The sequence below is a fragment of the Henckelia pumila genome, chromosome 2 (genome assembly GCF_033568475.1).
Source record: "Henckelia pumila isolate YLH828 chromosome 2, ASM3356847v2, whole genome shotgun sequence".
Lineage (NCBI taxonomy): Eukaryota > Viridiplantae > Streptophyta > Magnoliopsida > Lamiales > Gesneriaceae > Henckelia > Henckelia pumila.
This window is the reverse complement of record NC_133121.1, coordinates 72,935,552-73,007,640: the sequence shown is the minus strand read 5'-3', so window position 1 is coordinate 73,007,640 and position 72,089 is coordinate 72,935,552. Positions and strand designations below refer to the sequence as shown.

Below are 72,089 nucleotides of genomic sequence, written 5' to 3'. Positions count from 1 at the left end.
TGCTCGAATACAAAAGGTGCAGAAGTGGACCTCCACCAATTGCAAGCACTCCTTTCTAGAAGAAAGTTAACGGTCTGCATCTTCTGCTCGTCGGTGCAGTGATACACCTCAAAGAAATTCTCCATGCTCTTGAGCCAATTCTCTGCAACCTCCGAATTCTTGCTGCCCTCCAATGGCTTAGGAGCCATTTGTGCAAACCTGCGCAAATCGAATTGATGTCTGTCATCTCTGTGACGATGATGCCTCCGAGGTTGCTCCTTAACCTTTTCGTCTCCCCAACGACCACCGAAACTCCCATGACTATCATCTGCATGTCCAGCCATTTATAAAAGTATCCGAATTAAACCTCAAGACTGTGTATCTAGATCCCAAATATTAATGCATGCTCTGATACCAAAAATGTAGTGACCCATCTCGGAATCACTAATTAATCAAAACTTAAGCATGAAAAATAACTTAAACACGCTAATTAGATAATCCAGAGAAAACTTAAATATTTCAAACTAATTCTTATCGACAAAATACAACCGGTATAAATCAAATACTAAAAATACATATGATATTATACAACCCCATCGAAAAACATACTAAAATCCAACAAAAAGAAAAACTGGTACAATACAATCCACTGTGTTGTTCAACGACTACTACCACCTGTTCCATCCAACCTAAGTCTTACCCCGTGGAATGGGGTGTCCAGAACAAAAAACAAGGACGTGAGCTAACAATGCTCAGTACAGATGTATGAGTATACATATTCTATGAATATTAAATGCAACTGAAGTGTACCGGAAACCTATCCATATGGAATTCTGCTCAGTTATAGGCGCCATGGTATGTAGTACGCTGGGCCATTGCATCAGGAGGCACTCCCATACTATAAATCGTGGACATAACCGGATCCAAAACCATGACCTCGATCCACAAAATATAATGGAGCTAAGAGACCCCTTACAGGTTATAACAATGGTAAAAGGCTCAACATGATCATGCATGTAGCATAATATCCTTGACATAATCAATGCACATATCAGTAATGTCATATAAAACATGCAAACATAAAATATGCATACTCAACCAGGGTATCTCGAATAGTACGTTCGTACCTCTGAATAAGCAACCTAGTGATACTGGCTCTCTAGTCCCAGACTATAAACAGATAATCATCGTATCACTAATCGTCTACTAAAAACCTTACCTAGATTATTAGCTACTCACTGAAACTAATCAGAGTCCAGCGATATACATGCGTCCGTCGTCAGCCCTTTGATCGAGTTGGCCTCAAAACGTAGGCACAACTCCGCTATGATCCCGGTAGCGCCTCGCTATCGACTGACCTCCATAATAAGTCCCAAAAACCCTCTAGAACAAGAATGAAACGAGAGAGAGGAAGTAAGAATGAGAAACTGAAATGAAGCCCTCGGCCTCCTATTTATAGACAATGATCGGAGCTTCCGATACCTAGTTCGGAACTACCGAAAACTTTTCGGAACTATCGATCATGCTTTCGATAATTCTCCTTCAAAAGCGTGTCTCTGATTAGACAACACATATATTGACAGTAGTTCGGAACTACCGATCTCAAGTTCGGAGCTTCTGAACTCTCTCAAATCGAATCACTCAATCAAAACCCATACTTTGTCCAACTATCACAAGCTCGGAACTACCGATCCCACGTTCGGAACATCCGAACTACTCGGACCTTCCGATCAGCAGCTTCAGAACATGTTCGGAGCTTTTGATCTCTCCTTTTAAACTTCCGAACTGTACCAAACACTCGAAGCCCTAAAAACCATTTTTAATCATTGTGAATCCGATTTCATCTCCCTAAGCTCAATATGGGAATCCGTTAATCATGTTTAAGCAATATATTAGCTTAATTTGGAGTTGGGCTACTACAACATAGCTCCATAAATATAAAAAAATAGGAGAAGCTGTCAGAGTTTTTTGTCAATACCAAAAAGGGAGAAATTGTTGGAATATACGAGGTTTTAGATATTGGCAAAACTAAGCTAAAATCATAAGGTCAACTTATCCTTCTCAGCATCCAAAGTACAACGAAGCAAAGACATAGATTGGACGAGCTAAACTATTGACATCAATTGAGTTGACTGTTGACCAAAAAGCTCAATAGAATATATGAAGTAAAACTGCATTCTGTTTAGGGAGCTATACTGAATCATTTTCCCTTATGTTAAACTACTCCAGCAAACTAAACTGCTTCAGTCTAGACAAACTGGAATATCAAAGCTAAGCGAATGCTTGACTAAAACTGCCCAGGAGATTTCCTAATCGTAAACAGCAAATGCTACTTTAGTTTAACTCATGTGGATAAGATCAACAGTACAGACATGATGTCGCAAAATCAGAGCACCCACAGTGCAGGATCATGTCAGAGAATGTACGAGGAAAAGACAAGTTAACAGTATTAATTTGAATTTGAAAGAGTCGTCTCCCACTAAGTATAAATACACATTCAAGGTCTCTTAATGATCATGAGAATCAAAAATAATTCTCGCATACACAATCAATACCAAAAAGGGAGAAATTGTTGGAATATACGAGGTTTTAGATATTGGCAAAACTAAGCTAAAATCATAAGGCCAACTTATCCTTCTCAGCATCCAAAGTACAACGAAGCAAAAAAATAGATTGGACGAGCTAAACTATTGACATCAATTGTGTTGACTATTGACAAAAAAAATCAATCGAATATATGAAGTAAAACTGTATTCTGTTTAGGGAGCTATACTGAATCATTTTCCCTTATGTTAAACTACTCCAGCAAACTAAACTGCTTCAGTCAAGACAAATTGGAATATCAAAGCTATGAGAATGCTTGACTAAAACTTCCCAGGAGATTTCCTAATCGTAAACATCAAATTCTACTTCAGTTTAACTCATGTGGATAAGATCAACAGTACAGACATGATGTCGCAAAAGTAGAGCACCACAGTGTAGGATCATGTCAGAGAATGTACGAGGAAAAGACAAGCTAATGGTATTAATTTGAATTTGGAAGAGTCGTCTCCCACTAAGTATAAATACACTTTCAAGGGCTCTTGATGATCATCAAAATCAAAAAGAATTCTCGCATACACAATCAAGTTATTTAGAGGTAAACTAAACTTCTTCAGTTACTCACAAATACTCAGTTGAGGAGCTAAAAAATCATTTCAAAGCTTACATTCAAGAGTCTAAGATCTCACACACAAGACACAAGCATATCAGATCAATTAGGATCACTTTGTGAAAGTGTTGAGTTTTAACACAAGTGTTTGTTGTAATCATAGCCAGTAGTATCAGTTGAGGTGCTGCAAATCTCGTTCTAACAAAAATTAGTCGAGGGCTTAGTTCTTGTGTCTAGGAGTTCTGTGATAGACAATCGTGTGTAAGTCCTAATCTTGGAGTGGGCTTTTTCAAGGTAATGTAATAGTCAAAGTCTTCTAGAGTGAATTCTTTTGTGGTGGGAGAATGGTTGATGTAGGAGTATTGAAATCTCCGAACATCGAGAAACAAATCCTTCTATTTTTTTAGTTTCTGTCAAACACTCTCGCACACTTTCGAGCCATTTGATCATAAGTTCTAATCTATTAGTAGACCTCATTCCGCACTTATCCAAGTTGGTTGATTAACATAGACAAACAAGAAGGAAGCAGTTCAGTTGACCAACCTCAACTAACCTCAATATCAAGATTAAGGGGTTAACTGCTACAATACTAATAAGTTAACCAAACCGATTCCCTGCCAAGTGACTTAAAATTAGTTCTACACACTTCGAAATAGATCCTAACAGATGATTTAAAATCTGACAATATTCCTGAAGAATATTTACTTGATAGCATAATATATTAATAACAAATATTCCGGAAGAATATTGATTTGATTTTAACAAACTAGCCAAACTTGTGATTTAATATTTAAATTATAAATTTTTTATATTCTGAAGAATATTGGATATTAGCGGATGCAAATATCAAAATTCTTCTATAATTTTAGCAAATCTCGGAAGATTTGTTTCTTCATAAAAAATCTTCTGTAATTTAAATTTTGATATTATATTTGCCAACGATAATGATATAAGTTCTGTTGAATCCTATTTTTTTGTGATAACAAAAGAATATATCATTGTTATAGGCTTGCCGCCAATTCATTGAAAAAACAGGTTCATGTCAACCAATCGCAGAGACATCAACCACTATATAAGAATATATTAACTGCTCAGGATGTCAACTGACCAATTAAGGATATCTACCGATTTAATGATGTCTACCGACTTGAAGATGTCTACCGATCTAAGTATATCTATCGACTCTTCATGTCTCAGCATTACAACCCGTCTTCAGATATCAACCGCTCTAAAAGCCTACTAAAGTCACATATGGCAAACATTGATGTCAACCGAGTACAAGTTCATATCTACCGTCTCAGAGATTCCTACCGATCTTTTAAGCCACAAATATTAACTAACAGAAGTTTGATAATACAACTTATATGCGAAAGGACAAGAATTTAAGGATCCGTCTGATAAAATATCACAAGTCGTATATAGCATTTATTGTGGAGACATGTTGAATATACAAAATGGCAACTCCAGTACAGATACTCAAACTCTAGCAGAATTTACTCCGCTTGAAGAGGACACTGCTCTGCTAAAGTATCTATTTGATAAGACATCTCCCACAACGTTGACAAAACCAACTAGGGAAAATTGTAGATATAAAAGAAAAAGAGACGTTGGAAAATTGAACTATATATATCAGTGAATAATGCAAAGAAGAAAGAGAAGAAAACTAACGCATTATCTAAGTTATCAATCTTTAGCACTCGAAACGTATTCAACACTCAATCGCTCAGTTAACCCTTCGCAAAGCAGAAGCATATCCGATCTTCATGAGATATTTTCAAGGGTTACTCAAATCCAGTTGTTGTTTGAAAAGGATCAGCTGCACTCTAAGGATTTGAGAGTCTAAGATTCCAAAGATTAGTCCCATACACCATCATCCAAAGAAGTTTGATAAGAACTTGAGATCTTGTCAGTATAAATCTAAGAGTTCCATTTTAGGTAGTGATAAGTCCTAAATTAGAGTGGGTGTATTACAAGACGTTGTAATAACCAAAGACTTCTAGGGTATTGTTGTGAAAAATATTCGCAAGCGTACGAGTGTCAAGTTTTAATATAGTGAAAGAGAGAGTGTCGAACCCACAAGGAGTAAATTGAAAATATTCAATACTTGTAATTAAAATAGTCTTAATTTTATTTAAAAAATTGAACTTTAGAGGTTTGATGACAAATTAAATAAATAAAGAAGGTTATAAAGCACGCGCACAGTCAATCCTTAATAAGTTATCAATCAGAGAGAAATAGTCTAGAGGTTTGATTTCACCTGGTCTCGACAATATTCATTCCTAATCAATCTATTTTTCATGAGTTCAATTCAATTAATAACCAAGAACACATATATTATACTATTTCCCTCTCCTGAGTATCAAATATAATGTATCAATTACAAATCGATTCTAATATCCCTATTAAAAATCTACTTGTAATGATATGTGTAAAACAATATTCTTTTTAGGCTCTATTAAAGCTATAAGCTCTCCCGAGTCATATAAACAATTAATAGTGTGAATTCTATTGATCCTATTCTAAATCCCCTCTCCCGAGTGCCGGATTCTAAATAAATATGACAAATAAATTTATGGCCAGTAAATTGAAAAGACTTTCAAAACTAGAATCACAATTAATTTAGAAGAACTCAATTCATTGAAATCAACAATTCATAAATATGTCTTGACCAGGCTACATCAACCTCTAGACTTAAAAAGTTTAGTTCATGATAAACTTCATAGCAACACAAATCATGTTTAAGAATTCAAGCATAATTCAACAATCAAAAGAAATAAATAAAGAAGGAATAACAAAGCCATAGTCTTTCTTCCATGTCCGGTCGAAAAGTCTTCGTCTTCGTTCCAAGCAATCTTCAAATCTTGATCACAAAAATCTCACGAAAGTGCTCTCAAGATTATTTTGTGTATTGGTGGCTAGATAGCCCTTCATTAGGTCTGAAAAATCTCTTAAATACTCCCCTAAAATTCGTCCAAACAAATTCCAAAGATATCTAAAAGTTTCCAAAATTACACAAACACCTCGTCACACATACAGCAACGCGCGGGCGCGCATGAATCTCTGCCTCGATAATTCTGATAATTCAATCATGCGCGGGCACGCGTCAGTCATGCGCGGGCACACATGGCTCTTTGGACATATTTCCCTCTTCTCTTCAGTTGACGCGCGGTCGCGCCAAGTCTAGGCGCGGGCGCGCATGGGGTTCTGTCCATCATCATCACTTGCTTCGCCCTTTTCTTCACTCCTTTGATTTCATCCTTCATAAATTCATTATTTTTTGTATTTCCTGACATCCAACAACAACAACAACAATTCCCACGTAATTCCGCTTGAAACCAAGCAATTATCCAATAATATCAACACAAATTAAGTGCACAAAATGCACTTCTCAAATTCCCCCAAACTTAAATGTTTGCTAGTTCCGAGAAAAACCAATCAAGACTCAAACACAAAACATACAATACTCACTCAACAAATCAAGACCAACAAAGAATTACTATGAAACAATGGCCTTAGCAAAATATTCAGAAAATTTCATCCAATCATATCGAACTATCAATTGTAATTTTAAACAAACACATGCTAGTGAACCTCCAAAACTTACAAATCCCGCAACCCTCGTTCAAAATACTCTTATCCAAATCAATTCACACATTCATAGATCATGAGGGTATTATAAGGCAAAAGGATCAATGACAAGATAAATTACATTTGAAAAAAATGCAAAAATCAGGTTATTTCACAAAAGAAACGTGTACGTATTTCGGTTAAAAAATCATATTCATTAAAAGTGTCAATCAATCATCCATAGGCTAGATTCTCGCAACCTTTCTCCACTAGTATCTTAGGCAACTGTGACTCGGTCAGAAGGTATTAATTAGCTTGTAATGTAAGGTCTAGCTCATGGCTACAAATGAAGGATAAAAAATTCAAAATAAGGAGTAATTTATATTTATGCTCAATCTAACTTCAACTCCTTTTCATTCACATTTTCACACTTATTTTCACTTCAGTTCAATGATTTTTCATTTTTTTTTTCTTTTTATACCAACAATTTTTTCACAACTTTTTCAACTCTTTCTTCTACCATTTTTTTCTTTGTTTCTTTTCACAACTACCTTCTTCATTTCAGTTCATCCACCACACCATTCCATTTTCACAAATAACTAGGAGCATAAAATATTTTAGCATTCAAATTACTCCCTTAAAGGTAGAAAATTAGTGTATAGGCTATTCAGGTAGTTAATGTAGGACCTTGAAATAATGACGAATGGGGGTTTAATCACACGTTTACACGCATGTCATTCGATTTTCAATAATGCTCAAACAAGGTACTAAGGTTAACATGCATTAATAGGGTAGCTTGAAAGGCTCAAACGAATTTAAAAAAATTGCCTAAATCATTTCTAGTCACAGTTTTTCCCGTATTGCGCCTCAAAGAGTGTCTGAACTAGTTCTAGACAATCTCAATTCACAAGTGAATCACATGAATTTTAACCAGTGCAGAAAAGAAGTAATCATCAACAGGAAACGATATTTTCAACAAGACTCAGATCATGTACCTAAAGTACTCATGTATATCTTGTGAAGGCTCAAAGGGAAACTAAGGATAACATAATTTCAATAAAAATCAGGCCCAAGGATCCCAAAAAATTGCCTCATTCATTTCTATGTTTGTATGTTTTAACTCAGACTTAAGCACAATCACAGAATATGTTGGGATTCATTCATCTCATTAGTTCACCAACAAAAATTCTTTTAAGTCCGATCATGGATTTGAGATAAAAACAATCATTTGCATCATTGGCCAATGTCTTTTCATTTCTTTCATGGTTTCTTGAATTTAACTTTCATCCACACAACAATTCACACTTTCCCAACCTCACATGCTATTTTTGCGACAAAATCCATCTCACCACCAACACAACACAGAAGACTAAACAAAATAAAAATAAAACAAAACAAAACAAAACGCAAAAATAATAAAATAAAACTCAGGAACAAGTTTAAGCAATTTTAAAGCAAAATCAACAAGAAATCCCCCCCAAACTAGGTACAATCAGTGTCCTCAATGATTTAAACAAGAAAGAATAAGGACATGTACCTCAAACGACGACCGACAGTAGTCGTCGTTGTCTTTACTCTCATCATCATGATCAACAACAGGTGCTGGATCTGAAGCACCAAAAGTAGGTGGCCACTAGGGATAAGGAGGAAAAGGATGAGCCGAGCTCGCAGCATGAGGAATTTGGTGACTCAATGCACCAGTGAATCCCATCATATAATCCTTTAAAACTCCATTTCTCTGCTGAAAGTGATGGAACTCTTGATGATGCTGGCGCAGATCCTCCTCAAGAGATGTAACAGGTGCGTCCAAAGATGGAGGCGTCTGAGTCTGTGGGACAGATGCTCTACTAGCCGCTGCTCTAGCATTGAACGCTCGTCGGGCTGCACGTTCTCGCAGTTCACTATCAGATGGATGGCATAGAAGAACCACCACCGGGTATAAGGGCCGTGGGCTTCAACAACTCTTCATTAGGGTTCCAATCAACACCCACTGCTTCACATAAATCCGTAATAATTGATGGCTATAGCGACCCTACCCGGATCCGCTACCTAATCAGAGTTAAGAGCATAATTAAACATGCATTAAATAAATCTGTACGGAAGACTTAAATAAAAACAAACCGGCAGAATACAACCGGTTAAACCAATTCGATTTATACAACCAAACCGAATAAATAACCTAAAGGAAAAAGCTACAGCTAATCCTGCTGTCTTCACTGGTCACTGGCTACTCCAAGCTCCTGGTGCTCAATCCTGCACCTACACCTGCCCCGTCGAATGGGGTGTCCAGATACACAGAAAATACTAGACGTGAGCTCTAAGCTCAATACGAAAGCACTGGGTAAAACATAAAAATATGATGCATGCAAATGATAGGGTATCCATATTTGGGATAACTGTATATAACTGCTCAGTAATGGCGCCTAGGACATGAGTGGTACAACCCGGGGAGCAAACCCTGTGTACACTGCTCATTCCTATAGGACGTGTACTGTGTCCCCAGATGCTAATCACCCATGACCCGTTAGTCACTAGGCACTAGACATCACCCGTCCAGGCAGGGCTGAGCGGCCCTACATGGCTCATCTCATAAGATGGACAGGCACAATATGATATGCACATGCTGCATAATAATATGGCACACAAATGCAACATATAAGCATGCAAAACCCGCTGGCTATCTCAGTCTGTACTTACGTACCTTACTACAGGCAGTCCTAGTAGTCCCACTCTAGGTTCCCAGCCTATATAAGCTCTACAATGCAAAAACCCATGCATCAATAATTAAGCTCTAAAAGCCTTAATTAAGCTATTTCATACTCCTAAATAATTTAAGGAGACCATGGCTATACCTGCGTCCGTCGTCAGCCCGCTGATGACAATTACCTCAAAACTTAGGCATATCTTTGCCTCGACGTCGGGATTGCTATGCCACATCTGGATTCCCAATAGGATGCCTAGAACTCCCTAGATCTGAGTTAGAAGGCCTAGGAATTGAGAGAGGAAAAGGAGAGGTGCGAGTTGAAAATGAAATTTCGGACCTCTATTTATAGGCGAAGTTCGGGCCGTCCGAACTCGACTTCGGATCCTCCGAACTGGTTCGAATCCCCCGTTCCTGACTTCGGAGCCACCGTTCCTGTTCGGAGCCTCCGATCCTGATCCGAATTCCCATCAATGATGTCACCCATGACGCATTATCTTCGGAGCCTCCGATCCGAGTTCGGATCCTCCGATCTTTGGTTCGGATCCTCCGATCCAGTTCGGAGCCTCCTAACTTGGTTCGGAGCTTCCGAACCCTCGGAAGCTTCTCGACCATTTTTGAGTGTCCTGAATCCATTTCTGGACTCCGTTAACCCTTTAGGAATTTCCTAAATCACATTTTACTTTATCCAATCATGATATCACGATTAATATACTAATTAATCGCTAATTACGGATACGGGTCACTACATTCTCCCCCCCTTAAAAGATTTCGTCCTCGAAATCTAGGGTAAAACCTCGAGAACGTACAAGAAACCCTTGCTCGAGTGTCTGGTCGAAATATCCTCTGACACACTCAGACTCCCGTCGAGTTATCTGCAAGCCGCATAAATGCTAAACCAGATTAGCATTCTCCTAGCTGAAAACCACTGCGTTACTTGGTGACAACCAATCTTCCTTGACACTCACGTATCACAGCACTACTACGTCCTCCGTCGTAACCACGACCTCATTGATCACGAAGGATGAAATCACCCACTTGATCAAGATCATCATCCCTACTTAAAATCTTAAACTGACGAAGACCAAGTCATAACCCGACTGGTTTTACTGCATTCGTCGAATCACTAATCAAAACTAACCTTCTAATGGTTCCAAAAGTTCTCGGTGCCCAACACCTCTAGTTAGGAAACACTTTTTCCAACACTGTGCCGACACAACAAAACTCAAATTTCTCCCCAAGAGAATCTAGTTGACACAAGGTCATACTACAACATAACTGCTTAACATGATTTCCAGACTGGTCATCCTTCCCATGCCTTACCAAAGCAAAGAGCTTCCCAAGCAATACGGGGAATTCAATACCATGTCCAGTGCAAATCACAGTTCACATTTCTCAGTATAACTCAGCACTATGCCTTGATGAAAACTATCATCACTTGTAATTCATGACGCTACGTCATCTCCTAGCCACTGGCCTGCGGAATCATGCATACATTGCAATGGAAGTCATCACGCCTCTGATGATCTACATCATCTCGATCATAGGTTATTCACCTCATGAATTTCAATCGATAGACATCCTCTGGTTAGTTATGCATACTCGCAATCACTGTAAACACATCAAGACTAAGGCAAGCTCCCACCAATATGCTCGACTGGGACATTCCACAGTACACAGACATATGGAAACGCTTCCTATTCCGTCTCGAAACTCGACAGTAATTGCACCTGGTATAAATCAACTCAGAGTCTCTGATAATACCATCTGCTCATACCAACCTCCCAAGGTTTAACATACTGATCCTGGAACTAAATCCCAACGGATTCTCAATAGTCAAATCGCTCCCTTGCTGAACGCATCAGTCTCAGCACTGAACGATCTAATTTGTCGATTCCCTAGTCAATCCTGGAAAATACTTGTGCTCGAAGTAACTTGTCACCCGACGCACATCCGAATATCGTCCATTGCTAAAGCACAATATCCTTGACGAATGGTCCGCACTGATGTGGCTTGTCGACTGGAAAGAACAAAGTTTCTTCATCGCTATCTTGCGAAATCTTCAATTCCCACAATAATCTTGTTGGCTAATAAGTCGATCTACTACTGCCTCGATCATCCCAATGATCTTAAGCACTACATGATGAAAATTTGTGACACACCCTGCCGGATCTCGAGAACTAGGTCTCAGCAAATGTCACACCTCACAATCAAACAACTGATGTCCATACAAGTACACATTCCTCGTTGGATCTCAACCCAACGGTATACTAAGACATCATCACAAAAGCACTATCCTCGGAGTTACCAATTCCTTCTCTTGTTCCTCCTGTCAAGTTAACATCTAACTAGACCATACAAGTCAATCATAATCTTTTGGTAGATTAGTCTCTAGCAACCTAGAGACCCTAAATCATCCGAATTGTCAAATGCTCTGAGATGGTATCCAGTACTCATCCCATAAGCACTACTCGACAAAATACTATCGCAAGTATTTCTTAATTGCTACATCCTGATCAACCCTGATTGGCTCAACCAATCAAACTCGTCGATCTACTTAAGCTCGCACTTATCAGATCAGACCACCACTGATCATCCAACCTACATGGCTCGGTCAATAACCATGACTCAGCTGCCACAAAGAACCATTTCCAAACGGTGTCAGATCACAGTACATAAGTAGTTTACTTGGCACAAGTCCTGCGCCTTTTCAGCACTACTAACCGCTGCTTCATATTCTGAACTTAATCATCCTAACTCTGACAGAGTTACCCAATAACCACTAGTAGTCACTAGCACAGATCCCGTGCCACCTTAGCACTACTAATCGTTGTCTTGTTCACCCAAGGCAAACATCAAGATAAACTAAGCCCATTCCATCCCATGGAAAATCCTACGCTTAATCTCTGAAAGTATCAGACAGTACTTAGCGCAAACACTGCACTAACTATCCTTGCTTCGTTAATCCAGGATGAATATCACGATTCGTCAAATTCAGAATCATAACTAACGAATTTCCAAGATTCTTACAATCTTCGAACACTCTCCTGATTATATCCCTCGCTAAGATTGTGTAACAATTTAAGACTAAGGTAGCTTACCATGTTAACCCACCTGGACAACCACCAAGGCTTCACGGGTATAGGCCATGCTTCCCTCATATCTCAGATAGCTCTGTAAAATCTTTAGCGTCTGACATAATCTATCACAGATGAAGTCAATCATCATGGAGTAGTCTTCGTATTCGAGTCTAAGTCTTAAAGTAACATTCCATCCAGTATCTTGGATAATTCCTATCACAAGGAAATTCTAACCACAACTCTGATGACAACCCCTAGTCATCGTTGGTAGAAATCCGTCCACCTACTAGATCCACACGTCTAGCAGTAACCCAAAGGTTAAAACCTATCTGCTCAGAGTATACACTTTCCAAGAAAATCCCTCCATGACTGGTTCCCATAGCAGAACACTCAAACTATATCTCTGGCACACCAGATGATATCAAACCTGATATCTAATCCAAGGTCATACCTCGTCGTGACTTCTACCAAATCCCTACACTGAGTAGCCTTCCCACCGCCAATCCTGAAGCACAAGGATCCCAGGTACCCTCTGGAGTACAAGGACTCCCAGAGTAACACTGGCATAGGGTCGCGCTCCATTACGTCTAGTCATGGTCATAGTCCACAACTCTCGGCATATACTGGACCTGGTATCACGATGAAAACCCATCATCACAAGCCTCAACCTAACAAAGGTCAGACAACCTACTGTTCTCAAGGAAACAACCTAGAACAAAGCCCGAATGTTCTAAACTGAACAATATCCCTAATGCCTCTAGATGAGTCCACTCATTTCTGGCACTAACATAATCCACTTACTAACTAGGTCAATCCTAGGCAAACACCTAGACTAACCACAAGTCAAACTGTCGCAGTTGGCCCACTCGAATCCCATGAGTTACCACAGTTGAACACTAATAAACTAAAACAATGCCAATCCTAGAAAAATCACTCGCAATCATTCACGAATTACTGGATAAATAAAACATGTATCATTCCTTCTATTTATGTACAATTTCTCAATTACAATCCCATGTAATACATACAGTATTCAAAATACAATGAAATGTACAACCAAACTTGAAATGAAACAACCACAGTATGATGATTCTTTACAACTGAAATACTGTTTACAACTACAATGATACAGTATTTAAATCATTGTACTAGTCTTCGTTTCTTGAGCATGAAGCTTCTAATCGACACACGCATCGATACAAGCATACTCCCGACCAAGTCTCTCTACATGTCCTCCTACGAAGAACTCTGGAGAAATGGCTCGTGATAGCTATCCAGCTATGCTCTACGTCAGTGCATGTCAGTCGACCCCTTCTGTTCACGATCTACCATCAGCGTTCTTCTTGTATTCATATCATACTTTTGAACATGAAGTTTCCCGTGTGCCTACCGAACGCATCGATACCAGCATACTGGCAAAACCATGTACTGCATGAGGTTAAAGACCTTACGCTCGAAACCTGTCATGCCTTAGGCACTCGAGGCATTTCCTGGTGAAGGTCTATATGACAATCTCTCCATTTATGACTAGAGAATCTTCAGAGTAGTGTCATCATGGTATGGAAGATACAGATGCAATCATCAAGTGCGTCCCATCCAATGCTCTGCCACTGCCTCTGGCATCCTGTACTCGATCCAAAGCTAGGTTCCATATGAGTAGAAGTCTCGGAAGCTCGGACACGATCCATCATTCCTGTCCGCACTTGCTGGAATCCCATAAGCCAAATCTTTAGAAATCCGGCCGATGATGATAGTCTTCGGGCAACTTAATCGCCGCATCATCACCTCTTCCAAGGTCTCATCCATCCTACAAGGATAACCCAAATTCTCATTACTATATCCTAAGTCTCTTGCATGCATATGCTCCGATACCAATAAATGTAACGACCCTACCCGGATCCGCTACCTAATCAGAGTTAAGAGCATAATTAAACATGCATTAAATAAATCGCTGCGGAAGACTTAAATAAAAACAGACCGGCAGAATACAACCGGTTAAACCAATTCGATTTATACAACCAAATCGAATAAATAACCTAGGAAAAACCTACAGCTAATCCTGCTGTCTTCACTGGTCACTGGCTACTACAAGCTCCTGGTGCTCAATCCTGCACCTACACCTACCCCGTTGAATGGGGTGTCCAGATACACAGAAAAGACTGGATGTGAGCTCTAAGCTCAATACAAAAGAACTGGGTAAAACATACAAATATGATGCATGCAATTGATAGGGTATTCATATTTGGGATAACTGTATATAACTGCTCAGTAATGGTGCCTAAGACATGAGTGGTACAACCCGGGGAGCAAACCCTGTGTACACTGCTCATTCCTATAGGACGTGGACTGTGTCCCCAGATGCTAATCACCCATGACCCGTCAGTCACTGGGCACTAGACATCACCCGTCCAGACAGGGCTGAGCGGCCCTACATGGCTCATCTCATAAGATGGACAGGCACAATATGATATGCACATGCTGCATAATAATATGACAAACAAATGCAACATATAAGCATGCAAAACCCGCTGGCTATCTAAGTCTGTACTTACGTACCTTACTACAGGTAGTCCTAGTAGTCCCACTCTAGCTTCCCAGCCTATATCAGCTCTACAATGCAAATACCCATGCATCAATAATTAAGCTCTAAAAGCCTTAATTAAGCTATTGCATACTCCTAAATAATTTAAGGAGACCATGGCTATACCTGCGTCCGTCGTCAGCCCGCTGATGACAATTGCCTCAAAACTTAGGCACATATTTGCCTCGACGTCGGGATCGCTATGCCACTTTCGGATTCCCAATAGGATGCCTAGAACTCCCTAGATCTGAGTTAGAAGGCCTATGAATTGAGAGAGGAAAAGGAGAGGTGCGAGTTGAAAATGAAATTTTGGACCTCTATTTATAGGCAAAGTTTGGGCCGTCCGAACTCGACTTTGGATCCTCCGAACTGGTTCGGATCCCCCGTTCCTGACTTCGGAGCCTTCGTTCCTGTTCGGAGCCTCCGATCCTGACTTCGGATCCTCCGAAGTCCCATCAATGATGTCACCCATGACGCATTATCTTCGGAGCCTCCGATCCGAGTTCGGATCCTCCGAACCCGTTCGGATCCTTCGATCTTTGGTTCGGATCCTCCGATCCAATTCGGAGCCTCCTAACTTGGTTCGGAGCTTCCGAACCATCCAAACCCTCGGAACCTTCCCGGTCATTTTTTAGTGTCCTGAATCCATTTTTGGACTCCGTTAACCCTTTAGGAATTTTCTTAATCACATTTTACTTTATCCAATCATGATATCACGATTAATATACTCATTAATCGCAAATTACGGATACGGGTCACTACAATGGCAAAGCGAGCCCCACCCTCGAACGACCAATGAACACGTTCTGAATAGTTTCTTGACAAATAAGGCCTAAATCCATAGACATTCCTTCAACAATGCAATATACGAGAATTGCCCTCTCCCTTGTGACCTCATGATCATGGTCGGTGGGTTTTGAAAGAGTAGGTGCCCGGTGAGCCAACTTGTGGCTAAGGGCTTTGATGACTCTTTGTATAAACAATCTTTTGTTTAATATAATTTACACTTTTATTAATGGCAATGACTTTATCTTTCTTCATATTGTGATATTGTGATATACTATTGTTGTTTTGATAAAGACCTTGAATATACTATAGTGTATGTAAGATGTGGTAGAACATGGAGATGTCTATCATGAAACACATCTTATAGTCACTGTATATTCTAAACTGTTCCTAGTCGATTGAGCCGTTCGATAATAAGGATAAGGATCGCTCAAGTTTGAGACTAGCATTTGCAATGCGGAGTACCACGTTTCATTGGTAAGGAACATAGAGATGTTCGAAGCATGCAAATGGATATTCATATGATGAATGATCGAACTACCCTATCCGGACTTTCCAAGTGGTTATCACTTATCGAGTGGATATAGTCTGCGGTTTTGGTTGTACACCATTAGTCCTTACTACTTGAAACATCATTGAGACTCTATATGCTAGTACTGTGCTTTGACTCATTTACCGACTCTATTGGGGTCATCAGGTGTCGGGATTGGGTACAGTTACAACACATATAGGAGTCGATGCTTTGTTGTCAAGGATTCACCACATACTTGCGAGTATGGATATCCTATGCGATCTGAGGAGATATTAGTGTGACGAATCTCTGGCCAGAGTACATGATGTGATTTAAGAAATGGTTTCTTAGTAGCACATGCGATGTCACTATTTGATCTTCAAGATGTGTTGCATAGTTATCGAATCTCGAGCGACTCTCGATATACCAATGGTTGTTGATTCGATCGGGATATTTGGATGAAGGGACCGTACTGTACGCTAACCAAAATCTATTGGTTCTTGTAGGCACTATCAGTGATACCTAGGGAATCATGGGGCGATGTTGCTAGGCGCTCTTACCATGATTCGATGGGCAAGTCGGAAATTGTTGTTCCGAGTCACAAGGAGTTGTGAGCCCACGGCTAGCTGTATCCCTGAACCATTGAGGGTCACACAGTGTAATGGATTTTTAATCCCCGTTGAGATAGTTAAATTTAAAGAGTTAAATTTAATGAACAAAGAAGTTGGACTTCTTAATTATGAGTAGAGGAGTAAGATTTCCTAAAATGACATAGGGATGGACATTTTTGGAAACCACTGAATTCGGATTCAGAAAAATTTATCTTGACTTTAAAAGGTGCAGAAATGGTTTCTGTGCACATTGGTGAAATCGGTTTATCAATCGGAGTCATGATGAATTTTATATTAATTTCTGAACATGCGGGCTTTGCTTGTCGGGCTTGAACTTATGACTAATGGGCCCTAAGCTGTTAGTGGCCTACATTATAAATAAGTTATTGCAGTACAGAAATTAGACACAACAGGTCACAAAATATTTTTAAAACCCTAGCTGCGTTTTTAATAGGTGGCCGCCCCCTCCCTCCTTTTGCTCGAAAAATCCAGCCTGTGAATTTTGAATTGCAGTCTGGTTTAACGGATCAAATTCGTTAATTCTCTTCGTAGAAACTTCTGATAGATTTTCTAGTGCAATCTATCAGAGGGATTAATTATCCGTTCGTGGACCTGATTGAAGAATAGTTCGTCCATCAGTTCCAGGGATATACAACAAGAGCAGAGAAATCTGTTGGTGTCCAAAATCTCGATTCGAGATTAAAGGTAAAAATTTTATAATCGTTATTTAATTTTTACACACACAATTTAATCGTAAGGTTAATACCCATTATGGAATCGTTCCATATAAAAATTTTAAACTTCCGCTGCACCGGGTATCAATCCTAATTGATCTGATCGCCGCGTTCTCCAACAGTGGTATCAGAGCCAGGTTGCTCAGATCAAGCGATTAAATTAATCGATTGTACAAAAATTTTTAAGCCTCGTTTTTTGAAACAAAATAAATATTTTAAAAATAAAATTATTTTTTTTCGGGCAAAAACCCGGGAAGCGATTGGATCGCTGCCCGGGGGGGGGGGGGGGGGCAGCGCACGGCGCTGCCCAGGGCAGCGATCGTCGCTGCCCTAGGGGCAGCCGAGCTGCCCGGCCCGGCCCGACCCCATTAGGGCGCGGGCAGCCCGGGAATGTCCCGGGCGGCCCGCGGAAAAAAATTATTTTTTAATTTTTAAATTAAATTTTAATATGTTAAAATTCTATTTTTGGTCCGATCGAAAATTGTTTTGATTGGTCCACGAGGCGTCGGATCGAATTGTTCGAGTCCGAAAATTTTAAAATTGATTTTTGGATAAATTTGAATTTTTGGAAAATTTAAATATTTTATCCGTTAAATTGAATTTTGAAATTAATTATTTTTGGTACAATTGATGATAAGATATGATCTTATGGATATATTGAGTAAAATATGATTTTATGTATAAAATTGGATTTTATAGATAAAATATGATTTTATTTGATAAAAAGATAAAATATGATTTTGTATGTAAAATAAGATTTTATGTATGAAATATGATTTTATCCTTTTAAATTTAAATTGCCATTGCATGTTATCCAATAAATTAATTTTGAATTAAATGTTATTGGATAAGGATGATCGATTGACATGACCAATTTTATAGGTGTATGTTAGGAATTTACATTTGTTTTTATTGTTGTTGGTTTTATTAATGGGCCTGGTTTATGGCCCAATATGAATGTCATATGTAATAAAAGTGGGCTTGGTTTATGGCCCGTTCCCACCCCTTAAAAATGTATCCCCTACTTGTCATTGTTATTTATTATAAATACATTAGATTTAGTGGGAGATCAAGATTTGAAGATGGAGGTGGGCCCAGTAGACAATAAAGACAGAAGAAATGTAAATTGGAAGCTCAATGTAATAGGATTGATTAGAAATGGAATCGATCATCCTATATAATATGTGATATTATAGTTGTATGCATGTTTTAGACAAAATTGTGTGAATCCGACAAGCATACAAAATTTTTAAAATGATGAGACAAATTTTCATAATTAAAAATCCCTCATTTTAAATATGATTTAAAATTGATATCAAGATAAATAAAGGAAATTTAAATTTGTTTAAATGTTCCTACCTTCCATCAACGATCAATGTTTGAGATGCTACCCGTGGATACGGTCCGGCTCATATTATTGGGGGGGCCTATTCGTCGGAAAGCTGTACATTGGATCGACACATGTTGTAAGTTGGGTGGAACTCCCATGGGATCGGCTCATATTATTGGGGATCCACATGGCGACCGTCCATCACAACTTAATATTGATGGGTCATCTTGACATGTCACAAAAATCGGCGTCATATTATTGGGCCCTTATTGGACATGAGGTAAAAACGTGGAGGTTGATTTGGAAGCAATTGGGCTCTACCTTTTGAAAATTATGGTTGGCTGATATTATTCGGGACCATAAGTTTGTCAATTGGACTCCATGTTCTCACTAAGGAAAACAGTTTTCCGTTTTCACTAGAGGGTAGTGAAATCGTTAAAATAGTGGGAGTGAGATTCATAAAATAAATTTCGCCTATTTTATGTCTTAGTAAATTGCTTAAACAATCACTGATATTTGTCTGTTTCATTTCAGTATTTCATAAGATGAATTCGCGTAATCCACTTTTCTCGATCCTCGAACAAAATATGTTGACTAGCGCAAACTATATGGAATGGTTCCGTAAGTTGAAGATTGTCTTGACTTCGGAGAAGATGCTCTACGTGTTAGAAAAATCTCCTCCGAAGGAAGCACCAGCTGACGTAAGTCCGGAGGAGTTAGCCAAACTTGATACATGGTGGGACCATGATATCAAGACCAAATGCTATATGCAAGCCTCGATGTCTGATGAACTCCAGAGGCGATTTGAGGACACCGTGAATGCTGTTGACATTCACGTTCAACTCAAGGAACTTTTTGGGGCTCAATAGAGGGCTGAAAGGTTCGCTACTGTAAGGGAGCTAATGACGTGTCGCATGCGTGAAGGGACTTCGGTCCGTGATCATGGGGTACGAGTGATTTGGCTCATACAGAAGTTGGTAACCCTTGATTTGGTGTTGGAGCATGAACTCAACGTGGACTTACTACTTCTGTCTCTTCCTTCTTCGTTTGACGGATTTGTGGTGAATTTCAATATGAACAAGATAGAGGCCTCCCTTGAAGAGATGGTCAATATGCTTGTGACATATGAATCCACATTAAAGAAGGATAAACCGACTTTCTTGGTGGGCTCCTCTTCTTCTGCTAAGAAGGGGCCAAGTACAAAGGGTAAGAAACGTTCTGCCCCACCCAAGAAAATCGAACCCGAGAAGAAGTACAAGACAAAGGCTTCAAACATGGAAAAATTCAAGGATGTTTGCCATTACTGCAAGAAGCCCGGTCATTGGAAGCGTAACTGCAAGGAATATCTAGAGCAGTTGCGAACTGCGAAGGGTATGTTCTATATTGAAATAAATGTTTCACTTAATACTACTTCTTGGGTATTGGATACCGGATGTGGATCTCACATTTGCAATGATTTGCAGGTGATGACAAGAAGTCGCAGGCTTAGAATGGGTGAGACCCAGCTGAGGCTCGGAAATGGTTCCAGAGTTGAAGCTAAAGCCGTGGGAGATGTTTATTTATTTTTGCAGAACGGTTTTAAGTTACTTTTAAGAGTTGTTTTATTTGTTCCGGATTTGATTAAAAACATTATTTCTGTTTCTATGCTTGATAGAGATGGTTATTCTTGCAATTTTTTGAATGAGATTTGCAATATTTACAAGAATGAATGTTTGATTGGAAATGGACAACTTGAAAACGATCTATACAACTTAAAACTAAACGACGTTCCAATAAATTATGTTGATAAACCGGCAACAACAAACAAAAGGAAAATCGATAGCCAAAACCCGGCAAACCTTTGGCACGCTAGGCTAGGTCATATTTCCTCAAGGAGGATGAACAAGCTAGTGGGAGAGGGCATGTTTGATATGTCTGATATTAACTCTCTACCTAATTGTGAATCCTGCCTAAAAGGAAAAATGACTAAATCTCCTTTTAAGGGGAAACCTGAGCGTAGTCAAAATCTGTTGGATTTGATCCATACAGATGTTTGTGGTCCATTTAGAGTTGGGACTCAATATGGCCACATCTACTTCATTACCTTTACTGATGATTATTCAAGGTATGGGTATTTATATTTAATGAAATATAAGTCTGAAGCATTTGAAAAGTTCAAAGAATTCAAGGCTGAAGTAGAAAACAAGCTAGGTAAAAGTATTAAAGCACTTCGATCGGATCGAGGTGGAGAATACTTGAGTACCGAGTTTTTGGACTATCTAAAAGATAATGGGATTCTCTCTCAGTGGACTCCTCCTATGACACCACATCTTAATGGTGTATCGGAGCGTCGTAATCGAACTTTGTTGGACATGGTTCGGTCCATGATGAGCTTCACTGAGCTTCCACCTTCGTTTTGGGGCTATGCGCTTGAAACGGCGGTATTGTTGTTGAACAACGTCCACACTAAAGCAGTGGACAAAACACCATACGAGTTATGGAATGGCAAAGCTCCTAAGTATTCGTACTTTAGGATTTGGGGATGTCCTGCTTACGTGAAGCGGACAGTGGGAGATAAGTTGGATAGTCGATCCAGCTTATGTTATTTTGTAGGGTATCCGAAGAATTCAATCGGATATTATTTCTATTATCCTGCTGAAACAAAGGTGTTTGTTTCGAGGAATGCCACCTTCTTGGAGAAGGAGTTCTTATTGGATAAGAAAGGCGAGATGATGGAACTCGAAGAAATTCGAGAAGAACCCGAAATACAAAATAACGATCCTACACCTCAGGAACCATTGATAGACACGCCTGTACCTAGAAGATCCGAGAGGACTTCTAGACCTCCTATTCGATATGGTCTTCTTCTTGAAGGGGATCAAGATGAACCCGATGTTGGATGTGATCCAAGAAACTTCAAGGAAGCAATTTCTGATGCGGATTCAAATTTATGGCTTGAAGCTATGCAGTTGGAAATAGATTCGATGCATACAAACCAAGTTTGGTCTTTAGTAGATCCTCCCGATGGAATTGTTCCAATAGGGTGTAAATGGATCTACAAGAGAAAGCTTGGGCCTGATGGTAAGGTATTGACCTACAAGGCGCGATTGGTGGCAAAAGGTTATACTCAAAGACAAGGAGTTGACTATGATGAAACCTTTTCACCAGTTGCAATGTTCAAGTCCATAAGAATCCTTATTGCCATTGCTGCATGGTATGACTATGAGATATGGCAAATGGATGTGAAGACTGCTTTTCTTAATGGAGACATTAAGGAAGAAATCTATATGAAGCAGCCTGAGGGGTACACATCCATGGGAAGCGAGCATAAGGTATGCAAGCTTCAGAGATCAATTTATGGTCTAAAACAAGCATCAAGAAGTTGGAACCAGAAATTTGATGAAACAATAAAAGATTTTGGTTTCATCAAGAATCCGGAGGAACCATGCGTGTACAAGAAAGTAGTTAAGGATGCTTTGACATTCTTAGTACTTTATGTTGATGACATCCTACTCATTGGGAATGATGTAGGGATGTTGCAGTCAACAAAGATATGGTTATCAGGTAGATTCTCGATGAAGGATTTGGGTGAGGCATCCTATATTCTAGGGATACAGTTCTATAGAGATAGATCTAAGAGAATGATAGGACTCACTCAGTCAACCTACATCGACACCATATTGAAACGGTTTTCAATGGATGGGTCCAAGAGAGGACATCTACCCATGTGTCATGGAGTTTCTCTATCCAAGTCTATGTGTCCCAAGACTGATGAAGAGATAGAGAAAATGACACATGTACCATATGCGTCAGCCATAGGTAGTATCATGTATGGGATGATATCTACCAGACCGGATGTAGCATTTGCTCTGAGTGTCACGAGCAGATATCAAGCTAATCCCGATCAAATGCATTGGAAAGCCGTGAAGGACATTCTTAAGTACTTACGAAGGACTAAGAATATGTCCATGGTATATGGAGGAAGAGAACTAAAATTGGAAGGCTATACCGACTCTAGCTTCCAAAGTGACGTGGATGACTCGAAGTCAACCTCTGGATTTGTGTTCATGCTCAATGGCGGTGCTGTCTCTTGGAAGAGTTCCAAGCAGGACACCACAGCGGATTCCACCACTGAAGCAGAATACATTGCAGCATCAGCTGCTGCTAAAGAGGCCGTTTGGATGAGGAATTTCGTCCAAGAGTTGGGTGTCATTCCTGAAGTTGTTGGTCCAGTCCCGGTGTACTGTGACAACACGGGTGCCGTTGCTCAGGCAAAGGAACCAAGGTCTCATCAAAGATCCAAACACGTACTGAGGAAATACCACATCATTCGGGAGATTGTGGAAAGAGGAGACATCACTGTCGAAAGAGTGGCCTCTGCAGACAATATCGCTGATCCACTTACTAAGCCCTTGCCAGGACCATTATTTGACAAACATCGCAAGGCAATGGGTCTACGTAGTATGACTAGTTGGCTTTAGGGCAAGTGGGAGATTGAAAGCGTAGGTGCCCGGTGAGCCAACTTGTGGCTAAGGGCTTTGATGACTCTTTGTATAAACAATCTTTTGTTTAATATAATTTACACTTTTATTAATGGCAATGACTTTATCTTTCTTCATATTGTGATATTGTGATATACTATTGTTGTTTTGATAAAGACCTTGAATATACTATAGTGTATGTAAGATGTGGTAGAACATGGAGATGTCTATCATGAAACACATCTTATAGTCACTGTATATTCTAAATTGTTCCTAGTCGATTGAGCCGTCCGATAATAAGGATAAGGATCGCTCGAGTTTGAGACTAGCATTTGCGATGCGGAGTACCACGTTTCATTGGTAAGGAACATAGAGATGTTCGAAGCATGCAAATGGATATTCATATGATGAATGATCGAACTACCCTATCCGGACTTTCCAAGTGGTTATCACTTATCGAGTGGATATAGTCCGCGGTTTTGGTTGTACACCATTAGTCCTTACTACTTGAAACATCATTGAGACTCTATATGCTAGTACTGTGCTTTGACTCGTTTACCGACTCTATTGGGGTCATCAGGTGTCGGGATTGGGTACAGTTACAACACATATAGGAGTCGATGCTTTGTTGTCAAGGATTCACCACATACTTGCGAGTATGGATATCCTATGCGATCTGAGGAGATATTAGTGTGACGAATCTCTGGCCAGAGTACATGATGTGATTTAAGAAATGGTTTCTTAGTAGCACATGCGATGTCACTATTTGATCTTCAAGATGTGTTGCATAGTTATCGAATCTCGAGCGACTCTCGATATACCAATGGTTGTTGATTCGATCGGGATATTTGGATGAAGGGACCGTACTGTACGCTAACCAAAATCTATTGGTTCTTGTAGGCACTATCAGTGATACCTAGGGAATCATGGGGCGATGTTGCTAGGTGCTCTTACCATGATTCGATGGGCAAGTCGGAAATTGTTGTTCCGAGTCACAAGGAGTTGTGAGCCCACGGCTAGCTGTATCCCTGAACCATTGAGGGTCACACAGTGTAATGGATTTTTAATCCCCGTTGAGATAGTTAAATTTAAAGAGTTAAATTTAATGAACAAAGAAGTTGGACTTCTTAATTATGAGTAGAGGAGTAAGATTTCCTAAAATGACATAGGGATGGACATTTTTGGAAACCACTGAATTCGGATTCAGAAAAATTTATCTTGACTTTAAAAGGTGCATAAATGGTTTCTGTGCACATTGGTGAAATCGGTTTATCAATCGGAGTCATGATGAATTTTATATTAATTTCTGAACATGCGGGCTTTGATTGTCGGGCTTGAACTTATGACTAATGGGCCCTAAGCTATTAGTGGCCTACATTATAAATAAGTTATTGCAGTACAGAAATTAGACACAACAGGTCACAAAATATTTTTAAAACCCTAGCTGCATTTTTAATAGGTGGCCGCCCCCTCCCTCCTTTTGCTCGAAAAATCCAGCCTGTGAATTTTGAATTGCAGTCTGGTTTAACGGATCAAATTCGTTAATTTTCTTCGTAGAAACTTCTGATAGATTTTCTAGTGCAATCTATCAGAGGGATTAATTATCTGTTCGTGGACCTGATTGAAGAACAGTTCGTCCATCAGTTCCAGGGATATACAACAAGAGCAGAGAAATCTGTTGGTGTCCAAAATCTCGATTCGAGATTAAAGGTAAAAATTTTATAATCGTTATTTAATTTTTACACACACAATTTAATCGTAAGGTTAATACCCATTATGGAATCGTTCCATATAAAAATTTTAAACTTCCGCTGCACCGGGTATCAATCCTAATTGATCTGATCGCCGCGTTCTCCAACAGGTTTAAGTCAAGCACAAACCAAAGCGTACCACCTTTTTGCATCCCTCTTCAAATCAACCTTCCTCAACTTAAACAGTTTAAGATCACTGCCCAGCTTCCATACAGCTCCCGCGACATAGATGTATGGAATAATAGCATCATAATCAATATCCCCAGATTTATATTCAACATATTGATCATTATCCACTGGCAGGAAATGAAATAGAGTGTTAATCGCCATTGAGTCAAAAGGCACCATCTTGCCGTGCACCAATACCTTGAATTCAACGTGCTTAACCTTCAGATTTGCATAAAATTCCCTCACCAATGAAATAACTGCTTCTTGTGACTGCTTAACAAATTGAAGCCACTGCCTCTCGAGCACTTCATCCCCAACATTACACCAAATAATCCTATTCAGTTCAAATCCAATTGTCGTATCGAACCCTCTCTTAGGCAAAATATTCTTAGATAACAACCCATGATAATTCTCTTCGGCCTATGTATTCCAGAAACGGTGAGCATCAAAAGTAGGAGCCGAAGATGAAAATGCTCCAAACTTAGTTTTTTTCTTAGGCGCCATCTGTCATACACTTAGCGGGCACAAGGAATCCAAACTTCAAGAACAACAACCACGATCCGTGACTCCCCCAAACTATCAACTCAAGCAACACACACGCTGTTCGCGAACGATGAAACGAGCCTCAACAATAAAACACAAGAAATCCCTCTATTCGGATACACGTCCACGTCATAACCAATAGTATCTCAACAACCCAATAATGGAAAATTCGCACACCGTGATGAGAGAAACTGACCACTGTCTCAATATGGAATGACGCCACAGCCCAAAAAAGTATCGGTGTCCCGAGCTCGATGTCCCTCCCGTTGATTAGAAGAAAAATAAGAGAAGATGAAAAATTTAGAAAGCAAAGAGGAAGGAGGGGGGAAATTAAAACCAGAGTAGAGGAAGAAATCGAGTAGAAACGGCACTTTGGAGAGGAGAGAAAAGAAAAAGGAAAATTAGGGTAAAAGCAGAAGATAGAATGAGAAAGCAAGGAAACAAATTTGTGTTTAAATGCAGACGGGGCGAGCGTGCATAATTAGAAGCGGGCGCGCATGGCTCTCTGGCCCATGTAATTTTTTGCACAAAAGGACGCATGGGCGTGCATGAGTTATAGGCGCCCGCACATAAGACTCTGTGATTGCAACTGCTCCGCATAATTTCCACTAGCGGGCGCTCCAAATGAGACGCGGGCGCGCAAGGTTCTAGACCATTGCTTCGATTTTTGTATTTTTGAATGCGCGGGCGCGCCTAAGGACAGGCGGGCGTGCATATAGTTCTGGAAATTCGTTCCTGAAAAAAAAAGAATCAAAGCGCGAAAATAACAAAATTAAACGCAAAAAATGAAATAGAAATTAAAAACAAACAAAAATAAAATATGGGTTGCCTCCCAGTTAGCGCTTGGTTTATAGTCCTCAGCTGGACTTGCACCAGTTTTAAGCCGGGTCTGTGAGTAGAGTACTCTCAGTACTTCGTACTTCGGTACCAAAATAATGTATCACCATTTGCCCGTTCACTTTGAAGACCCTTCTCTGTACATCAAAGCTCAATCGCACCGTGCGGATACACCTTCTCCACCATAAATGGTCCAGACCATCTGGACTTCAATTTTCCTGGAAACAATTTCAGACGGGAGTTAAACAATAATACTTTCTGACCTGGTTCGAATTCTCGAGGTGCAATGTTTTTTTCATGTCATTTCTTTGTTTGCTCCTTGTATATCTTGGCATTCTCATATGCCTCACTTTGAAACTCATCCAATTCCATCAACTGTAATTTATGCAACTCCCCCGATGCTTCGATATCCATATTCAGCTTCTTGATAGCCCAAAATGTTTTGTGCTCTAGCTCCAAAGGCAAATGACATGCTTTACCAAACACCAACCTGTAGGGCGACATCCCAATCGGTGTTTTAAATGCAGTGCGGTAGGCCCATAACGCGTCATCCATCTTGATTGCCCAATCTTTTCTATTCGTCTTCACCGTCTTCTCCAATATTTGCTTGATTTCTCGATTAGAGATTTCCGCTTGACCATTTGTTTGCAGATGATATGCACACTCCACCTTATGCCTGACACCATACTTAGTGAGCAAGGTATTAAAAATTTTATTACAGAAGTGCACCTTCGTCACTGATTATTGCTCGTGGTGTTCCAAACCTTGTAAAAATGTTCTTCTGCAAAAACTTTACTACAACACGAGCATCATTAGTAGAGGTGGCAATTGCTTCCACCCAATTCGACACATAATCAACTGCCAATAAGATATAAGTGTACCCAAAAGAAGGGGGAAAGGGACCCATAAAATCTATACCCCACACATCAAACAATTCCACTTCTAAAATATTTGTGAGGGGTAATTCATGCCTTCTAGATATATTCCCCGTTCATTGGCACTTATCACATGATTTCACTAAGGTATAACTATCTCTAAACAAGTAGGACAATAAAAACATGATTTTAGTACCTTAGCGGCAGTCCGGGATGCTCCAAAATGTCCTCCATAGGGTGAGGAATGGCATAGATCCAAAATTTCATTTGCCTCTTGCCCCGCCACACATCTTCGAATCACTTGATCAGCACAAAGTTTGAAAATGTAGGGATCTTCCCATAAGTAGAACTTAACGTCATGGAAAAACTTCTTCTTCTGATGTCGGTTCAACTCTGGAGGCATAACACCACAAGACAAAAAATTAGCGAAATCAGTAAACCAAGGAATGGAGGAATTTACCTGAAAGATCTGTTCATCCGGAAATAATTCTTGGATGCTCTCCTCCTCCTTAACATTCTCTAACTCCAATCTCGACAAGTCAGCAACTTGATTTTCACTACCCTTCTTATCCCTAATCTCAAATTCAAACTCCTGTAGCAGTAGAATCCACTGTTGGAAAAACTGGCAGTCAGATCAATCACAATTGATACCCGGTGCAGCGGAAGTTTAAAAATTTTATCATGGAACAATTCCATGGTGTGGGTATCAACCGTTCAACGATTAAATTATTGTGTGTGTAAAATTCAAATAACAATTAATTAAATTTTACCTTCAATCTCGAATCGAGATTAATGGACACCACACAGATTTCTCTGCGCTTCTTGTATCTCCCAGGAACTGATGAACTCCTTCAATCAGGTCCACGAATGGGGTTTAAATCCCTCTGATAGATTGCACTAGAAAATCTATCAGAAGTTTTTCTGCGAAGAGATTAAACGAATCTGATTCGTTATTCCTGACTGCAATTAAAAATCACAGACCGGAATTTCTCGGACAGAGGGGGAGGGTTCGGCCGATTTCTTTTGAGAGGAGGCTAGGGTTTCGAAAATCCTGTCTCAAAAATTATGACCTGTTGTGTGTAATTGCTGTACTGCAATAACTTATTTATAATGCAGGCCACTAACACCTTAGGGCCCATTAGTCATAAGCTAGGGCCCGACAAGCAAAGCCCGCACGTTCAGAAATTAATATAAAATTCATCGTGACTCCGATCGATGAACCAATTTCACCAATGTGCACAGAAACCATTTCTGCACATTTTAAAGTCAAAATAAATTTTCCTGAATCCGAATTCAGTGGTTTCCAAAAATGTCCATCCCTATGTCATTTTAGGAAATCCTACTCCCTAACTCTTATTTAAGAAGTCCAACTCCTTAGTTCATTAAATTTAACTCTTTAAATTTAACTATCTCAACGGGGATTAAAACTCCATTACACTGTGTGACCCTCAATGGTTCAGGGATACAGCTAGCCGTGGGCTCACAACTCCTTGTGACTCGGAACAACACTTTCCGACTTGCCCAACGAATCAAGGTAAAGCGCCTAGCAACATCGCCCCATGATTCCCTAGGTATCACTGATAGTGCCTACAAGAACCAGTAGATTTTGGTTAGCGTACAGTACGGTCCCTTCATCCATATATCCCGATCGAATCAACAACCATTGGTATATCGAGAGTCGCTCAAGATTCGATAACTATGCAATACATCTTGAAGATCAAATTAGTGACATCGCATGTGCTACTAAGAAACCATTTCTTAAATCACATCAAGTACTCTGGCCAGAGATTTGTCACACTAATATCTCCTCAGATCGCATAGGATATCCACACTCGCAAGTATGTGGTGAATCCTTGACAACAATGCATTGACTCCTATATGTGTCGTAACTGTACCCAATCTCGACACCTGATGACCCCCATAGAGTCGGTAAACGAGTCAAAGCACAGCACTAGCATATAGAGTCTCCATGATGTTTCAAGTCGTAAGGACTAATGGTGTACAACCAAAACCGCGGACTTTATCCACTCGATAAGTGATAACCACTTGGAAAGTCCGGATAGGGTAGTTCGATTATTCATCCTATGAATATCCATTTGCATGCTTCGAACATCTCCATGTTCCCTACCAATGAAACGTGGTACTCCGCATCGCAAATGCTAGTCTCAAACTCGAGCGATCCTTATCCTTATTATCGGACGGCTCAATCGACTAGGAACGGTTTTTAGAATATACAGTGACTATAAGATGTATTTCATGATAGACATCTCCATGTTCTACCACATCTTACATACACTATAGTATATTCAAGGTCTTTATCAAAACAACAATAGTATATCACAATATAACAATATGAAGTAATATAAAGTCATTGCCATAAAAGTGTAAATAATATTAAACAAAAGATTGTTTATACAAAGAGTCATCAAAGCCCATAGCCACACAGTTGGCTCACTGGGCACCCACTCTTACAATCTCCCACTTGTCCTATAGCCAACTAGTCATACTACGTAGACCCATTGCTTCGTGATGTTTGTCAAACAATGGTCCTGGCAAGGGCTTAGTAAGCGGATCAGCGATATTGTCTGCAGAGGCCACTCGTTCGACAATGATGTCTCCTCTTTCCACAATCTCCCGGATTATGTGGTATTTCCTCAGTACGTGTTTGGATCTTTGATGAGACCTTGGTTCCTTTGCTTGAGCAACGGCACCCGTGTTGTCACAGTACACCGGGACTGGACCAACAAATTCAGGAATAACGCCCAACTCTTGGACGAACTTCCTCATCCAAACGGCCTCTTTAGCAGCAGCTGATGCTGCATTGTATTCAGCCTCAGTGGTGGAATCCGCTGTGGTGTCCTGCTTGGAACTCTTCCAAGAGACAGCACCGCCATTGAGCATGAACACAAATCAAGAGGTTGACTTCGAGTCATCCACATCACTTTGGAAGCTAGAGTCGGTATAGCCTTCCAATTTGAGATCTCGTCCTCCATACACCATGAACATATTCTTAGTCCTTCGCAAGTACTTAAGAATGTCCTTCACGGCTTTCCAATGCATTTGACCAGGATTAGACTGATATCTGCTCGTGACACTCAGAGCAAATGCTACATCCGGTCTGGTAGATATCATCCCATACATGATACTACCTATAGCTGACGCATATGGTACATGTGTCATATTCTCTATCTCTGCATCAGTCTTGGGACACATAGACTTGGATAGAGAAACTCCATGACACATGGGTAGATGTCCTCTTTTGGACCCATCCATTGAAAACCGTTTCAATATGGTATCGATGTAGGTTGATTGAGTGAGTCCTATCATTCTCTTAGACCTATCTCTATAGATCTGTATCCCAAGAATGTAGGATGCCTCTCCCAAATCCTTCATCGAAAATCTACCTGATAACCATATCTTTGTTGACTGCAACATCCCTACATCATTCCCAATGAGTAGGATGTCATCAACATAAAGTACTAAGAATGTCACCGCATCCTTAACTACTTTCTTGTACACGCAAGGTTCCTCCGGGTTCTTGATGAAACCAAAATCTTTTATTGTTTCATCAAATTTCTGGTTCCAACTTCTTGATGCTTGTTTTAGACCATAAATTGATCTCTGAAGCTTGCATACCTTATGCTCGCTTCCCATGGATGTGTACCCCTCAGGCTGCTTCATATAGATTTCTTCCTTAATGTCTCCATTAAGAAAAGCAGTCTTCACATCCATTTGCCATATCTCATAGTCATACCATGCAGCTATGGCAATCAGGATTCTTATGGACTTGAACATTGCAACTGGTGAAAAGGTTTCATCATAGTCAACTCCTTGCCTTTGAGTATAACCTTTCGCCACCAATGGCGCCTTGTAGGTCAATACCTTACCATCAGGCCCAAGCTTTCTCTTGTAGATCCATTTACACCCTATTGGAACAATTCCATCGGGAGGATCTACTAAAGACCAAACTTGGTTTGTATGCATCGAATCCAATTCTGACTACATAGCTTCAAGCCATAAATTCGAATCCGCATCAGAAATTGCTTCCTTGAAGTTTCTTGGATCACATCCAATGTCGGGTTCATCTTGATCCTCTTCAAGAAGAAGACCATATCGAACTGGAGGTCTAGAAGTCCTTTCGGATCTTCTAGGTGCAGGCGTGTCCAGCAATGGTTCCTGAGGTGTAGGATCGTTATTTTGTATTTCGGGTTCTTCTCGAACTTCTTCGAGTTCCATCATCTCGCCTTTCTTATCCAATAAGAATTCCTTCTCCAAGAAGGTGGCATTCCTAGAAACAAACACCTTTGTTTCAGCAGGATAATAGAAATAATATCCGATTGAATTCTTCGGATACCCTACAAAATAACATAAGCTGGATCGACTATCCAACTTATCTCCCACTGTCCGCTTCACGTAAGCAGGACATCCCCAAATCCTCAAGTACGAATACTTAGGAGCTTTGCCATTCCATAACTCGTATGGTGTTTTGTCCACTGCTTTAGTGTGGACGTTGTTCAACAACAATACCGCCGTTTCAAGCGCATAGCCCCAAAACGAAGGTGGAAGCTCAGTGAAGCTCATCATAGATCGAACCATGTCCAACAAAGTTCGATTACGACGCTCCGATACACCATTAAGCTGTGGTGTCATAGGAGGAGTCCACTGAGAGAGAATCCCATTCTCTTTCAGATAGTCCAAAAACTCGGTACTCAAGTATTCTCCACCTCGATCCGATCGAAGTGCTTTAATACTTTTACCTAGCTTGTGTTCTACTTCAGCCTTGAATTCTTTGAACTTTTCAAATGCTTCAGACTTATATTTCATTAAATATAAATACCCATACCTTGAATAATCATCAGTAAAGGTAATGAAGTAGGTGTGGCCATGTTGAGTCCCTACTCTAAATGGACCACAAACATCTGTATGGATCAAATCCAACAGATTCTGACTACGCTCAGGTTTCCCCTTAAAAGGAGATTTAGTCATTTTTCCTTTTAGGCAGGATTCACAAGTAGGTAGAGAATTAATATCAGACATATCAAACATGCCCTCTCCCACGAGCTTGTTCATCCTCCTTGAGGAAATATGACCTAGCCTAGCATGCCAAAGGTTTGCCGGGTTTTGACTATCGATTTTCCTTTTGTTTGTTGTCGCCGGTTTATCAACATAATTCACTGGAACGTCTTTTAGTTTTAAGTTGTATAGATCGTTTTCAAGTTGTCCATTTCCAATTAAACATTCATTCTTGTAAATATTGCAAATCCCATTCACAAAATTGCAAGAATAACCATCTCTATCAAGCATAGAAATAGAAATAATGTTTTTAATTAAATCTGGCACAAATAAAACATCTCTTAACAATAATTTAAAACCGTTCTGCAAAGTCAAACAAACATCTCCAATGGCCGTAGCTTCAACTCTGGAACCATTCCCGAGCCTCAGCTGGGTCTCACCCATTCTAAGCCTGCGACTTCTTGTCATCACCTGCAAATCATTGCAAATGTGAGATCCACATCCGGTATCCAATACCCAAGAAGTTGTATTAAGTGACATGTTTATTTCAATATAGAACATACCCTTTGCAGTTCCCAACTGCTCAAGATATTCCTTGCAGTTGCGCTTCCAATGACCCGGCTTCTTGCAGTAATGGCAAACATCCTTGGATTTTCCATTGTTTGAAGCCTTTGTCTTTTGCTTCTTCTCGGGCTCGACTTTCTTGGGTGGGGTAGAACGTTTCTTGCCCTTCATACTTGGCCCCTTCTTCGCAGAAGATGAGGAGCCCACCAAAAAGCTGGCTTATCCTTCTTAAGTGTGGATTCATATGTAACGAGCATATTGACCATCTCTTCAAGGGTGGCCTCTATCTTGTTCATATTAAAATTTATCACAAATCCATCAAATGAAGAAGGAAGAGACAGAAGCAATAAATCCACATTGAGTTCATGCTCCAACACCAAATCTAGGGTCGCCAACTTCTGTATGAGCCAAATCACTCGTACCCCATGATCACGGACCGAAGTCCCTTCACGCATGCGGCACGTCATCAACTCCTTAACAGTAGCGAACCTTTCAGCCCTCGACTGAGCCCCAAAAAGTTCCTTGAGTTGCGTGTGAATGTCAGCAGCATTCACCGTGTCCTCAAATCGCCTCTGGAGTTCATCAGACATCGAGGCTTGCATATAGCATTTGGTCTTGATGTCATGGTCACACCATGCATCAAGTTTGGCCAATTCCTCCGGACTTATGTCAGCTGGTGCTTCCTTCGGAGGTGCTTTCTCTAATACGTAGAGCATTTTCTCCGAAGTTAAGACAATCTTCAACTTCCGGAACCATTCCGTATAGTTGGCGCCAGTCAACTTGTTTTGTTCGAGGATCGAGAATAATGGATTTCGCGAATTCATTGTATGAAATACTGAAAAGAAAAACAGACATATATCAATGATTGTTTAACAATTTACTAAGACATAAAATAGGCGAATTTAATTTTATGAATCTCACTCCCACTATTTTAACGATTTCACCACCCTCTAGTGAAAACGGGAAACTTTTTCCTTAGTGAGAACATGGAGTCCAATTGACAAACTTATGGTCCCGAATAATATCAGCCAACCATAATTCTCAAAAGGTAGAGCCCAATTGCTTCCAAAGCAACCCCCATGTGTTTACCTCATGTCCAATAAGGGCCCAATAATATGACGCCGTTTAAAGTGACATGTCAAGATGACCCATCAATATTAAGTTGTGATGGACGGTCGCCATGTGGATCCCCCAATAATATGAGCCGATCCCATGGGAGTTCCACCCAACTTACAACATTTGTCGATCCAATGTACAGCTTTCCGACGGACGGGCCCCCCCAATAATATGAGCCGGACCGTATCCGCGGGTAGCATCACATACATTGACCGTTGATGGAAGGTGGGAACATTTAAACAAATTTAAATTTCCTTTATTTATCTTGATATAAATTTTAAATCATATTTAAAATGAGGGATTTTTAATTATAAAAATATTTGTCTCATCATATTCATTTTATTGCATGCTTGCCGGATTCACGCAATTTATGTCTAAACATGCATACAATCATAATATCAAATATTATATAGGATGATCGATTCCATTTCTAATTGACCCGTGGTTGCCAATCACGGGTCTTAGTCCAATCCTAGGTAATATGCAGTATGCAATACAATCCTATTACATGTGCTTCCAATTTACATTTCTTCAGTCTTTATTGTCTGCTGGGCCCACCGTCTTCAAATCTTGATCTCCCACTAAATCTAATGTATTTACAATAAATAACAATGACAAGTAGGGATACATTTTTAGGGGTGGGAACGGGCTATAAACCAAGCCCACTTTTATTACATATGACATTCATATCGGGCCATAAACCAGGCCCATTAATAAAACCAACAACAATAAAAACAAAATGTAAATTCCTAACATACACCTACAAAATTGATCATGGCAATCGATCATCCTTATCCAATAACATTTAATTCAAAATTAATTTATTGGATAACATGCAGTGGCAATTCAAATTTAAACAAGATAAAATCATATTTTATATATAAAATCTCATTTTACATATAAAATCATATTTTATCTCTATATCAAATAAAATCATATTTTATCTATAAAATCCAATTTTACAAATAAAATCATATTTTACTCAATATATCATAAGATCATATCTTATCATCAATTGTACCAAAATAATTGATTTCAAAATTCAATTTACGGATAAAACATTAAAATTTTCCAAAAATTCAAATTTATCCAAAATCAATTTTAAAATTTACGGACTCGAACAATTCGATCCGAAATCTCGTGAACCAATCAAAAACAATTTTTGACCGGACCAAAAATAAAATTTTAACATATTAAAATTAATTTTTAATAAAAATATAATTTTTCCCGCGGGCCGCCCGGGACACTCCCGGGCCGGCCCGCACCCGGGGCGCGGGCCGGGGGCAGCCCGGCTGCCCCCTTAGGGCAGCGACTATCGCTGCCCTGGCGGCGCCTGGTGCCGCCGCTGGGCGGCGCCGTGCGCCGCCCTGGGCGGCGACGGTCGCCGTCCTGGGCGGCGCCATGCGCCCCTTTTGGGCGGCGCCGTGCGCCGCCCGGGGCAGCAACAATTGCTGCCCCACCGGGCAGCGATCCAATCGCTGCCCGGGTTTTGCCCCGGAAAAAAAAAAATTTTTATTTAAAAATATTTATTTTATTTTCCAAAAACCGAGATTCAAAAATTTTGTACAATCGATTAATTTAATCGTTTGATCTGAGCAACCTGGCTCTGATACCACTGTTGGAAAAACTGGCAGTCAGATCAATCACAATTGATACCCGGTGCAGCGGAAGTTTAAAAATTTTATCATGGAACAATTCCATGGTGTGGGTATCAACCGTTCAACGATTAAATTATTGTGTGTGTAAAATTCAAATAACAATTAATTAAATTTTACCTTCAATCTCGAATCGAGATTAATGGACACCACACAGATTTCTCTGCGCTTCTTGTATCTCCCAGGAACTGATGAACTCCTTCAATCAGGTCCACGATTGGGGTTTAAATCCCTCTGATAGATTGCACTAGAAAATCTATCAGAAGTTTTTCTGCGAAGAGATTAAACGAATCTGATTCGTTATTCCTGACTGCAATTAAAAATCACAGACCGGAATTTCTCGGACAGAGGGGGAGGGTTCGGCCGATTTCTTTTGAGAGGAGGCTAGGGTTTCGAAAATCCTGTCTCAAAAATTATGACCTGTTGTGTGTAATTTCTGTACTGCAATAACTTATTTATAATGCAGGCCACTAACACCTTAGGGCCCATTAGTCATAAGCTAGGGCCCGACAAGCAAAGCCCGCACGTTCAGAAATTAATATAAAATTCATCGTGACTCCGATCGATGAACCAATTTCACCAATGTGCACAGAAACCATTTCTGCACATTTTAAAGTCAAAATAAATTTTCCTGAATCCGAATTCAGTGGTTTCCAAAAATGTCCATCCCTATGTCATTTTAGGAAATCCTACTCCCTAACTCTTATTTAAGAAGTCCAACTCCTTAGTTCATTAAATTTAACTCTTTAAATTTAACTATCTCAACGGGGATTAAAACTCCATTACACTGTGTGACCCTCAATGGTTCAGGGATACAGCTAGCCGTGGCCTCACAACTCCTTGTGACTCGGAACAACACTTTCCGACTTGCCCAACGAATCAAGGTAAAGCGCCTAGCAACATCGCCCCATGATTCCCTAGGTATCACTGATAGTGCCTACAAGAACCAGTAGATTTTGGTTAGCGTACAGTACGGTCCCTTCATCCATATATCCCGATCGAATCAACAACCATTGGTATATCGAGAGTCGCTCAAGATTCGATAACTATGCAATACATCTTGAAGATCAAATTAGTGACATCGCATGTGCTACTAAGAAACCATTTCTTAAATCACATCAAGTACTCTGGCCAGAGATTTGTCACACTAATATCTCCTCAGATCGCATAGGATATCCACACTCGCAAGTATGTGGTGAATCCTTGACAACAATGCATTGACTCCTATATGTGTCGTAACTGTACCCAATCTCGACACCTGATGACCCCCATAGAGTCGGTAAACGAGTCAAAGCACAGCACTAGCATATAGAGTCTCCATGATGTTTCAAGTCGTAAGGACTAATGGTGTACAACCAAAACCGCGGACTTTATCCACTCGATAAGTGATAACCACTTGGAAAGTCCGGATAGGGTAGTTCGATTATTCATCCTATGAATATCCATTTGCATGCTTCGAACATCTCCATGTTCCCTACCAATGAAACGTGGTACTCCGCATCGCAAATGCTAGTCTCAAACTCGAGCGATCCTTATCCTTATTATCGGACGGCTCAATCGACTAGGAACGGTTTTTAGAATATACAGTGACTATAAGATGTATTTCATGATAGACATCTCCATGTTCTACCACATCTTACATACACTATAGTATATTCAAGGTCTTTATCAAAACAACAATAGTATATCACAATATAACAATATGAAGTAATATAAAGTCATTGCCATAAAAGTGTAAATAATATTAAACAAAAGATTGTTTATACAAAGAGTCATCAAAGCCCATAGCCACACAGTTGGCTCACTGGGCACCCACTCTTACATCCACCTTATCAAGCGTTGCTTGGCATCCTTTTTGGCAAACAAGTAGCGAATCGCTGCATGGTCAGTATAAACAACTACTTTAGTACCAATTAAATATGGACGAAATTTATCAAAAGCAATAACTACTGCAAGCATCTCTTTTTCTGTAGTAGTGTAGTTTTGCTGTGCGGCATCCATGGTGCGACTGGCATAATATATGGCTCGAAACATCTTATCTCTCCTTTGGCCTAATACAGCACCGACTGCATAGTCACTAGCATCGCACATAAGTTCAAAAGGCTCCTTCCAATCCGGCACAATCATGATGGGTGCTGTGGTCAACGTCGTCTTGATCTTCTCGAAGGCCTGCAAACAATCATCATCAAATATAAATGTAGAATCTTTTTCAAGAAAATTACACAGGGGTTTTGTAATTTTAGAGAAATCCTTGATGAATCGCCGATAAAACCCTGCATGGCCTAAAAAAATTCTGATGCCTTTGATATTCTTTGGAGGTGGAAGCTTCTCAATGGCAACCACTTTGGCTCGATCCACCTCTAACCCATTTGATGACACTTTATGTCCAAGGACAATGCCCTCTTGAACCATAAAGTGACATTTTTCCCAATTTAGCACTAAATTCCTTTCCTGGCTCCTCTGCAAAACAAGAGACAGATTATGCAAGCAATGATCAAAAGAGGAACCAAATACTGAAAAGCCATCCATAAAAACTTCCATCACTTCCTCCACCATATCCGCAAAAATCGCCATCCTACACCACTGAAAAGTTGCAGGTGCATTACACAGGCCAAATGGCATCCTCCTGAAAGCAAACGTGCCATAGGGACACGTAAAAGTAGTCTTCTCCTGATCCTCCGATGCGATAGCAATTTGATTATAACCTGAATAACCATCTAAGAAGCAGTAATAGCAATAACCAGCAAGTCTATCAAGCATTTGATCAATGAAAGTGTAATGCCCCAAAATTATCTTAATGGACTTTATTTGAGATAACAAGAGATTTTAGAAGTCGAGGGCCGATTCGATTTTGATCAGGGACTAGAATGCAATTTTTGGAATTTTCAGGGACTAAAATGCAAATATGGGAATTGTTAGATATTTAAGAGGCTTTGACTCTGTCTTTCCACTCCATCTTCTCCCCTTACACGCCTAGACTCCATGGAAGGCGCCCAAACATGACTTCAAGCTCCCAGATTTCTTCCCAAGCTCGATCCGTCCGATAGAATTGATTTTTGACTGGATATCTACGATCACAACGACGAGTGCTCCGTTTGGAAGTAGGTTTATCTTATTTATGAGAGGTTTGAATTTTTGGACGTTGTTAGAATTGATTTATATTCGGAGAGGATGATTTTGAGATAGCTGTGATAGTATATGAAAGACGGTGTGAAAATCTAACGACGATCGGAATTGATATGAATTTTCTAATTATTTTCGAAAATTGGAGTTTTGAGATATGTTGGGATTAGATTGGAAATGATGTTTGATGATTGAATTGAGTTTATTGAATTGATATCTTGCTGTCTGCGTTTCCGATTTGATCAGTTTATAGTCGTTATGCCGTCAGTTTGAATTTTTGAATCGTTTCGATGTTTTGATCGTAACGAGTTTGTTTGAGCTTTTGATGTCGATATTGATCCTTATGAATTCTTCTGTTAGATTGAATTGAAGTCAACAGAGTTGCGAGATAGCAGCTTTGGCCAGTTTGGAAGATTGAAGTCGGTACAGTATCGATTTTCTTATTTATCAATCGAAGAAGTTTGATTGTGTTTCGAATGAATTTGATTGGATATTGATTATTATCCTTATTATTGATTTTCAGATTTCAGTACCTTCGAAGAGAGTAAGGTAAAAGACGACTTAGACTTGAATGGAACGATTAACTCAAATTATACTGGATTCGAGTGTTGTAGAACGCGGCGATCAGATCAATCATGATTGATACCCGGTGCAGCGGAAGTTTAAAAATTTTATATGGAACGATTCCATAATGGGTATCAACCTTACGATTAAATTGTGTGAGTAAAAATTAAATAACAATTATAAAATTTTTACCTTCAATCTCGAATCGAGATTTTGGACACCAACAGATTGCTCTGCTCTTGTTGTATATCCCTGGAACTGATGGACGAACTGTTCTTCAATCAGGTCCACGAACGGATATTTAATCCCTCTGATAGATTGCACTAGAAAATCTATCAGAAGTTTCTACGAAGAGATTAACGAATTTGATCCGTTAAACCAGACTGCAATTCAAAATTCACAGACTGGATTTTACCGAGCAGAGGGGAGAGGGGGTCGGCCACTTCATAGGAAAATCACTAGGGTTTTTTGAAAATTTTGTGACCTGTTGTGTGTAATTTCTGTACTGCAATAACTTATTTATAATGTAGGCCACTAACAGCTTAGGGCCCATTAGTCATAAGTTCAAGTCCGACAAGCAAAGCCCGCATGTTCATAAATTAATATAAAATTCACCGTGACTCCGATTGATAAACCGATTTCACCAATGTGCACAGAAACCATTTCTGCACCTTTTAAAGTCAAGATAAATTTTTCTGAATCCGAATTCAGTGATTTCCAAAAATGTCCATCCCTATGTCATTTTAGGAAATCTTACTCCTCTACTCATAATTAAGAAGTCCAACTTCTTTGTTCATTAAATTTAACTCTTTAAATTTAACTATCTCAACGGGGATTAAAAATCCATTACTCTGTGTGACCCTCAATGGTTCAGGGATACAGCTAGCTGTGGGCTCACAACTCCTTGTGACTCGGAACAACAATTTCCGACTTGCCCAACGAATCATGGTAAAGCGCCTAGCAACATCGCCCCATGATTCCCTAGGTATCACTGATAGTGCCTACAAGAACCAGTAGATTTTGGTTAGCGTACAGTACGGTCCCTTCATCCATATATCCCGATCGAATCAACAACCATTGGTATATCGAGAGTCGCTCAAGATTCGATAACTATGCAATACATCTTGAAGATCAAATTAGTGACATCGCATGTGCTACTAAGAAACCATTTCTTAAATCACATCAAGTACTCTGGCCAGAGATTCGTCACACTAATATCTCCTCAGATCGCATAGGATATCCACACTCGCAAGTATGTGGTGAATCCTTGACAACAAAGCATCGACTCCTATATGTGTTGTAACTGTACCCAATCCCGACACCTGATGACCCCAATAGAGTCGGTAAACGAGTCAAAGCACAGTACTAGCATATAGAGTCTCAATGATGTTTCAAGTAGTAAGGACTAATGGTGTACAACCAAAACCGTGGACTTTATCCACTCGATAAGTGATAACCACTTGGAAAGTCCGGATAGGGTAGTTCGATCATTCATCATATGAATATCCATTTGCATGCTTCGAACATCTCTATGTTCCTTACCAATGAAACGTGGTACTCTGCATCGCAAATGCTAGTCTCAAACTCGAGCGATCCTTATCCTTATTATCGGACGGCTCAATCGACTAGGAACGATTTAGAATATACAGTGACTATAAGATGTGTTTCATGATAGACATCCCCATGTACTACCACATCTTACATACACTATAGTATATTCAAGGTCTTTATCAAAACAACAATAGTATATCACAATATAACAATATGAAGAAAGATAAAGTCATTGCCATTAATAAAAGTGTAAATTATATTAAACAAAAGATTGTTTATACAAAGAGTCATCAAAGCCCTTAGCCACAAGTTGGCTCACCGGGCACCTAATCTTTCAATCTCCCACTTGCCCTATAGCCAACTAGTCATACTATGTAGACCCATTGCTTCGCGATGTTTGTCAAATAATGGTCCTGGCAAGGGCTTAGTAAGTGGATCAGCGATATTGTCTGCAGAGGCCACTCTTTCGACAGTGATGTCTCCTCTTTCCACAATCTCCCGGATGATGTGGTATTTCCTCAGTACGTGTTTGGATCTTTGATGAGACCTTGGTTCCTTTGCCTGAGAAACGGCACCCGTGTTGTCACAGTACACCGGGACTGGACCAACAACTTCAGGAATGACGCCCAACTCTTGGACGAAATTCCTCATCCAAACGGCCTCTTTAGCAGCAGCTGATGCTGCAATGTATTCTGCTTCAGTGGTGGAATCCGCTGTGGTGTCCTGCTTGGAACTCTTCCAAGAGACAGCACCACCATTGAGAATGAACACAAATCCAGAGGTTGACTTCGAGTCATCCACGTCACTTTGGAAGCTAGAGTCGGTATAGCCCTCCAATTTTAGTTCTCTTCCTCCATATACCATGAACATATTCTTAGTCCTTCGTAAGTACTTAAGAATGTCCTTCACGGCTTTCCAATGCATTTGACCGGAATTAGCTTGATATCTGCTCGTGACACTCAGAACAAATGCTACATCCGGTCTGGTAGATATCATCCCATACATGATACTACCTATGGCTGACGCATATGGTACATGTGTCATTTTCTCTATCTCTTCATCCGTCTTGGGACACATAGACTTGGATAGAGAAACTCCATGACACATGGGTAGATGTCCTCTCTTGGACCCATCCATTGAAAACCGTTTCAATATGGTGTCGATGTAGGTTGATTGAGTGAGTCCTATCATTCTCTTAGATCTATCTCTATAGATCTGTATCCCTAGAATATAGGATGCCTCACCCAAATCCTTCATCGAGAATCTACCTGATAACCATATCTTTGTTGACTGCAACATCCCTACATCATTCCCAATGAGTAGGATGTCATCAACATAAAGTACGAAGAATGTCACAGCATCCTTAACTACTTTCTTGTACACGCATGGTTCCTCCGGATTCTTGATGAAACCAAAATCCTTTATTGTTTCATCAAATTTCTGGTTCCAACTTCTTGATGCTTGTTTTAGAGCATAAATTGATCTCTGAAGCTTGCATACCTTATGCTCGCTTCCCATGAATGTGTACCCCTCAGGCTGCTTCATATAGATTTCTTCCTTAATGTCTCCATTAAGAAAAGCAGTCTTCACATCCATTTGTCATATCTCATAGTCATACCACGCAGCTATGGAAATAAGGATTCTTAGGGACTTGAACATTGCAACTGGTGAAAAGGTTTCATCATAGTCAACTCCTTGTCTTTGAGTATAACCTTTCGCCACCAATCGCGCCTTGTAGGTCAATACCTTACCATCAGGCCCAAGCTTTCTCTTGTAGATCCATTTACACCCTATTGGAACAATTCCATCGGGAGGATCTACTAAAGACCAAACTTGGTTTGTATGCATCGAATCTATTTCCGACTGCATAGCTTCAAGCCATAAATTTGAATCTGCATCAGAAATTGCTTCCTTGAAGTTTCTTGGATCACATCCAACATCGGGTTCATCTTGATCCCCTTCAAGAAGAAGACCATATCGAATAGGAGGTCTAGAAGTCCTCTCGGATCTTCTAGGTACAGGCGTGTCTATCAATGGTTCCTGAGGTGTTGGATCGTTATTTTGTATTTCGGGTTCTTCTCGAATTTCTTCGAGTTCCATCATCTCGCCTTTCTTATCCAATAAGAACTCCTTCTCCAAGAAGGTGGCATTCCTTGAAACAAACACCTTTGTTTCAGCAGGATAATAGAAATAATATCCGATTGAATTCTTCGGATACCCTACAAAATAACATAAGCTGGATCGACTATCCAACTTATCTCCCACTGTCCGCTTCACATAAGCTGGACATCCCCAAATCCTCAAGTACGAATACTTAGGAGCTTCGCCATTCCATAACTCGTATGGTGTTTTGTCCACTGCTTTAGTGTGGACGTTGTTCAACAACAATACCGCCGTTTCAAGCGCATAGCCCCATAATGAAGGTGGAAGCTCAGTGAAGCTCATCATGGACCGAACCATGTCCAACAAAGTTCGATTACGACGCTCCGATACACCATTAAGCTGTGGTGTCATAGGAGGAGTCCACTGAGAGAGAATCCCATTCTCTTTTAGATAGTCCAAAAACTCGGTACTTAAGTATTCTCCACCTCGATCCGATCGAAGTGCTTTAATACTTTTACCTAGCTTGTTTTCTACTTCAGCCTTGAATTCTTTGAACTTTTCAAACGCTTCAGACTTATATTTCATTAAATATAAATACCCATACCTCGAATAATCATCAGTAAAGGTAATGAAGTAGGTGTGGCCATATTGAGTACCAACTCTAAATGGACCACAAACATCTGTATGGATCAAATCCAACAGATTTTGACTACGCTCAGGTTTCCCCTTAAAAGGAGATTTAGTCATTTTTCCTTTCAGGCAGGATTCACAAGTAGGTAGAGAGTTAATATCAGACATATCAAACATGCCCTCTCCCACTAGCTTGTTCATCCTCCTTGAGGAAATATGACCTAGCCTAGCGTGCCAAAGGTTTGCCGGGTTTTGGCTATCGATTTTCCTTTTGTTTGTTGTTGCCGGTTTATCAACATAATTTATTGGAACATCTTTTAGTTTTAAGTTGTATAGATCGTTTTCAAGTTGTCCATTTCCAATCAAACATTCATTCTTGTAAATATTGCAAATCCCATTCACAAAATTGCAAGAATAACCATCTCTATCAAGCATAGAAACAGAAATAATGTTTTTAATCAAATCCGGAACAAATAAAACATCTCTTAAAAGTAACTTAAAACCGTTCTGCAAAAATAAATAAACATCTCCCACAGCTTTAGCTTCAACTCTGGAACCATTTCCGAGTCTTAGCTGGGTCTCACCCTTCTTAAGCTTATTACTTCTTGTCATCAGTTGCAACTCATTGCAAATGTGAGATCTACATCTGGTATCCAATACCCAAGAAGTAAAACATTTATTTCAATGTAAAACATACCCTTTGCAGTTTGCAACTGTTCGAGGTATTCCTTGCAGTTACGTTTCCAATGACCGGGTTTCTTGCAGCGATGGCAAACTTGTTTAGACTTGTCCAATTTTGTATGTAACATTTGGCCTTGAGATCATGGTCCAACCATTTCTCTAGTTCGGCCAACCTTTCGGCAGTTACATCAGCCGGGGCTATTTTCGGAGAAGCCTTTTCTAACACTTAGAAAATCTTTTCCGAACTCAGGACATTCTTAACTTTATGGAACCATTCCGTATAGTTGCGTCAGGAAGTTTGTTTTGTTCGAGAACATGTGGATTACGAATTCATTGTAATGAAATACTGAGTTGAAACAGACAATAATCGATGATTGTTTAACAATCTACTAAGACATAAAATAGGCGAAATTTATTTTATGAATCTCACTCCCACTATTTTAACGATTTCACTACCCTCTAGTGAAAATGGGAAACTGTTTTCCTTAGTGAGAACATGGAGTCCAATTGACAAACTATGGTCCCGAATAATATCAGCCAACCATAATTTTCAAAAGGTAGAGCCCAATTGCTTCCAAAGCAACCTCCACGTTTTTACCTCATGTCCAATAAGGGCCCAATAATATGACACCGTTTATTGTGACATGTCAAGATGACCCATCAATATTAAGTTGTGATGGACGGTCACCATGTGGATCCCCCAATAATATGAGCCGATCCCATGGGAGTTCCACCCAACTTACAACATGTGTCGATCCAATGTACAGCTTTCCGACGAACAGGCCCCCCCAATAATATAAGCCGGACCGTATCCGCGGGTAGCATCTCATACATTGATCGTTGATGGAAGGTAGGAACATTTAAACAAATTTAAATTTCCTTTATTTATCTTGATATCAATTTTAAATCATATTTAAAATGAGGGATTTTAATTATGAAAATTTGTCTCATCATTTTTAAAATTTTTGTATGCTTGCCGGATTCACACAATTTTGTCTAAACATGCATACAACAATAATATCACATATTATATAGGATGATCGATTCCATTTCTAATCGACCCGTGGTTGCCAATCACGAGTCTTAGTCCAATCCTAGGTAATATGCAGTATGCAATGCAATCCTATTACATTGAGCTTCCAATTTACATTTCTTCTGTCTTTATTGTCTGCTGGGCCCACCACCGTCTTCAAATCTTCATCTTCCACTAAATCTAATGTATTTACAATAAATAACAATGACAAGTAGGGGATACATTTTTAAGGGGTGGGAACGGGCCATAAACCAAGCCCACTTTTATTACATATGACAATTCATATTGGGCCATAAACCAGAACCATTAATAAAACCAACAACAATAAAAACAAATGTAAATTCCTAACATACACCTACAAAATTGGTCATGGCAATCGATCATCCTTATCCAATAACATTTAATTCAAAATTAATTTATTGGATAACATGCAATGACAATTTAAATTTAAAAGGATAAAATCATATTTCATACATAAAATCTTATTTTATATACAAAATCATATTTTATCTTTTTATCAAATAAAATCATATTTTATCTATAAAATCCAATTTTATACATAAAATCATATTTTACTCAATATATCCATAAGATCATATCTTATCATCAATTTTACCAAAAATAATTAATTTCAAAATTCAATTTAACGGATAAAATATTTAAATTTTCCAAAAATTCAAATTTATCCAAAAATCAATTTTAAAATTTTCGGACTCGAACAATTCGATCCGACGCCTCGTGGACCAATCAAAAACAATTTTCGATCGGACCAAAAATAGAATTTTAACATATTAAAATTTAATTTAAAAATTAAAAAATTAATTTTTCCCGCGGGCCGCCCGGGACATTCCCGGGCTGCCCGCGCCCTAATGGGGTCGGGCCGGGCAGCGATCCAATCGCTGCCCGGGTTTTTACCCGAAAATTTTTTTTTATTTTTAAAATATTTATTTTGTTTCAAAAACCGAGGCTTAAAAAATTTTTGTACAATCGATTAATTTAATCGCTTGATCTGAGCAACCTGGCTTTGATACCACTGTTGTAGAACGCGGCGATCAGATCAGTCATGATTGATACCCGGTGCAGCGGAAGTTTAAAAATTTTATATGGAACGATTCCATAATGGGTATCAACCTTACGATTAAATTGTGTGTGTAAAAATTAAATAACGATTATAAAATTTTTACCTTCAATCTCGAATCGAGATTTTGGACACCAACAGATTGCTCTGCTCTTGTTGTATATCCCTGGAACTGATGGACGAACTGTTCTTCAATCAGGTCCACGAACGGATATTTAATCCCTCTGATAGATTGCACTAGAAAATCTATCAGAATTTTCTACGAAGAGATTAACGAATTTGATCCGTTAAACCAGACTGCAATTCAAAATTCACAGATTGGACTTTACCGAGCAGAGGGGAGAGGGGGTTGGCCACTTAAGAGGAAAATCACTAGGATTTTTCGAAAATTTTGTGACCTGTTGTGTGTAATTTCTGTACTGCAATAACTTATTTATAATGTAGGCCACTAACAGCTTAGGGCCCATTAGTCATATGTTCAAGCCCGACAAGCAAAGCCCGCATGTTCAGAAATTAATATAAAATTCATCGTGACTCCGATTGATAAACCGATTTCACCAATGTGCACAGAAACCATTTCTGCACCTTTTAAAGTCAAGATAAATTTTTCTGAATCCGAATTCAGTGGTTTCCAAAAATGTCCATCCCTATGTCATTTTAGGAAATCTTACTCCTCTACTCATAATTAAGAAGTCCAACTTCTTTGTTCATTAAATTTAACTCTTTAAATTTAACTATCTCAACGGGGATTAAAAATCCATTACTCTGTGTGACCCTCAATGGTTCAGGGATACAGCTAGCCGTGGGCTCACAACTCCTTGTGACTCGGAACAACAATTTCCGACTTGCCCATCGAATCATGGTAAGAGCGCCTAGCAACATCGCCCCATGATTCCCTAGGTATCACTGATAGTGCCTGCAAGAACCAATAAATTTTTTTTAGCGTACAGTACGGTCCCTTCATCCATATATCCCGATCGAATCAACAACCATTGGTATATCGAGAGTCGTTCGAGATTCGATAACTATGCAATACATCTTGAAGATCAAATAGTGACATCGCATGTGCTACTAAGAAACCATTTCTTAAAACACATCATGTACTCTGGCCAGAGATTCGTCACACTAATATCTCCTCAGATCGCATAGGATATCCACACTCGCAAGTATGTGGTGAATCCTTGACAACAAAGCATCGACTCCTATATGTGTTGTAACTGTACCCAATCCCAACACCTAATGACCCCAATAGAGTCGGTAAACGAATCAAAGCACAGTACTAGCATATAGAGTCTCAATGATGTTTCAAGTAGTAAGGACTAATTGTGTACAACCAAAACCGCGGACTTTATCCACTCGATAAGTGATAACCACTTGGAAAGTCCGGATAGGGTAGTTCGATCATTCATCATATGAATATCCATTTGCATGCTTCGAACATCTCTATGTTCCTTACCAATGAAACGTGGTACTCTGCATCACAAATGCTAGTCTCAAACTCGAGCGATCCTTATCCTTATTATCGGACGGCTCAATCGACTAGGAACGATTTAGAATATACAGTGACTATAAGATGTGTTTCATGATAGACATCCCCATGTACTACCACATCTTACATACACTATAGTATATTCAAGGTCTTTATCAAAACAACAATAGTATATCACAATATAACAATATGAAGAAAGATAAAGTCATTGCCATTAATAAAAGTGTAAATTATATTAAACAAAAGATTGTTTATACAAAGAGTCATCAAAGCCCTTAGCCACAAGTTGGCTCACCGGGCACCTACTCTTTCATCGAGTGTTCCAAAGAAATCACATACTTGTATGATTAATTTCTTAGATAAAATCATGATTGAATGCTTATTTGAATTGAGGAAAGAAATGATAATTGAATGCATTAGATTACATATGCATTTATTTTGACGAAATCATGATTGAATTATTATTTGAATTGATGAATGAAAGCATGATTGAATGCTTATATGAATTGATGATTGAAATGATATTAGAATGCATGAGATGACATATGCATTCATATTGAGCCTCGATTCATTTCAATTTGATTAGACGATCTAGAGATTGTTGTTGAGTGACTTGGTTGGAGATTTTATACCTTGTCAAACGACTCTTTATAATGCTCTGGAGTCTAAAGGATTAAAATATGCCTCGTCCACCTCGAGAGGGGAGTTCGGTATGATCGTTGGATATTTTACCCTCGGGATCCCAAACCAAAGAAAGAAAGAAAGAAGAATTCCAAGTGATTATCTGAGTCTGATAATCCAGAAGTTTTAAAGACATGCATATCATTTCAATTCAGTACTTGGATGAATTACTTGATTTGATCTTGATGTGATAGATATTTGGAAGTTGATACATGTCATGAAATGATGTGTTTATTTGATATGCATGATAGTATTTTTTACTGGGAATATTATTCTCACCGGATTATTCGGCTGTTGTCTTTGTTTGTATGTGTACTTGGCAACAGGTAGGGCAGGATCGAGTCAGAGACGGCAGGAATAGAACGAGAATGAAGATTAGAAGTGAGACTTCGAAATAGAATTGGAAATGCATGCCAATCTAGTTTATGTTTTGAAATCATGTTAGAAGTCGAATGGGTTGTATTTGATTTTGAAGTATTGAATATTAGAACCGATTTCGATTGATGATTATTGATTATCGAAGATAGTTCATTGATTGCATGTTACTAGATTCGGAATCGAGCAGGATAGAATTTTGAAGTATGATTTGATTATGGATTAATGCATGAAGTTGAGCTATGCATGTTGAATGATTTATGGATTGGAGTTTGAAGCATTGCCCTGTTTCTGTTAATTTTTCTGTTGCCCAGGGTGTGCTCGATCCTATGAAATGCTGGGATCGAGCGCAGCCCCTGTAAAATTGGAGGCAGTGACTTTGTTCAATTGGTGCGCTCGATCCTGGCTTTTTGCCGGATCGAGCGCGGCACTTATTTTGATCTCGACAGAGAGTTCAGGAATATGGTGCGCTCGATCCTGGATTTTTATAGGATCGAGCGCAGTACTGTTCACAAGAAAAATAAATTTTTTTTTATTTAATTTGATGTCTTATCTTTTGGACTTTGAATGGTTCTCGATACGACTAACTCTTGACTAGATGATTAGAATCGGGGTCTCACATTAAGTGGTATCAGAGCGATAAGATTCTTGGACTGAACTAGAGTGAGCGGGTAGATCGAGTCCGCTTGAATTGGCTTCTCGCATGTGTTTGAGTTATTTAATTGATTTATTAAATTCAATGCGAGTATTCTTGATGATTGAGAATTATTTGAATTACTTGGATATGTGATTTAATTTTAAAGCAAGAATTAATTGAGATACGAACTGTTTCGAGTTACTGGTTGCATTGAATACTCTAGAGATCGAATGAGTATGTCGAGCTGAGTTTGTTGGACACCGGATAGATGTATTTGAGATGTTGTGTTCTAATCCTCTTGAATCAGATTTTCTACTCGGCAAGTTTTGAACAGGATTCAACTAGTAGCGAACTCGATTGTACAGAATTGTTCTGTGACTAGACTGACGGATGTCACTCCGAAATGATGGAAGCATTGCTGATGAGATTTCAGTCTTTTAACCTTCAACTCTAAGGAGTTCTGAGAATGAGTTTGGGTGTTAAAGCTGATTAGAAGAGATCGATCAGTTGTTAGATTCTTCTAAACTATACTGATGAACGACGGATTCAGTTAGTTGGTTACCAACTGCTAGGTTTTGCGAAAAATTGGTGGATATCGAAGAAGAAAGCCTCAAAGAAACAAGATTTGGTCGTTTTGTAGAGTTGTTTAAATCCGAGTTTCTACGACAGGCTTTAGTACTTGCTCAAGGATTCACAGACACTAACTGCTCTTGATGATTATGAAGCAGGTAACTGTTCGATTCTAGTCTTTCGACTCTTTTACTGTTAGATATTGATGAAACTTTTCTTCTTGTGGAGAGGTTAGATTGATGCTTCCTCTACTTTTGACTATCTGTATTAGTTGCGGTGAATTTAGTTCGAAATTTTGAATTTTGTTTCGATGGGAGTTGATTGTACTGAACAGTGCAATATTTTCGGTTATCAGATTTTGATTATATTATCGATGTAGTGCATTAACCGAGTACAAGGAAACCGAGGTTGATTTAAGATAGTTGCCAGATTCAGATCCGAGATGATAGACGAATGGATTTCCTCCGGTAAAACTATTGAATTAAGAATTCCTTTCTTGTTGATTGTCGATTACCATTTGTTACAGAAAGGTGCGGAGGAATGTTTGAGGTATGCAGATGATGTATTCAATTAGCCGTGTTGGTTGATTTAACAGAATTGTTCGCAGATTTGCATGCTGATCAATTATGCTATTCTTCTGACGTCTGAATCTTGTTGAGACCGAGTTGTCTTTTCCTCGATCTTTTATCTAGGAAGATGGAATCTTATTGAATAACTCAAGACTAGAGCTATTATGATATTGATCTGGATCGACATCCTTATCTGAATTTGAATATTTTTGGATTTAGCGAATTCTATCGCGAATCCTTTGAAGAATTCTTATTGTTAAGAAGATGATTACTTAGCAGATTATGTTCTTCTGTTTAGTTTGTATCTTTGAGACCAGTTCTTATTGAATTCAAGGAGAGATTGAACAACACCTCAGTATTATTGATTTCTTCAGTATTGATGACCTTTCGGTGCTTTGCACTCCTTCTTATTGAGATTCGAGACTTATTCTTGTTTAGAAGAACTCCGTATTATCTGGAGCATCGAAAAAGTTGAAGACGCTCGAGATGCAATATTAGTTTCCGATATGAGTCTCACAGAGATCTTATTGCTCGGAAGATTTAGCATCATTTTATTTGCTTGGAAGATTTCAGTAATCTGTTCTGATCTTAGAAGATAGAAGTTTTGATTGTCGCAGTCCGAACTGATTTAAGTTAGGAAAGAGAGTTATAGAGGACGATTAATCTGACTGCGAATTCTATTGTTATCCAGAGAACTAATTGTAACAGCTAAGATTTTAAGCTGAATGATCTGATCTTATTTTATCTACTTCAGTTGTCCTCTTTGATAGATAATTGCTGCACTTCCGATAGAGTCTGGAACAGATGGAACGTTTATCTTGACTCCTTCATTCGACTTCGAACCAGAGTTGATTGAGAATATTGAGAACGCTTTGGAATCTGATTCGACCTTTCAGAATCCGATGAAGATAGATTTGATCTGAGTATAATCTGAGTTTCAGGTTTTTATTGATGCCTTATTAGCGAATAACTTTTGTGGTGCCCGATGTTCCGGTTTGAGACAGAGTATCAGGAGATTAGGACTTTGAAGTTTATTCAGAGTTCTTCTAGATGATCGGAAGATGTTTGATGAATTGAGGAATCAGATCGAATAGAGGATGAGGAAGCATGAAGTTCGAAGTATGGCTTCTGATGTTTGAACTGTCAGCATTCAGAGAGAGAACGATCCGATTTTCTGTTGTACAGTCTATTCTGATTCAGAATGGAATTGGGATCACATTTTGATGATTTTCGTAGCAAGGCTACTTTGTTGAGTCTGAGTTGAGATGTCATCTGAGTATCGTTGATCGAGTGATGGAATCTTCCGTTAAGAATTCTTGATTCTAAGAATTCTTGATTTATTCTGTTGAATGACTGTTGTTACAGAATAGTATGAACGAACTCTCAAAGCTTTACAGTTGATGTATTGGATTGTAACCTGAACTGGTTGATGTGCCAGTGGTTATTGAACGACTGAAGTTGTTCGGAATGAACTTCTAGATTGGTCCCGATTGTCAGAACAAGTTCGACACTGAATGGGGATCCGAATTTTATCTTCAGGAAGTTCGTGAAGAGAACTTTCTCAGAATCGTTTCCGAATTGAGATAGGTCCGTTTGAACTTTTGACAGGCCATTTTATTTGACGAATACTCCTGTATTGTTGAAGAATTTTCTGTTGACCGAATCTCTCAGAAGTATTAGTTGAAATTAGGAATTCTTATTGATGAATTTCCTATTTTCTGGTTATGAGAATTGTACTAATCGTACAGAGCTTTCGACAATCTTTTTAAAATTGTACGCCGATCAGTTGTAGACTAATCTCGATGTTTGAAATTCTGATTGGACCGAATGAATTTCTTTGATCTTATTATCTGATGATGGAATTTCTGATTATCTGCTCTCATGTATTCTGATTTTCAGTGCTGATGATCTTTCAGTGTTGGGATTTCTTCTTATTGAGATTTTGGAATTATTCTTATTTCATCTACTGTCTTATTTTGATTGATTGATTGATGGAATCCGCTACAGTTTTCTGTACAGAATGATTTTTATGAAGAACAGAGAATTGATATCTTTTCAGAGGTTGTCAGATGTCATTAATTGCCGAAATCTGTCGGTCAAGACAGAGATCCATGATGTAATTGTTCTTTCGGCATAGACTTAGAAGAGACTTTTTATTGTTGATTCAACTATTTTTGATTTGATACCCTCAGAACGACGTACAACCAGATCAGATGAGTCGAACTTTAGAGGAATTTCCATGAGTTGTAGTGCTCGACGTAGCATTAGTTGACAGAATTCTTGATTCTTGTGGAAACTTCGTACAACGGTAGCGATCAGATGATTATTGAAAGCAGTTTCTAAAAGTTGTGCGAGGAGAGAAGAAGATCTCCTTCCTTTTGATATGTAATTTCTGTGTCACATGAGTTAGAACAAAAGATGATTCGAATTGTGACTGAAATTAGATGAATTTTCTAACAAGGATGAGATGAATTTTGATAGACGGATGGAGTGTTGATGAAGTAATCGACTAGAGTTTCTGACTTCTCTGATTGATTGAGATGTCGAACTAATTGAGACGAACGATTCAGAGTTTGATTGGAAGCAGATTCTGGACTTAGTTCCGAGATGTAAATTCTTATTGCAGTCCATTGACTTTATCCTCGACCTTGTGATAGAACAGTGATTGATTTCGAGGACGAAATTGATTCTTAGAGGGGGGGAATTATAAAGCCCCAAAATTATCTTAATGGACTTTATTTGAGATAACAAGAGATTTTAGAAGTCGAGGGCCGATTCGATTTTGATCAGGGACTAGAATGCAATTTTTGGAATTTTCAGCGACTAAAACGCAAATATGGGAATTGTTAGATATTTAAGAGGCTTTGACTCTTTCTTTCCACTCCATCTTCTCCCCTTACACGCCTAGACTCCATGGAAGGCGCCCAAACGTGACTTCAAGCTCCCAGATTTCTTCCCGAGCTCGATTCGTCCGATAGAATTGATTTCTGACTGGATATCTACGATCACAGCGACGAGTGCTCCGTTTGGAAGTAAGTTTATCTTATTTCTGAGAGGTTTGAATTTTTGGACGTTTTTAGAATTGATTTATATTCGAAGAGGATGATTTTGAGATAGCTGTGATAGTATATCTAAGATGGTGTGAAGATCTAACGACGATCGGATTTGATATGAATTTTTTAGTTATTTTAAAAAATTGGAGTTTTGAGATATGTTGGGATTAGATTGGAAATGATGTTTGATGATTGAATTGAGTTTATTGAATTGATATCTTGCTGTCTGCGTTTCCGGTTTGATCAGTTTATAGCCGTTATGCAGTCAGTTTGAATTTTGGAATCGTTTCAATGTTTTGATCGTATCGAGTTTGTTTGAGCTTTTGATGTCGATATTGATCCTTGTGAATTCTTCTGTTAGATTGAAGTGAAGTCAACAGAGTTGCGAGATAGCAGCTTTGGCTAGTTTGGTACAATATCGATTTTCTTATTTATCAATCGAAGAAGTTTGATTGTGTTTCGAATGAATTTGATCGGATATTGATTATTATCCTTATTATTGATTTTCAGATTTCAGTACCTTCGAAGAGAATAAGGTAAAAGACGACTTAGACTTGAATGGAACGATTAACTCGAATTAGACTGGATTCAAGTGTTCCAAAGAAATCACATACTTGTATGATTAATTGCTTAGTTGAAATCATGATTGAATGCTTATTTGAATTGAGGAAAGAAATGATAATTGAATGCATTAGATTACATATGCATTTATTTTGACGAAATCATGATTGAATGATTATTTGAATTGATGAATGAAAGCATGATTGAATGCTTATATGAATTGATGATTGAAATGATATTAGAATGCATGAGATGACATATGCATTCATATTGAGCCTCGATTCATTTCAATTTGATTAGACGATCTAGAGATTGTAGTTGAGTGACTTGGTTGGAGATTTTATACCTTGTCAAACGACTCTCTATAATGCTCTGGAGTCTAGAGGATTAAAATATGCCTCGTCCACGTCGAGAGGGGAGTTCGGTGTGATCGTTGGATATTTTAACCTCGGGATCCCAAACCGAAGAAAGAATGAAAGAAGAATTCCAAGTGATTATCTGAGTCTGATAATCCAGAAGTTTTAAAGACATGCATATCATTTCAATTCAGTACTTGGATGAATTACTTGATTTGATCTTGATGTGATAGATATTTGGAAGTTGATACATGTCATGAAATGATGTGTTTATTTGATATGCATGATAGTCTCTTTTACTGGGAATATTATTCTCACCGGATTATCCGGCTGTTATCTTTGTTTGTATGTATACTTGGCAACAGGTGGGGCAGGATCGAGTCAGAGACGACAGGAATAGAACAAGAATGAAGATTAGAAGTGAGACTTCGAAATAGAATTGGAAATGCATGCCAATCTAGTTTATGTTTTGAAATCATGTTAGAAGTCGAATGGGTTGTATTTGATTTTGAAGTATTGAATATTATAACCGATTTCGATTGATGATTATTGATTATCGAATATAGTTCATTGATTGCATGTTACTAGATTAGGAATCGAGCAGGATAGAATTTTGAAGTATGATTTGATTATGGATTAATGCATGAAGTTGAGCTTTGCATGTTGAATGATTTAAGGAATGGAGTTTGAAGCATTGCCCTGTTTCTTTTAATTTTTCTGTTGCCCAGGGTGCGCTCGATCCTATGAAATGCTGGGATCGAGCGCAGCCCCTGTAAAATTGGAGGCAGTGACTTTGTTCAGTTTGTGCGCTCGATCCTGGCTTTTTGCCGGATCGAGCGCGGCATTTATTTTGATCTCGACAGAGAGTTCAGGAATATGGTGCGCTCGATCCTGGATTTTTCTAGGATCAAGCGCAGTGCTATTCACAAGAAAAATAAATTTTTTTTTATTTCATTAGATGTCTTATCTTTTGGACTTTGAATGGTTCTCGATAGGACTAACTCTTGATTAGATGATTAGAATCGGGGTCTCACAGAAAGGAAGTGAAAAATGATCCTTACGAGTAGCTTTGTTCAACTTCCTATAATCTATACATACTCGCCAGCCAGTTACTGTACTTGTGGAGATTAACTCATTATTTTCGTTTTTAACCACAGTAATCCCACCCTTCTTAGGCACCACTTGAACAGGAGATACCCAACTACTGTCAGAAATAGCATAAATCACTCCCGCATTCAACAACTTTAAAACCTCTTTCTTAACTACTTCTTTCATAGCGGGATTCAACCGCCTCTGATGATCAACATAAGGAGTATAAGATTCTTGCATCAAAATTTTATGCATGAAAATTGTTGGACTAATACCCTTAATGTCAGAAATTGACCATCCTAAAGTAGTTTTAAAATTTCTCAGAACTCTCATCAACTTATCTTTTTCTACAGCAGACAAATGAGTAGATATAATAACAGGACAAGTAAAATTTTCACCAAGGAATGCATAACATAAATGCGCAGGCAATTCTTTAAGATCATGAGTTTCAGTAGATACCTCTGGTGCACTATTTTCCAATGCTTCAGATTCCTTAGGACTTACCATTTTTTCTTTTGCAGCGCTGTCAAGGAATGATTTTTGTTTATGTAACTCCCAATCCTCTTCCTTATCAACCACCTCATCCGCCACCAAACATCTTTCGAGTGGATCAGTAATTCCTGCACATGAAAAAGAATTATGAGAATCAACAATTTCAATACTTTTACATGTACTTACCTCGTTTGGTCCCCTCATGGTGCGATAAATATTAAAAATCACAGCTTCACCACCAACTCGAAGTGTGAGCTCTCCCTTGTGGACATCGATCAGTGCGCGTGCAGTAACTAGAAAAGGTCTCCCAAAGATCAAAGGAGTTTCTTCATCTTCATCCATGTCTAAAATTACGAAGTCTGCTAGAAATATAAACTTGTCGACCTTCACCAAAACATCCTCCACAATACCCCGTGGATATGTGATACTCCGATCAGCCAGCTGTAATGTGATGGTGGTCGCCCTGACTTCTCCAAGTTCTAAGGTCCTGTAAATAGAAAAAGACATTAAATTTATACTATCTCCTAAATCACATAAAGCTCGATTTACCTTAGAGCCACCAATAAAACAAGGAATAGTGAAACTTCCTGGATCCTTAAGCTTTTGTGGCAACTTTTTCTGCAGGATTGTGCTGCACTCTTCTGTCAGATTCACCACTTCATTGTCTTGCAATATCCTCTTCTTAAACATTACATCTTTGATGAACTTTTCATAGTTGGGCATTTGTTCCAAGGCATCTGCAAACGGAATATTGATGTGTATCTTTTTGAAGATGTCTAGAAACTTGGAAAATTGTTCATCAAGTGCCTTCTTTTTGAACCGATGTGGGTATGGAAGTTGTGGCTTGTACATCAGTTTGGATTCAGATTCATTCTTGGGCTCTTCAACCACGATTTCCTAGACCACTGGTTCTTCAACTTCCTTGGCTTTGCTCTGCTCCTTAGCCTCTAACTTCTTACCACTTCTTAACTCCACCTCTTTGCATTGCTCTTTTGGGTTCACTTCAGTATTGCTGGGAAACTGTCCTCGATTTTGATCCTTCAACGCATGTGCAAGCTGCCCAATCTATGTTTCCATAGATTTCATCATAGCCCCCAAACTGCACATATGTGTCTCCATGTTGTCCATTCGAGTTTCAGTTCTCGACATCCGCTTGTTAGATTCCGTAACAAATGTAGACACAACATCCTCCAAAGACTCTTTACCTTCACCTTGATTTGTATTTAATCCCAGAGGGGGTTTCAACACATTTTTGTTGTTGGAATAGGAAAAATTTTCATGGTTACGTAAGCCAAGATGATAAGTATTGGGTGGAGGGTTACCTCTATAATTTCCATAGCCTCTGGGATTGATATATTGAGCTTCCTCAGGTGGATGAGATTCTTCTATGACAACCGACACACCTGAAGGTTCTACGATATTCACCTTATTCAGAGAAGCAACTTGTGTACTCAACGCAGACAGCTGTGCAGTGATGGATGTGAGAGGATCCATACTGTACACTCCCTTCTTGACCCCATACGTTCAGACGGCCATTGATAACTATTGATAGTCATTTGTTCAAGCATATCATAGGCCTGAATGGGGTCCTTGGCAAAGATAGTACCTCCAGCAGTAGAATCCACAGACATCCTTGTGGGCATATTCAACCCATTGTAGAAAAACTCTATTTCTTCCCAATCTGCAAAATTATGATTAGGACAATGCCTTAACAAATCTTTGTACCTTTCCCATGCCTCATATAGCTGTTTTGAATCATGCTGTTGAAAGGTACTGATCTCAATCTTCAGCTGGGTTGCCTTGGATGGTGGAAAGAACTTCTCTAAAAATTTCACAGCCATGCCCTCCCAAGTTGTTATGCTTCCTAGCGGCAATGATTGCAACCAGCTCCGTGCCTTGTCCCTGAGAGAAAAAAGGAAACAAGCGTAAACGTATTATATCATCAGAAACACCATTTATTTTTACCGTATCAGTAATCTCTAAAAAGGTGTGCAAGTGCAAGTGAGGATCAGCTGTGGCGCCTCCATTGAATTGGTTCTGCTGAACCATGTTGATTCATGTTGGCTTCAACTCAAAGTTGTTGGCATTAATGGTCCCTCGAGCGATTCCAGAATAGTGAGCCTGGATCGTCGGCCTGAAGTGATCTCTGATTGGCACCAGAGGAGCTTGTTGTGCTTCTTCTTCAACCATGTTCCTTAAATCTTCTCTTCTAATTCTTCTTAAAGCACGTGCAGTTTGATCTCCGGATCAAAAAGTAGAGAATGTGCACTTTGAGATCGTCGAATAAACTGCAATTAAAAATAAGAAGCAATTAATTAGTAACTTAAAAATAAAATTAAAAAAACTCTAAATTAAAATCTAGACTAATTGGTAACAAGACTAAAAAATAATCAAAATTTACTCCCCGACAACGGCGCCAAAATCTTGTTGTGAAAAATAATCGCAAGCGTACGAGTGTCAAGTTTAAATATAGTGAAAGAGAGAGTGTCGATCCCACAAGGAGTAAATTGAAAATATTCAATACTTGTAATTAAAATAGTCTTAATTTTATTTAAAAAATTGAACTTTAGAGGTTTGATGACAAATTAAATAAATAAAGAAGGTTATAAAGCACGCGCACACTCAATCCTTAATAAGTTATCAATCAGAGAGAAATAGTCTAGAGGTTTGATTTCACCTGGTCTCGACAATATTCATTTCCTAATCAATTTATTTTTCATGAGTTCAATTCAATTAATAACCAAGAACACATATATTATACTATTTCTGTAATGCCCAAAAATTATCTTAATGGACTTTATTTGAGATAATCAGAGATTTTAGAAGTCTAGGGCCGATTTGTAAGAGTGGGTGCCCAGTGAGCCAACTGTGTGGCTATGGGCTTTGATGACTCTTTGTATAAACAATCTTTTGTTTAATATTATTTACACTTTTATGGCAATGACTTTATATTACTTCATATTGTTATATTGTGATATACTATTGTTGTTTTGATAAAGACCTTGAATATACTATAGTGTATGTAAGATGTGGTAGAACATGGAGATGTCTATCATGAAATACATCTTATAGTCACTGTATATTCTAAACTATTCCTAGTCGATTGAGCCGTCCTATAATAAGGATAAGGATCGCTCGAGTTTGAGACTAGCATTTGCGATGCGGAGTACCACGTTTCATTGGTAGGGAACATGGAGATGTTCGAAGCATGCAAATGGATATTCATAGGATGAATAATCGAACTACCCTATCCGGACTTTCCAAGTGGTTATCACTTATCGAGTGGATAAAGTCCGCGGTTTTGGTTGTACACCATTAGTCCTTACGACTTGAAACATCATGGAGACTCTATATGCTAGTGCTGTGCTTTGACTCGTTTACCGACTCTATGGGGGTCATCAGGTGTCGGGATTGGGTACAGTTACAACACATATAGGAGTCGATGCATTGTTGTCAAGGATTCACCACATACTTGCGAGTGTGGATATCCTATGCGATCTGAGGAGATATTAGTGTGACGAATCTCTGGCCAGAGTACTTGATGTGATTTAAGAAATGGTTTCTTAGTAGCACATGCGATGTCACTAATTTGATCTTCAAGATGTATTGCATAGTTATCGAATCTTGAGCGACTCTCGATATACCAATGGTTGTTGATTCGATCGGGATATATGGATGAAGGGACCGTACTGTACGCTAACCAAAATCTACTGGTTCTTGTAGGCACTATCAGTGATACCTAGGGAATCATGGGGCGATGTTGCTAGGCGCTTTACCATGATTCGTTGGGCAAGTCGGAAATCGTTGTTCCGAGTCACAAGGAGTAGTGAGCCCACGGCTAGCTGTATCCCTGAACCATTGAGGGTCACACAGTGTAATGGAGTTTTAATCCCCGTTGAGATAGTTAAATTTAAAGAGTTAAATTTAATGAACTAAGGAGTTGGACTTCTTAAATAAGAGTAAGGGAGTAGGATTTCCTAAAATGACATAGGGATGGACATTTTAGGAAACCACTGAATTCGGATTCAGGAAAATTTATTTTGACTTTAAAATGTGCAGAAATGGTTTCTGTGCACATTGGTGAAATCGGTTCATCAATCGGAGTCACGATGAATTTTATATTAATTTCTGAACGTGCGGGCTTTGCTTGTCGGGCCCTAGCTTATGACTAATGGGCCCTAAGTGTTAGTGGCCTGCATTATAAATAAGTTATTGCAGTACAGAAATTACAGACAACAGCTCATTATTTTTTAGAAGCAAAAATCGAAAACCCTAGCCTCTCAAAGTAATAATCGGCCGACCCCTCCCATACTCTGCCCGAGAAATTCCGGTCTGTGATTTTGAATTGCAGTCAGGAATAACGAATCAGATTCGTTTAATCTCTTCGCAGAAAAACTTCTGATAGATTTTCTAGTGCAATCTATCAGAGGGATTTAAACCCCATTCGTGGACCTAATTGAAGGAGTTCATCAGTTCCTGGGAGATACAGGAAGCGCAGAGAAATCTGTGTGGTGTCCATTAATCTCGCTTCGAGATTGAAGGTAAAATTTAATTAATTGTTATTTGAATTTTACACACACAATAATTTAATCGTTGAACGGTTGATACCCACACCATGGAATTGTTCCATGATAAAATTTTTAAACTTCCGCTGCATCGGGTATCAATCGTGATTGATCAGAGAGCCGCGTTTTCCAACAGTGGTATCAGAGCCAGGTTGCTCAGATCAAACGATTGAATTAATCAATTGTACAAAATTTTTGAGTCTCGGTTTTTGAAACAAAATAAATATTTTTAAATAAAAATTTTTTTTTTCCGGGGCAAAACCCGGGCAGCGATTGGATCGCTGCCCGGAGGGGGCGGCGATGGTCGCTGCCCCCGGGGGAGGCGCACGGCGCCGCCCAAAGGGGGCGCACGTCGCCGCCCAGGGCGGTGCACGACGCCGCCCAGGGCAGCGCAGTGCGCTGCGCAGGGCAGTGCTCGGCGCTGCCCAGGGCGGCGCACAGCGCCGCCCAGGGCGACGCATGGCGCCGCCCAGCGGCGGCACCAGGCGCCGCCAGGGCAGCAATTGTTGCTGCCCTAAGGGGGCAGCCGGGCTGCCCCCGGCCCGCGCCCCGGGTGCGGACCGGCCCGGGAGTGTCCCGGGCGGCCCGCGGGAAAGATTAAATTTTTATTAATTTTAATGTGATAAAATTTTATTTTTGGTCCGGTCAAAAATTGTTTTTGATTGGTTCACGAGATTTCGGATCGAATTGTTCGAGTTCGTAAATTTTAAAATTGATTTTGGATAAATTTGAATTTTTGGAAAATTTTAATGTTTTATCCGTAAATTGAATTTTGAATTCAATTATTTTGGTACAATTGATGATAAGATATGATCTTATGATATATTGAGTAAAATATGATTTTATTTGTAAAATTGGATTTTATAGATAAAATATGATTTTATTTGATATAGAGATAAAATATGATTTTATATGTGAAATGAGATTTTATATATAAAATATGATTTTATCTTGTTTAAATTTGAATTGCCACTGCATGTTATCCAATAAATTAATTTTGAATTAAATGTTATTGGATAAGGATGATCGATTGCCATGACCAATTTTGTAGGTGTATGTTAGGAATTTACATTTTGTTTTATTGTTGTTGGTTTTATTAATGGGCCTGGTTTATGGCCCGATATGAATGTCATATGTAATAAAAGTGTGCTTGGTTTATGGCCCGTTCCCACCCCCTAAAAATGTATCCCCTACTTGTCATTGTTATTTATTGTAAATGCATTAGATTTAGTGGGAGATCAAGATTTGAAGATGGTGGGCCCAGCAGACAATAAAGACTGAAGAAATGTAAATTGGAAGCATATGTAATAGGATTGCATTGCATACTGCATATTACCTAGGATTGGACTAAAACTCGTGATTGGCAACCACGGGTCAATTAGAAATGGAATCGATCATCCTATATAATATTTGATATTATGATTGTATGCATGTTTAGACATAAATTGCGTGAATCCGGCAAGCATGCAATAAATTGAATTGATGAGACAAAATTTTTATAATTAAAAATCCCTCATTTTAAATATGATTTAAAATTGATATCAAGATAAATAAAGGAAATTTAAATTTGTTTAAATATTCCTACCTTCCATCAACGGTCAATGTATGAGATGCTACCCGCGGATACGGTCCGGCTCATATTATTGGGGGGGCCCGTTCGTCGGAAAGCTGTACATTGGATCGACAAATGTTGTAAGTTGGGTGAAACTCCCATGGGATCGGCTCATATTATTGGGGGATCCACATGGCGACCGTCCATCACAACTTAATATTGATGGGTCATCTTGACATGTCACTTTAAACGGCGTCATATTATTGGGCCCTTATTGGACATGAGGTAAACACATGGGGGTTGCTTTGGAAGCAATTGGGCTCTACCTTTTGAGAATTATGGTTGGCTGATATTATTCGGGACCATAAGTTTGTCAATTGGACTCCATGTTCTCACTAAGGAAAAAGTTTCCCGCTTTCACTAGAGGGTAGTGAAATTGTTAAAATAGTGGGAGTGAGATTCATAAAATTAAATTCGCCTATTTTATGTCTTAGTAAATTGCTTAAACAATCATTGATATATGTCTGTTTCATCTCAGTAATCCACATGTTTCTATTCTCCAACAAAACAAACTTATTGGCGCAAACAATACAGAATGATTCCATAAGTTAAGATTGTCCTAAGTTCGGAAAAGATTTTCTAAAGTGTTACAAAAGGCTTCTCCAAAAACAGCCCCGGCTGATGTAACTGCCGAAAGGTTGGCCGAACTAGAGAAATGGTTGGACCATGATCTCAAGGCCAAATGTTACATGCAAAATTGGACAAGTCTAAACAAGTTTGCCATCACTGCAAGAAACCCGGTCATTGGAAACGTAACTGCAAGGAATACCTCAAGCAGTTGCGAACTGCATGTTGGAAAACTGCTGGCGGTCAGATCAATCACGATTGATACCCGGTGCAGCGGAAGTTTAAAAATTTTATCATGGAACAATTCCATGGTGTGGGTATCAACCGTTTAACGATTAAATTATTGTGTGTGTAAAATTCAAATAACAATTAATTAAATTTTACCTTCAATCTTGCAACGAGACTACTGGACACCAACAGATTTTATCTGCTCTTGTTGTCTCTCCCTAGAACCGATGAACTCCTTCAATCAGGTCCACGAACAGAGGTTTAATTCCTCTGATAGATTGCACTAGAAAATCTATCAGAAGTTTTCTGCGAAGAGAATAAACGAATCTGATTCGTTATTCCTTACTGCGATTCAAAATCACAGACCGGAAAATCTCGGGCAGAGTATGGGGAGGGTTCGGCCGAAACAATCTTTGAGAGGAACTAGGGTTTTCGATTTTTGCTCTCAAAAATTATGACCTGTTGTGTGTAATTTCTGTACTGAAATAACTTATTTATAATGCAGGCCACTAACACCTTAGGGCCCATTAGTCATAAGCTGGGGCCCGACAAGCAAAGCCCGCTCGTTCAGAAATTAATATAAAATTCATCGTGACTCCGATTGATGAACTGATTTCACCAATGTGCACAGAAACCATTTCTGCACATTTTAAAGTCAAAATAAATTTTGCTGAATCCGAATTCAGTGGTTTCCAAAAATGTCCATCCCTATGTCATTTTAGGAAATCCTACTCCCTTACTCTTATTTAAGAAGTCCAACTCCTTAGTTCATTAAATTTAACTCTTTAAATTTAACTATCTCAACGGGGATTAAAACTCCATTACACTGTGTGACCCTCAATGGTTCAGGGATACAGCTAGCCGTGGGCTCACAACTCCTTGTGACTCGGAACAACACTTTCCGACTTGCCCAACGAATCATGGTAAAGCGCCTAGCAACATCGCCCCATGATTCCCTAGGTATCACTGATAGTGCCTACAAGAACCAGTAGATTTTGGTTAGCGTACAGTACGGTCCCTTCATCCATATATCCCGATCGAATCAACAACCATTGGTATATCGAGAGTCGCTCAAGATTCGATAACTATGCAATACATCTTGAAGATCAAATTAGTGACATCGCATGTGCTACTAAGAAACCATTTCTTAAATCACATCAAGTACTCTGGCCAGAGATTTGTCACACTAATATCTCCTCAGATCGCATAGGATATCCACACTCGCAAGTATGTGGTGAATCCTTGACAACAATGCATTGACTCCTATATGTGTCGTAACTGTACCCAATCTCGACACCTGATGACCCCCATAGAGTCGGTAAACGAGTCAAAGCACAGCACTAGCATATAGAGTCTCCATGATGTTTCAAGTCGTAAGGACTAATGGTGTACAACCAAAACCGCGGACTTTATCCACTCGATAAGTGATAACCACTTGGAAAGTCCGGATAGGGTAGTTCGATTATTCATCCTATGAATATCCATTTGCATGCTTCGAACATCTCCATGTTCCCTACCAATGAAACGTGGTACTCCGCATCGCAAATGCTAGTCTCAAACTCGAGCGATCCTTATCCTTATTATCGGACGGCCCAATCGACTAGGAACGGTTTTAGAATATACAGTGACTATAAGATGTATTTCATGATAGACATCCCCATGTTCTACCACATCTTACATACACTATAGTATATTCAAGGTCTTTATCAAAACAACAATAGTATATCACAATATAACAATATGAAGTAATATAAAGTCATTGCCATTAATAAAAGTGTAAATAATATTAAACAAAAGATTGTTTATACAAAGAGTCATCAAAGCCCATAGCCACACAGTTGGCTCACTGGGCACCCACTCTTACAATCTCCCACTTGCCCTATAGCCAACTAGTCATACTACGTAGACCCATTTCTTCGCGATGTTTGTCAAACAATGGTCCTGGCAAGGGCTTAGTAAGCGGATCAGCGATATTGTCTGCAGAGGCCACTCGTTCGACAATGATGTCTCCTCTTTCCACAATCTCCCGGATTATGTGGTATTTCCTCAGTACGTGTTTGGATCTTTGATGAGACCTTGGTTCCTTTGCTTGAGCAACGGCACCCGTGTTGTCACAGTACACCGGGACTGGACCAACAAATTCAGGAATAACGCCCAACTCTTGGACGAACTTCCTCATCCAAACGGCCTCTTTAGCAGCAGCTGATGCTGCAATGTATTCAGCCTCAGTGGTGGAATCCGCTGTGGTGTCCTGCTTGGAACTCTTCCAAGAGACAGCACCGCCATTGAGCATGAACACAAATCCAGAGGTTGACTTCGAGTCATCCACATCACTTTGGAAGCTAGAGTCGGTATAGCCTTCCAATTTGAGATCTCGTCCTCCATACACCATGAACATATTCTTAGTCCTTCGCAAGTACTTAAGAATGTCCTTCACGGCTTTCCAATGCATTTGACCAGGATTAGACTGATATCTGCTCGTGACACTCAGAGCAAATGCTACATCCGGTCTGGTAGATATCATCCCATACATGATACTACCTATAGCTGACGCATATGGTACATGAGTCATATTCTCTATCTCTTCATCAGTCTTGGGACACATAGACTTGGATAGAGAAACTCCATGACACATGGGTAGATGTCCTCTTTTGGACCCATCCATTGAAAACCGTTTCAATATGGTATCGATGTAGGTTGATTGAGTGAGTCCTATCATTCTCTTAGACCTATCTCTATAGATCTGTATCCCAAGAATGTAGGATGCCTCTCCCAAATCCTTCATCGAAAATCTACCTGATAACCATATCTTTGTTGACTGCAACATCCCTACATCATTCCCAATGAGTAGGATGTCATCAACATAAAGTACTAAGAATGTCACCGCATCCTTAACTACTTTCTTGTACACGCAAGGTTCCTCCGGGTTCTTGATGAAACCAAAATCTTTTATTGTTTCATCAAATTTCTGGTTCCAACTTCTTGATGCTTGTTTTAGACCATAAATTGATCTCTGAAGCTTGCATACCTTATGCTCGCTTCCCATGGATGTGTACCCCTCAGGCTGCTTCATATAGATTTCCTCCTTAATGTCTCCATTAAGAAAAGCAGTCTTCACATCCATTTGCCATATCTCATAGTCATACCATGCAGCTATGGCAATTAGGATTCTTATGGACTTGAACATTGCAACTGGTGAAAAGGTTTCGTCATAGTCAACTCCTTGCCTTTGAGTATAACCTTTAGCCACCAATCGCGCCTTGTAGGTCAATACCTTACCATCAGGCCCAAGCTTTCTTTTGTAGATCCATTTACACCCTATCGGAACAATTCCATCGGGAGGATCTACTAAAGACCAAACTTGGTTTGTATGCATTGAATCCAATTCTGACTGCATAGCTTCAAGCCATAAATTCGAATCCGCATCAGAAATTGCTTCCTTGAAGTTTCTTGGATCACATCCAATGTCGGGTTCATCTTGATCCCCTTCAAGAAAAAGACCATATCGAACTGGAGGTCTAGAAGTCCTTTCGGATCTTCTAGGTGCAGGCGTGTCCAGCAATGGTTCCTGAGGTGTAGGATCGTTATTTTGTATTTCGGGTTCTTCTCGAACTTCTTCGAGTTCCATCATCTCGCCTTTCTTATCCAATAAGAATTCCTTCTCCAAGAAGGTGGCATTCCTAGAAACAAACACCTTTGTTTCAGCAGGATAATAGAAATAATATCCGATTGAATTCTTCGGATACCCTACAAAATAACATAAGCTGGATCGACTATCCAACTTATCTCCCACTGTCCGCTTCACGTAAGCAGAACATCCCCAAATCCTCAAGTACGAATACTTAGGAGCTTTGCCATTCCATAACTCGTATGGTGTTTTGTCCACTGCTTTAGTGTGGACGTTGTTCAACAACAATACCGCCGTTTCAAGCGCATAGCCCCAAAACGAAGGTGGAAGCTCAGTGAAGCTCATCATAGATCGAACCATGTCCAACAAAGTTCGATTACGACGCTCCGATACACCATTAAGCTGTGGTGTCATAGGAGGAGTCCACTGAGAGAGAATCCCATTCTCTTTCAGATAGTCCAAAAACTCGGTACTCAAGTATTCTCCACCTCGATCCGATCGAAGTGCTTTAATACTTTTACCTAGCTTGTTTTCTACTTCAGCCCTGAATTCTTTGAACTTTTCAAATGCTTCAGACTTATATTTCATTAAATATAAATACCCATACCTTGAATAATCATCAGTAAAGGTAATGAAGTAGGTGTGGCCATGTTGCCCTACTCTAAATGGACCACAAACATCTGTATGGATCAAATCCAACAGATTTTGACTACGCTCAGGTTTCCCCTTAAAAGGAGATTTAGTCATTTTTCCTTTTAGGCAGGATTCACAAGTAGGTAGAGAATTAATATCAGACATATCAAACATGCCCTCTCCCACTAGCTTGTTCATCCTCCTTGAGGAAATATGACCTAGCCTAGCATGCCAAAGGTTTGCCGGGTTTTGACTATCGATTTTCTTTTTGTTTGTTGTCGCCGGTTTATCAACATAATTCACTGGAACGTCTTTTAGTTTTAAGTTGTATAGATCGTTTTCAAGTTGTCCATTTCCAATTAAACATTCATTCTTGTAAATATTGCAAATCCCATTCACAAAATTGCAAGAATAACCATCTCTATCAAGCATAGAAATAGAAATAATATTTTTAATTAAATCTGGCACAAATAAAACATCTCTTAACAATAATTTAAAACCGTTCTGCAAAGTCAAACAAACATCTCCAATGGCCGTAGCTTCAACTCTGGAACCATTCCCGAGCCTCAGCTGGGTCTCACCCATTCTAAGCCTGCGACTTCTTGTCATCACCTGCAAATCATTGCAAATGTGAGATCCACATCCGGTATCCAATACCCAAGAAGTTGTATTAAGTGACATGTTTATTTCAATATAGAACATACCCTTTGCAGTTCCCAACTGCTCAAGATATTCCTTGCAGTTGCGCTTCCAATGACCCGGCTTCTTGCAGTAATGGCAAACATCCTTGGATTTTCCATTGTTTGAAGCCTTTGTCTTTTGCTTCTTCTCGGGCTCGACTTTCTTGGGTGGGGTAGAACGTTTCTTGCCCTTCATACTTGGCCCCTTCTTCGCAGAAGATGAGGAGCCCACCAAGAAAGCTGGCTTATCCTTCTTAAGTGTGGATTCATATGTAACGAGCATATTGACCATCTCTTCAAGGGTGGCCTCTATCTTGTTCATATTAAAATTTATCACAAATCCATCGAATGAAGAAGGAAGAGACAGAAGCAATAAATCCACATTGAGTTCATGCTCCAACACCAAATCTAGGGTCGCCAACTTCTGTATGAGCCAAATCACTCGTACCCCATGATCACGGACCGAAGTCCCTTCACGCATGCGGCACGTCATCAACTCCTTAACAGTAGCGAACCTTTCAGCCCTCGACTGAGCCCCAAAAAGTTCCTTGAGTTGCGTGTGAATGTCAGCAGCATTCACCGTGTCCTCAAATCGCCTCTGGAGTTCATCAGACATCGAGGCTTGCATATAGCATTTGGTCTTGATGTCATGGTCACACCATGCATCAAGTTTGGCCAATTCCTCCGGACTTATGTCAGCTGGTGCTTCCTTCGGAGGTGCTTTCTCTAACACGTAGAGCATTTTCTCCGAAGTTAAGACAATCTTCAACTTCCGGAACCATTCCGTATAGTTGGCGCCAGTCAATTTGTTTTGTTCGAGGATCGAGAATAATGGATTTCGCGAATTCATTGTATGAAATACTGAAAAGAAAAACAGACATATATCAATGATTGTTTAACAATTTACTAAGACATAAAATAGGCGAATTTAATTTTATGAATCTCACTCCCACTATTTTAACGATTTCACCACCCTCTAGTGAAAACGGGAAACTTTTTCCTTAGTGAGAACATGGAGTCCAATTGACAAACTTATGGTCCCGAATAATATCAGCCAACCATAATTCTCAAAAGGTAGAGCCCAATTGCTTCCAAAGCAACCCCCATGTATTTACCTCATGTCCAATAAGGGCCCAATAATATGACGCCGTTTAAAGTGACATGTCAAGATGACCCATCAATATTAAGTTGTGATGGACGGTCGCCATGTGGATCCCCCAATAATATGAGCCGATCCCATGGGAGTTCCACCCAACTTACAACATTTGTCGATCCAATGTACAGCTTTCCGACGGACGGGCCCCCCCAATAATATGAGCCGGACCGTATCCGCGGGTAGCGTCACATACATTGACCGTTGATGGAAGGTGGGAACATTTAAACAAATTTAAATTTCCTTTATTTATCTTGATATAAATTTTAAATCATATTTAAAATGAGGGATTTTTAATTATAAAAATATTTGTCTCATCATATTCATTTTATTGCATGCTTGCCGGATTCACGCAATTTATGTCTAAACATGCATACAATCATAATATCAAATATTATATAGGATGATCGATTCCATTTCTAATTGACCCGTGGTTGCCAATCACGGGTCTTAGTCCAATCCTAGGTAATATGCAGTATGCAATGCAATCCTATTACATGTGCTTCCAATTTACATTTCTTCAGTCTTTATTGTCTGCTGGGCCCACCGTCTTCAAATCTTGATCTCCCACTAAATCTAATGTATTTACAATAAATAACAATGACAAGTAGGGATACATTTTTAGGGGTGGGAACGGGCTATAAACCAAGCCCACTTTTATTACATATGACATTCATATCGGGCCATAAACCAGGCCCATTAATAAAACCAACAACAATAAAAACAAAATGTAAATTCCTAACATACACCTACAAAATTGGTCATGGCAATCGATCATCCTTATCCAATAACATTTAATTCAAAATTAATTTATTGGATAACATGCAGTGGCAATTCAAATTTAAACAAGATAAAATCATATTTTATATATAAAATCTCATTTCACATATAAAATCATATTTTATCTCTATATCAAATAAAATCATATTTTATCTATAAAATCCAATTTTACAAATAAAATCATATTTTACTCAATATATCATAAGATCATATCTTATCATCAATTGTACCAAAATAATTGATTTCAAAATTCAATTTACGGATAAAACATTAAAATTTTCCAAAAATTCAAATTTATCCAAAATCAATTTTAAAATTTACCGACTCTCGCTGCCCTGGCGGCGCCTGGCGCCGCCCCTGGGCGTCGCCGTGCGCCGTCCTGGGCGGCGCCGAACGCCGCTCCTGGGCGGCGCCGTGCGCCGCCCTGGGCGGCGACGGTCGCCGTCCTGGGCGGCGCCGTGCGCCCCCTTTGGGCGGCGCCGTGCGCCGCCCGGGGCAGCAACAATTGCTGCCCCACCGGGCAGCGATCCAATCGCTGCCCGGGTTTTGCCCCGAAAAAAAAAAATTTTTTTATTTAAAAATATTTATTTTGTTTTCCAAAAACCGAGATTCAAAAATTTTGTACAATCGATTAATTCAATCGTTTGATCTGAGCAACCTGGCTCTGATACCACTGTTGGAAAACTGCTGGCGGTCAGATCAATCACGATTGATACCCGGTGCAGCGGAAGTTTAAAAATTTTATCATGGAACAATTCCATGGTGTGGGTATCAACCGTTTAACGATTAAATTATTGTGTGTGTAAAATTCAAATAACAATTAATTAAATTTTACCTTCAATCTTGCAACGAGATTACTGGACACCAACAGATTTTATCTGCTCTTGTTGTCTCTCCCTGGAACCGATGAACTCCTTCAATCAGGTCCACGAACAGAGGTTTAATTCCTCTGATAGATTGCACTAGAAAATCTATCAGAAGTTTTCTGCGAAGAGAATAAACGAATCTGATTCGTTATTCCTTACTGCGATTCAAAATCACAGACCGGAAAATCTCGGGCAGAGTATGGGGAGGGTTCGGCCGAAACAATCTTTGAGAGGAACTAGGGTTTTCGATTTTTGCTCTCAAAAATTATGACCTGTTGTGTGTAATTTCTGTACTGAAATAACTTATTTATAATGCAGGCCACTAACACCTTAGGGCCCATTAGTCATAAGCTGGGGCCCGACAAGCAAAGCCCGCTCGTTCAGAAATTAATATAAAATTCATCGTGACTCCGATTGATGAACTGATTTCACCAATGTGCACAGAAACCATTTCTGCACATTTTAAAGTCAAAATAAATTTTGCTGAATCCGAATTCAGTGGTTTCCAAAAATGTCCATCCCTATGTCATTTTAGGAAATCCTACTCCCTTACTCTTATTTAAGAAGTCCAACTCCTTAGTTCATTAAATTTAACTCTTTAAATTTAACTATCTCAACGGGGATTAAAACTCCATTACACTGTGTGACCCTCAATGGTTCAGGGATACAGCTAGCCGTGGGCTCACAACTCCTTGTGACTCGGAACAACACTTTCCGACTTGCCCAACG

General features: G+C 39.3%; 1 protein-coding gene and 1 non-coding gene across 2 annotated transcripts; one reads left to right on the top strand and one right to left on the bottom strand.

The window, feature by feature from the left end:
• Positions 1 to 25,359: 25,359 nt before the first annotated feature.
• LOC140877734 (uncharacterized) lies at positions 25,360 to 57,500 on the bottom strand. The gene is made up of 7 exons (XM_073281303.1): positions 56,885 to 57,500; positions 56,616 to 56,776; positions 27,849 to 28,257; positions 27,555 to 27,648; positions 27,141 to 27,466; positions 26,965 to 27,008; positions 25,360 to 25,830 (listed from the first exon to the last, which is right to left on the bottom strand). The coding sequence occupies exons 1-7, from the start codon at positions 57,498 to 57,500 to the stop codon at positions 25,360 to 25,362; spliced, it is 2,121 nt and encodes a 706-aa protein (XP_073137404.1).
• An 834-nt stretch (positions 57,501 to 58,334) lies between these two features.
• Positions 58,335 to 58,440, top strand: LOC140885911 (small nucleolar RNA R71). The gene has a single exon (XR_012151324.1). It is a non-coding gene; the product is annotated as a small nucleolar RNA R71 (small nucleolar RNA).
• Positions 58,441 to 72,089: the final 13,649 nt, after the last annotated feature.

Bases quoted from the DNA above. Each gene is read 5' to 3' on its own strand.
- LOC140877734 (XM_073281303.1), bottom strand. From the start codon at position 57,500: ATGTACAAGCCACAACTTCCATACCCACATCGGTTCAAAAAGAAGGCA. The intron at 28,258-56,615 runs GTATCTACTGAA...CTACTGCTACAG, and splicing joins TGGAAAATAGTGCACCAGAG to GAGTTTGAATTTGAGATTAG. The intron at 27,009-27,140 runs GTGAGGCATATG...AATTGTTTCCAG, and splicing joins GGAATTGGATGAGTTTCAAA to GAAAATTGAAGTCCAGATGG.